This window comes from Solanum verrucosum, unplaced genomic scaffold (assembly GCF_900185275.1).
Source record: "Solanum verrucosum unplaced genomic scaffold, falcon-dt-bn FXZP01000085.1, whole genome shotgun sequence".
Classification (NCBI taxonomy): domain Eukaryota; kingdom Viridiplantae; phylum Streptophyta; class Magnoliopsida; order Solanales; family Solanaceae; genus Solanum; species Solanum verrucosum.
Genome location: NW_026019839.1, coordinates 2,297,528 through 2,369,616, shown reverse-complemented (window position 1 = coordinate 2,369,616; position 72,089 = coordinate 2,297,528). Strand labels below are relative to the sequence as shown.

At 31.3% G+C, this 72,089-nt stretch overlaps 5 protein-coding genes and 2 non-coding genes across 8 annotated transcripts in view; 5 read left to right on the top strand and 2 right to left on the bottom strand.

The window, feature by feature from the left end:
- LOC125814465 (ABC transporter B family member 15-like) overlaps nucleotides 1-2,469 on the top strand; it is a 4,795-nt gene extending 2,326 nt beyond the window's left edge. The window contains exons 6-7 of the mRNA XM_049493915.1: nucleotides 60-2,014; nucleotides 2,094-2,469. Coding sequence (XP_049349872.1) covers nucleotides 60-2,014; nucleotides 2,094-2,469 — 2,331 coding nt within the window. The remainder of the gene's footprint in view (nucleotides 1-59; nucleotides 2,015-2,093) is intronic.
- A 13,907-nt stretch (nucleotides 2,470-16,376) lies between these two features.
- Nucleotides 16,377-17,914, top strand: LOC125815108 (protein JINGUBANG). Its single transcript, XM_049494495.1, has one exon. The coding sequence runs from the start codon at nucleotides 16,392-16,394 to the stop codon at nucleotides 17,700-17,702; it is 1,311 nt and encodes a 436-aa protein (XP_049350452.1). The 5' UTR covers nucleotides 16,377-16,391; the 3' UTR covers nucleotides 17,703-17,914.
- A 17,522-nt stretch (nucleotides 17,915-35,436) lies between these two features.
- On the top strand, nucleotides 35,437-35,539 carry LOC125816036 (U6 spliceosomal RNA). Its single transcript, XR_007442204.1, has one exon. It is a non-coding gene; the product is annotated as a U6 spliceosomal RNA (small nuclear RNA).
- A 6,399-nt stretch (nucleotides 35,540-41,938) lies between these two features.
- On the bottom strand, nucleotides 41,939-42,010 carry TRNAT-UGU (transfer RNA threonine (anticodon UGU)). Its single transcript has one exon. It is a non-coding gene; the product is annotated as a tRNA-Thr (tRNA).
- Nucleotides 42,011-42,356: 346 nt separating this feature from the next.
- LOC125814821 (protein SIEVE ELEMENT OCCLUSION B-like) lies at nucleotides 42,357-45,729 on the bottom strand. Its single transcript, XM_049494265.1, has 8 exons — nucleotides 45,466-45,729; nucleotides 45,134-45,382; nucleotides 44,883-44,993; nucleotides 44,321-44,778; nucleotides 44,125-44,234; nucleotides 43,899-44,041; nucleotides 43,189-43,683; nucleotides 42,357-43,072 (listed from the first exon to the last, which is right to left on the bottom strand). Exons 1-8 carry the CDS (start codon nucleotides 45,691-45,693, stop codon nucleotides 42,452-42,454), a joined length of 2,415 nt encoding a protein of 804 aa, XP_049350222.1. The 5' UTR covers nucleotides 45,694-45,729; the 3' UTR covers nucleotides 42,357-42,451.
- Nucleotides 45,730-55,950: 10,221 nt separating this feature from the next.
- On the top strand, nucleotides 55,951-59,106 carry LOC125815482 (protein SIEVE ELEMENT OCCLUSION C). The gene is made up of 7 exons (XM_049494964.1): nucleotides 55,951-56,286; nucleotides 56,675-56,773; nucleotides 56,875-57,320; nucleotides 57,440-57,552; nucleotides 57,645-57,769; nucleotides 57,858-58,349; nucleotides 58,442-59,106. The coding sequence occupies exons 1-7, from the start codon at nucleotides 56,116-56,118 to the stop codon at nucleotides 59,093-59,095; spliced, it is 2,100 nt and encodes a 699-aa protein (XP_049350921.1). The 5' UTR covers nucleotides 55,951-56,115; the 3' UTR covers nucleotides 59,096-59,106.
- Nucleotides 59,107-61,949: 2,843 nt separating this feature from the next.
- On the top strand, nucleotides 61,950-65,348 carry LOC125814806 (protein SIEVE ELEMENT OCCLUSION B-like). Of its 2 annotated transcripts, XM_049494258.1 has the most exons (9): nucleotides 61,951-62,099; nucleotides 62,142-62,174; nucleotides 62,274-62,522; nucleotides 62,678-62,788; nucleotides 63,049-63,506; nucleotides 63,593-63,702; nucleotides 63,782-63,924; nucleotides 64,103-64,597; nucleotides 64,715-65,348. In XM_049494258.1, exons 1-9 carry the CDS (start codon nucleotides 61,986-61,988, stop codon nucleotides 65,333-65,335), a joined length of 2,334 nt encoding a protein of 777 aa, XP_049350215.1. In that variant the 5' UTR covers nucleotides 61,951-61,985; the 3' UTR covers nucleotides 65,336-65,348. The 2 variants fall into 2 exon arrangements, with proteins under 2 accessions (XP_049350210.1, XP_049350215.1); XM_049494253.1 differs by having other exon boundaries at nucleotides 61,950-62,189.
- The last annotated feature ends 6,741 nt before the right edge of the window (nucleotides 65,349-72,089 follow it).

Genomic DNA, 72,089 nt, shown 5'->3' with positions numbered 1-72,089 from the left:
GCTATCTGTTATTTTTTGTTGTTTGGCTAAAATTGACTGAAGTTTGAATTGGATTTTAGGTGGGACAATTTGGTTTTCAATTGTCTGGAGGACAGAAGCAAAGGATTGCTATAGCAAGGGCGTTGATTAAGGACCCGAAAATTCTTTTACTCGATGAAGCTACAAGCGCACTGGATGCACAATCAGAAAGAATTGTTCAAGAGGCTCTAGACCTGGCTTCACAAGGAAGGACAACAATCATCATTGCTCATCGCCTCAGTACAATACGCAGGGCTGACAAAATTGTAGTTGTTGAGTCGGGGAGAATTGTTGAATCTGGTTCTCATGATGATCTAATGTGTAAGACTGATGAAGAAGGTGGAGTTTACTTTAAAATGGTCAAATTGCAGCAATCAACAGCAAACAATGAAGGGCCATCTAGTCCGTATCTTCCTAACGAGACAAGAAGCTACATGAGAAGGGGTTATAATATGCCTAGGTCCCCTTATGTCGCTACGTCAAGTTGGCAAAATAGCCCTGCCTCTCCTTTTACCCCAGCAATAAGTGTCAGTTATGCTCCCACCATTCATACATGCTCTTATTATGGTAGTGACGATGAGTATTTGGAGAACTTCTCTCATCCAAGTCCCTCAACGTGGCGTTTGCTTCAAATGAATGCACCAGAATGGAAAATTGCTTTGTTGGGATGTTTAGGAGCTGTTACGTTTGGTGTACTTCAACCACTTTATGCATTTTGCTTGGGATCAGTTGTATCAGCATATACATCAAATGATATTTCAAAGATAAAGTCGGAGATCAAAATCTACAGCGTAGTCTTTTTGAGCATAGGTGTGACAAGTTTCATTGCCAATCTACTCCAACATTACAATTTTGCTAAAATGGGAGAGAAACTGACCAAGAGAATCAGGGAAAAGGTGCTTTCAAACCTTCTCACATTTGAAGTGGGCTGGTATGATCGAGACGAGAACACAAGTGCAGCAGTTTGTGCAAGACTCTCCACTGAAGCCCGTATGGTTAGATCCCTTGTTGGTGATCGTATGTCATTGCTACTACAGGTTTCTGTCAGTGCTTCAACTGCTTTTGTGCTTGCATTGATTGTCGCATGGAGAGTTGCTATTGTACTAATATCTATACAACCTTTACTCATAGCAAGCTTCTATTCGCGAAGTGTTCTGATGAAAAGAATGTCAGAAAGATCCCAAAAGGCACAGAGTGAAGGAAGTCAGCTAGCAAGTGAAGCAGTAATCAATCACAGGACTATCACCGCCTTCTCTTCTCAAGATCGAATGTTGGACCTCTTTGCTGAAACTCAGAAAGGACCGAGAAAAGAAAATATTCGACAGTCATTGCTTTCTGGTGCTGGCTTGTTTTGCTCTCAGTTTCTAACCACAGCTGCCATTGCCTTAACATATTGGTATGGGGGAAGACTAATGAACAGAAAGTTACTAACTTCAAAGCACTTATTTCAAGTTTTCTTCCTTTTGATGAGTACCGGAAAAAATATAGCAGATACAGGAAGTATGACTTCTGATTTGGCAAGAGGTAGCAGTGCAGTTGCATCTGTATTCGCTATCTTAGATCGAAAGACTGAGATTGAACCTGAGAACTCTGAAGGGATTAAAGTCATTAAGGTATTAAAAGGAAAGATAGAGCTGAAGAATGTCTTCTTTTACTATCCGTCGAGGCCTGATCAAGCAATCTTCCAAGGAATGAATCTGAAAATTGAATCAGGAAAAACAGTAGCACTTGTCGGGCAAAGTGGTTCTGGAAAATCTACAATCATTGGCTTGATAGAAAGATTCTATGATCCAATAAAGGGACAGGTTCTAATTGATGACAGAGACATCAAAAGCTACAACTTGAAGAGCTTAAGATCACAAATTGCTCTAGTGAGTCAAGAACCTACCCTTTTTGCAGGATCCATACGCGAAAATATCATTTATGGGAAAGAAGAAGCTACAGAGTCTGAAATTAAGAAAGCTGCCATTTGTGCTAACGCCCATGAATTTATAAGGTATGATCATATAACTATAAATCTCTCCATTTCATTTTGAAACAAATGCTTAAAAAACTAGTACAATCTTGTAATGCAGTGCTATGGAGGATGGTTATGAAACTTATTGTGGTGAAAGAGGAGTCCAACTCTCAGGAGGGCAAAGGCAAAGAATAGCACTTGCACGAGCGATACTAAAGAATCCAACTATACTTCTCCTAGACGAGGCAACTAGCGCGCTTGACAGTGTATCTGAGAACTTAGTACAAGAAGCATTGGAGAAAATGATGATGAGTAGAACAAGTGTAGTTGTAGCTCATCGATTATCAACGATACAGAAGGCAGACACCATAGCTGTGATTAAAAATGGAAAGGTTGTGGAACAAGGATCACATTCTCAGCTGCTTGCCCTTGGAAAGAATGGCTCATATTATGGACTTATGAAGTTGCAATCTGGCCATTCTCCTTATAGGTGAAACATTTTGATCTTAAAGAATATGATTATGCTTAATTATTCTGAATACATGTATCGGCCGGTTCAGATACACACGAGTCAAGTTAGGTGTAATTTGCTCCAGATATACTGTATTCAAAGTGTGATTCACATGTATCTGGGATACACGTACTTTCTTGCTTGCCTCTCTCCCTCTCTATCTTTGTATCTGTATCCCACAATGTATTTGAGCTTCACAGTTTCATGTATCTTGTGTATCCAGTATCAATTTCTACAAGTATATTAAGTAAAATATAAAAAGCATGTATTGAAATATGCCTCGTTTTGTTTTTGGTTAAAAATCAGCCTGTAAAGGGTTAAAGGAAGCTAATAATATTAGAAAAAGAACTACTAACTCAACTTGCCGAGTATGTGTTTGAATTTGACTGATTCAATATTTATGGGTTCATCCCTACATACATTGCACTTCTGCAATTATGTAATAATAAAAAAATGTCTACTGATTATTTGTGCATGAACATGTGAGAGAAGTCTATGTATGTGCAAACAGACGGTGGAGATGAGTCCATTTTGTGTATGAAATATTACTTATAAAACCATTTTTTTTAGATCTCAGGAAGTATTTTTTATTCGGTTCTAATATTTATATAGAAATTTAATTAAATCAAATTTGTGCCGTGTAGAACCCTATTCGGAGAGAGTAATTTTCTTTATTTTTATAAAATAATATTTTTTTCATGCCAAAACACATCCTTAATCATCATAAGTTGATATGATTTGGTTAAATCATTGACTCATTTATCAATAAATTGATGTATAAAATATAGTATGGTACAAATTTAACTACTACTATGTATATACACTTATTCTTCGGTTCATATTATTCGATTCTTATTGGTCTGACACTTTTTAACTATCATGTTAATTTTCTAAGATGCACACCCTACTAGTAGTGTATTTTTTTTTACTTTTTCTTTGTGTAACCGTAAATCAGTTTGAAAAATTACGCCAAAAGCATCATATCTTTACCTACCTAATAAAATTTGATCATTCTATTTCATATATTCAAGCAATCTAATCATTTTATGTTCACCAATAAACTCGGTTGAGGCATACCATTCATTGGTTTGAACTTTCATTTTTTCCCTTCAAAATTGTGTTATTAATTCGTTACACACCCTTTCTCTCTCTCTCTCTATATATATAGTGTTAATTGTTTTTTTTTAATAGTTTGTTGTTAATCTTTTACTAATTATTATGTACATATTTTTTAAAGTTATATAATACTTTCTAAAAGTACAATTGATGTAAATATGATTGAAATTTGTAGGCAATTAAATTTGTAGTTACTTTCTAATTCTTATTTTTAGCTAAGTAGCTTCAATTTTGAATCAATTTGTGTTTCTAACATTGATTTTTTTTTAAAAATTCTGAAATTTTTAATGTCTTTCTAACATTTCAAATTCAAATTAATTATTTTAATAACTTAATCAAAACTAATACAAAATATTATACAAGTAAAAAATATACTCTAATTGCCATACTTGGTGACGTATTTATATTATTTCAAAATATTTTTCCAATTCTTAGAATAATTTTAATGATTTATGTAACAATTGATTCAATTGAAACAAGTTTTCAACACTAAAATCAACAAAAAATTACCCCAAATCTAAACACTTGTTATGTTGTGTGACGTATAATAATTTATATATTTCTATTAATTTCTTATGAAAGATTACATGAATTGTCAAACAATCAAGGGAAAAAAATTTGATCATCAAACTATAACTAACATCATGTATTTTAAAAATTCGTGAAAATAATATCAAATAAAATGCTTAAATTTTATTAAATTAACTTACCGCATCTTTTTAAGTATTGACAAGTCATATATTCTATTGAGTTGTCTCTAATTTCAACGTTTTCGTCAAGAACTAAAATGATGTGGAGCATAGCATTCTCCAAATTGTTTATTGAATCATCAAGTTAATCTTCGTAGTTAGATTATAAATGAAAAATTCATTATTGAAAAGATTATTCATGGGATGAAAATTGGCATACACATCTACAATAAATTCAGCAAATGATAAATGAAAATAACCATACAAATGAGTTTTCTTTCTTTCTTGAAAAATTGTTATAGTAATATTAAGAGGAAAAGAGATGATTAACCATGCAAGGAAAAAAACATTGTGTTTGATCAAATCAATCTTTTCACTTATGATGCAATTATACATGAAAGATAATTGTTATTGTGAAATTGAATAAAAATACCATCATTTAATGGTTCAGTCTAAAATATTTTTATTGTTACTCAAAGGGTAAAAACTAGACATTTTTAATAAATAAATAATTCATTTTCTTTTTAACACATTTTATTTCTAATAAAAACATTATTTTTAAAGTATTAACTAAAATAAAATAACTCCATGTACATTTTTAATCGATAATATAGGTTACCAATTATATAAGATGATAGTAACCCATCCGTTTCATTTAGATAGCGATAAAAAATTCTAATAAAATAATAAATATTTTTATTGAGCTTTTTCGAATTGAAGTACGATATTAGTGATCATGTATTTAAAATTGAGTTAATATTCGTAATTATGTATTGAGATGTGTACTTTCATAATCTGATTTAGAAATTAGAGACACCAATGAGGATTTTTAGAATACTTCTAGAGAGTGGTCGATTAGTGAGATGATAGGGGATACACCTTATTGTCGAGTAGGAAAGAGTTTGGAATATGGATCATCAGCTAAGGCCTCTAAATGACCGCTCAGTAGTCAATGATAAAGGAGGTTTGCTTAGAAGTAGTCACCCTTGAAATCGTGCGTAATAACTTACTAATCAAGAGCTAATAACCCCTAAGCCCAACGGTTCGTACATGCACCTATTCTAACACCTAGATAGGACAACCCTCAACCCAAAATTTAATTTGGGTCGTGCAGAAAATAAATACAACATCATCTAACATCCTATATAAATAGGAAAACATCTTTAATTGCTTAAAACCCTTCAAGCTACTTTACAAGGAAACATACTAACACCCCCAAGGAACTAGTCTAAATAGGTGAAAGAGCTACTAAGAGTACATTTTATAAAAGAAATAAAACAAAACTCCCATCATAAGAAAATTAAGAAGAGTAGAAGTTGTCAGAGATTATCATCGCGTTCACTTATGAAACATTAACTGAATTCCTGCAACCAAAATATGCCAAGTGGCATAGTAAAGGCAGTATTAGTACAAACAACACGTACTGATTGACATCATTAGTTGACCCGAACTTACCACATAATATAAGGTAGACATTCAAAGGGGAACGTGCAATATGAAAATTAAACCACTACGAGTCTCTATCCATGAACTTTCACCATCCAGGTCTAATACCATAAACTAGTACACTTTGATCCCAGCCTCCTACCTGATTCTGTTGCCAACTCTGATGCTTCATAAGCCTGCCTTTTATGTCACCCTAAGGCTTCTTAAGTCTACATGTGATGTCACCCTAAGGCTTCCCAAACCTATTTGTGATGTCACCGTAAGCTTTCCCAGACCTATGTCACCCTAAGGCTTCTCAAGTCTATCTGTGATGTCACTTTAATATCAGATAATAACCTAACCCAACTAGCGCATAGAGATTCCTGAATGCAAGGCCACCACTAATGTCAAATCATAGCCTAACTATTCTCCCACCTTAAGATTCCTGAATGCAAGATTACCCTTCATTTTATTAACCAATCTACTATCCTGGTCCTTTTTGGAACAAAATACATGAAAATGACGTCTTAGATCAACTCAGCCTTCTTGATTTCTCCATTATCATATAAGTCCTAAAAACACTAGACAACCATAACCAATCTTAACACGTAATCATACACCAGACCTCTGGTCATATGTCTAACTTAATTATCACCATTTCAATAAATCAATAACATCATGATAAAGAGAACACAATTTAGAAACAACTAAAGTGTTGAGTCCCCATAAACTAAACTCAATAGTTAAAATAATTATGCATAATAGCCCCTAAGGATTCTGTTGTCAATAAACCCTTAATATATCTCAACCATCACAAGTAACACATAACCTGAACTCCTAGCCCTCACATTAACCTGAAATACCATAACGACATGTCAACCACATGTAACAACAATCACAAATACATAGACTCCAGTCACAATTTCATGAAACATCAGCACTTGGATCAAACAATGCATAACTACAAGTCTCACATGATCATAATGTAAATATCGGGCCCTCTCATGGAATCACACACATATGTGGTCCTCTTACGAAATTCAAACCCAAGTTGTTAGTGTACCAGCGATGTAACCGATCCAATCATTAATATTCATATCAGGCGTGGTATTCGAGTCAACCGTTAGTATTTTTGTATTGGCGTGATACCTGAGCCAGTCGGTAATCACAAGTAACCATGCACTATCACAAACACAATTAGCAATACCACTTGAACACCACAAGTCACAATTACAAGTTCATTGCATGAGATTACCTACATGATATCATTTTGTATGTTTCCCTACCATGCATTGCACAAATGATACTACAAAGTAGTAAACATGCATACATACATAAATCGAAAATATACAACCATCACCTACATATATAGACCTATATGTCAATATCCCAAAATACCGGACCTCATTGTGAGCACACATTTATTCTTTGGGAAATATCTCTCTAGTCGCATGAATCGATACTCTTTCCATTTATTTAGTTCCCCTTGATTATCACAGGTTTCAGAAATGTCTTTAACCCAACAATTTTATAAATACATAATCTTACAATTAACACCAATCACCCCAATAAGAAAACTCAAGATTAACAATCAAGAACTAGAGAACTACACCCTAGTCAATATATTTTCTCGCCCTAGCAGCAATAATCAATAATATTTAACCATCCAGACTCCGTGCCCCGAAAGCCTAGGCATGAAACCTCTCGTCAATCTACAAAAAAAACATGCAATTGAAAATAAGTCTAACTACACAATTAGGAAAACCTAGTGTATTTGGGCGCCAAGCAACTACTGTAAAAGTCTGATCGCAAAGTTTGACTCTTTTTGTGAAACTTTAGCTTGTTCTTGGTCTAAAATAATAATACATTACAAAATCATTTACAAATGGCCTAATATTTCAAGATTATATACAAATCTCAAATCCTAGGCCAACCTCATAATTTTTCACTCATTCCATGGCTTTCCCACCAATAATTCAACTAGAACTATAAATTTCATGGTTATACTAGTGAATTATGGTAAATAAATCAAGAATAAACATTCTTAATATTAGTCCAAGTTCTTCCACCCTAAAATCATCATAAACACGAATTTTCCCACCTTAGAATGAATTCAAACCATTCCCTAGGGCCATAAATATATTTTCTAAGGACTAAAAATTAAACGAGTGTTAGATTGATGAAAGGACTTACCTTGAAGGAGAAAATCAATGAAAACAGAAGGAAGAAATCACCCCAACATTGCCCTAGCATGACCTTGGATGAGTTTGGGAGAAAAATAATGTTTTAGGGCTGAAAATAGCTTTTAGTTTAGTACAACCCTGAGCCTGCTATAGCGGCTTGCTAGAGCGCCCTGATCCTCGCTATGGCTACCTCAGCTTTTCAGTACAGTCAGTCTCTGATAAATCAATCATAACTTCTTACTTCGAACTCGAAATTACGCAAACTTGGTGGTGTTGGAATGAAGATTATTAGAACATTAATTTGATAGGTTATATGCCACCTAATTCATTTTAGATTGAGCTATATGATCGTTTTAAGTTAACCTTAGTTTAAAATAAATCTCAAAACTAAATCAGTAAGAGTACTTTCAACTAACTTTGTGATAGGGACATTGTACGACCTTATTCATAACTAATGCACTCACATACCAAGGAATTGATCCTAACCCTATGACGAATAAGATTCATATACCTTTACGACATATATTTTCAGTAACGACATAATAGGTCGTTACAGTTAAACAATTTGCCGAAGTTTTGGGATGTCAAAACTACATCGACATGAATAATTGAATTCCTAGAGTCCTTGCTTTTTCTTTTGGGTAATTTACAAAAATTCCACTAGTTTAGGAGCTAATTACTTAGATTCACACTAGTTTGTAATATTACGAATCTTACTATATTTTGAACATGTGATACATGTATCTCCAGATGCATGCAAATACATGGGTCAAAATTAGGTGTAACTTGTCCTATATACACTATATCCAAGTGGATTCGCATGTATCTAACTCTCTCGCTCACCTCCCTCTCATCTCACACTCCACTCTCCTCTCTTGCTTGCCTCTCTCTCTATTTGAGTGTGTATGGTAGTAAAACACATATACCTAGGTGTATATGACTTGAAATCTGGTATGAAATTATTAATTAGTAAGACAATGTGTAATTATCTCAAACTATCGAGAAAATTAGTAAATATGATAGTGTAAATTTCATATATGACATATATTATAGTACTATTTTCAGGCTATAGCAGTAGATTTAGACTTTCAAGCTACAACATTAAAAATTTCAGGTTATAACAAATTCACAAATAAAAGAAATGTTTTTATTAATTCGAAAAAAGTTTTTTTAAAAAATGATTTTTTTTTAAAAAAAACGGAATTATAGATAATAAAGTAAAAAACTGAAAGTGTGGCCTGTAATTTAATTTGAATTTATTGTAGATAATTAATGATTAGCATGAAATAAGGGATTCAAACAAATTAACAATACTCCCTCCGTCCCTATTTACTTGTCCATATTTTCTTTTTTAGTTGTCCCTATTTAGTTGTCCATTTTGACAAATCAAGAAAGGACAACAAAATTTTTCCTATTATACCCTTATTTACACTTCTTTCAAATTGTAAAAGTGTATGTTGTTTCCCTCCAATTTATTTTACTTGAATTCAAATAAGTGGTTGTAATTTTGAAGTGAAAAGTTGTCATAAGGGTAAAATTGTAACTTCACTGTGCTAATCATTGTTGCCTTAATCTGTGTGCCATTTCTAAAGTGGACAACTAAAAAGGGACGGAGGGAGTATTTTTTATCCTTAAATCACTCAAAATCAGTTAAGATAAATTAAAAAATCAGATCATATCATTCTTTTGTAGATAATTAATAAATAGCACGAATTAAGGGATTTAAACTAATTAAGATTATTTAGTATCCTTAATTCACTCAAATCAGTTAAAATCAAATAAAAATTCAGATTTTATTTTCTTTTTTTTTTCAACGTTTCTCTCTCTTCAATTTGCAACAAAAAAAATTCAACGTTTCTCTCTTCAATTTTCAACAAAAAAAAATCCCACATTCGAGTAATTGAAGTTTTTTTCATCTTTAAAAATTCTTGATTTTGTTGTGATGGACAACTACGTATCAGTTTTAATCAAACATGGTGAAAGATGGGATCCTTCGGGTTAGTATTTATTATTGTTTAACGTTTGTTTTAGAATGATAGCGAAATGAAACAAAAATGATCAAACTGTCGATTAATTGAAGGTGGAGTAATATTTTGTTAATTGTTGATATCATATTATGTTTATTGTTGTGAAATGTAAAAAAATTAGTGTTTTTTTGTTTATTTTGTATACGGTTATTGTTTTGTGAAATTATAAATTTAATGTGATTTTATGAATAAATTTGATAGAATAAATTAAATGAATTTTGTATGAAAGTGTGCTAATTATTCTGTAAAAATAATTTAATTATAATGTTGACGAATTTATGAAAATTTATTTTATTTGATAATGAATTTGATAGTATAAGTCGAATGAATTATGTATGAAAAGTGTGTTAAGAAATATGTAAAAAAAAATTGGAATTCTTGACGAAGTGTATTACAAGTGTTTTAAATTGGTATTAAATGTGAAATTGTTGAGTTTATATTAGTTTTGTTATTTCTGTATAAAGTTGGGTGACAGTAATTAATTATTTGGGACGAGAAATGTATATAGTTTGAATGAATAATCGTTTTGTATGAAATGTGTATTAAATGAGTATGAAAATGTATAAATTTGGTATGAATGATGATTGTTGTATGAAATGTGTATTAAATGAGTATGAAAATGTATAAATTTGGTATGAATGATGATTGTTGTATGAAATGTGTATTAAGTGAATATTAAATGTGAAATATTATGTTTTGTATGAAATTTGTTTTGTATTGTACTATCTGAATGATATTTGTATGAAAAAATAATGACGAGTGTGTATAATTTTGTTGTTATTATAATATTTTTATGGATGAAATTTGTATTGTCTTTGAAATGAAAAGTTAATAGTATTTAACATATTTCTAATTGATTTGTATAATGTTAGACTAATTGTTTTTTTTTTTTAATGAAACAGAGAATTATGTTGATTTTCAAATGAAATGAATTATATATGAAAGAGGGCTGCTAATGTGAAATTCAAAAGGTCCAAAGTTACTTGCAGTAGATGTTGTCAAGTTGGCCACAACATGAAGCATGTTCAAATTATCCTGTGCAAAACTAATGATTGTTTATTTGTTTAGACTATATATAATTTTTATTTTATTTTGTCGTTTAGATTAATGCTTTGTTTTGATATGAAACATAATTGATTTGAAGTGCATTATAAACTTAGTGTTTAATATACCGTTCATTCTTTATACATTGTTCATTCATTAATCATACAGATTGCATACTGTTAAAAATAAAATTTATTCCAGCTTAATACATAAGATAGTGTAAATATTAGTGATAATTATAAAAGGTAATTATGGTATCCTGAGTATTTAATTTAATGTAAGTTTACATGAATATTAATTTGGTTTTCAACTGGTGTCCTACTATAAATAAATTTAAAACAAATTGCAGTTAGTGTTTCATTCCGACACTAACTTCAGTTAGTGTCATACACATATTAATCAAAATTTTATACACGCTTTATCCAAACAACATGTATAAAAATTGATAAACTCATATAATCACACAATTTATACCATTTGTATATCAATATTATATCACAATTCATACAATATCCAACAATAAAATATTAAACTCATAGGCATACACGTATTAATCAAATTTCATACATGTTTCATCCAAAAACATGTTTAGAATATAAAGTAAGCATAATGTGATTTTTTTTAGAAAAAATCAGTAGTTTGACAAATCATACCATTTTCATACCAATTTAATAATTTATACCATAAACACAGTTAATAGACAATCACACCAATGTTAAAATGCAATTCATACCATTTGTATACCATTATTATATCACAATTTCATAAAATTTTCAAAATCAAAACATTTAAGCGTAGTCATACACATATTAATCAGATTTCATACAGATTTCATCCAATAAATGTACAGTTTGGAAACACACTAATATTTTCAAAATAGTATCTTGAAATTGTAATAGGCCATCAGTAATTCATAGGTAAACGGTATTTGCCTGAAAGAAAACATATGATATTATATATCATCAAATACTTAAACACAAAAAAATTGTCCAAAAGTTAAAAAAATAACTTTTTATTGTTCTTCTTGTTGATGGTTTTGAAGATGCTCCAACTTCTACATTTTTTTTTCTTTTTCTTTTTGATTTTAGTAACAAAATCAAAATCGGAATTAGAAGGGGTTTCAACAATTTTCCCCTTCATCTTCTTCCCCTTTTGATTTGCAGGGGTGACCTTTTTTTTTCTTCATTTTTTCTCTCTTTGTCGCTCCTTCAACTTAGATGAACCATCCGTCGCCGGATTTTGAATATTCGCCGGATTTTCAACAATTTCACCCAATCTGGGACTCTTTTGAGACGTTTCAATAGGTTTCTTAGACATAATTTTGTTAAGATTGAATGTTGGTGTAGTTGGCTGGTGAGAAAAATGGGAGAGAAGAAGGTGAAAGTGGGGTAATAGCGTGTATAGTTGGATATGTGTGGGGGAAGGGTGGTGGGATTGACTAATGGGAGGTTATGAGTATAACATTAAATAAGGAAGTGTAATCAATGTAAAATTCTTATAATTGTGTAAGAGATAATTATGGGGTATTCTTTATTTAAATAATTTAATAATAATATAAAATTACAAAAAATTACTTATTTAATAAAGTAAAATTTAATTAATTTATAAATAATTAGTGATATGTTATAACCCGTAATTAAATTGTTATAAGCAATAATTTTTTAAAAGTAGATTTAAAACCTGTAATATTGACTCTTAAATGTGTATATGGGGTGATTTTTCCAATATGATATGGATGTATATTTAGTTTGATAGTTTTTCCTTTCCTTTTTGTTGCTTTATTTGTATTGGGCTTGTCTTTTTTTGGGTCCAGACAAATTGTTTGAACTTATTTTAGCTCAGTTTATAGAAAACAACCCAATGAGTCAAATTTAACAATAACCAAAAATTCTACACAAATGCAATCAAATAAGTATATTATATATATGAGTAAATTTTAGGTTTAGCAAACATAAAAATCATATTTGTATGTTATAGCTATAGTTTGTGTAATTGCGTTCTATAACAAATTGTTTGCTATGACTATTAATCTGTATATTTTGGTATACTTATACATAAAAATCTGCATTTGTATATTTAGGTATATTTATACATATAAATGTGTATATGGATATGTAACTGTATTTTTGTATACATTTGTAAGTTGTATAAGTATATGTTTTTTTGTTGTGATTTTCAATCGTATATGTATAGGTGTATTATATGTATTTATATATAAATTTGTATATGTATATCTAACTGTATTTTTGTATACAGATAGATTTGTATACAAATCTCTCTCGCTTTATACAAACCCAAATTATACATTATATTTTGTATAATCTCTATTTGTATAAAGCGATAAGGAGAGAAAGGCAAAAGAAAACTGGGCAGGGGAAGATTTATATTGTATAATTTTAAGTGTATAGGACGAAGAGATATATATTTGTATGTGTATATATACAGTTTCTCTCGCATTATATAAACACAAACACAATTTATACATTTGTGTTTGTATAAAGTGAGAGAAGCGAGGGAGAGCGGAGAGCGAGATTTATGGGGAGAGAGCCGAGTGGCAAACTGTTTGCTATGGATTAAAATTAAATGAAATTATGATTATAACATTTAATTTAAATTAATAGTTTGCTATTTTATACAATTTTCTCTATATATAGAGATACTTAGCTTATATCAATTTGCATAATTATAGTTACATGTATTTAAAATCTGTTATTATAAAGATGATTGGAAATTGGAATAGTGATCAAACAAATAGATGTTCTTTTCCTTTTTGGTTCCACCAAATATTCCACAGTTGAAAGTATAACAAAGGAAGAATGGTTTGAATCTTCGTGTAAGCTGTTGACGTTCAATTCTAAGAAGCTTCGACCAATTGTCCACTTGCACTAACTTAAACTTTCTCTTTTTATATTTATTATATTGTATATCTTCTATTTAGCGTTCAATATATTATTTTATATATTTTATATTTATGTCATTGTCAACTAATACAGCTTGTCAGTACGCGTATAATATCAAACAAAAACCATGAGGTTTTCCCCCTTGTACGCGAAACCTCCTTGTACGCCCACTGTATTTATAAATGGTCAAATATACCCCTGTACTATAGAAAATAGTTTAAATATACTCCTAGTTATATTTTTGGGCTAAATATATCCCTTTCATTATACTTTCGGGTTAAATATACCCTTATGACTAACATAGGACACATGAACAACTAAGATTAAATGAAATATTCAATTTGAAATAAATCAAATTCGAATATAATCCGCCCCACCCCAATAATTTAACCTGGCCTAATTATAACATTGACCACCCAATTTATATTTTATCTCCTCACAGCTACTATCGACTACGATCTTGAGCAAGAAGAAATAAAATGATAGATCAACCAGAAATCTCTTAAGGTTAAAACCAAATTCCCTCAAATATGTTACTGCACTGGTCACTTTCCCTTTTCATATCCTATTTTATCCTTTGGATCTCAAGTTACTACTGTGTTACTCCTATATGTGAATTTGTGCGTGGGTTTGCATGCTTTAGCTGGAAAATGAATGAAATTCAAAAGTATGTGGAGAAGGACAATGCATAATAAGTTGGGATCACTTTTTCATTTAGATATCTGGATTTACATTCTTCGAAAAACTAATTTGTATCAGCCTACAAGCTGGAATTCGACAAAAGGTTGCTCTGTAGCCATCCTTTCCTAGAGTTCATTGATAAGAGGACGTGGGTGGGTCAATGTTATAATTGGGCCGGGTTAAATTATTGGGGTGGGGCAGGTATTTTAGTTGTCCATGTGTCTTCTGTCATAAGGGTATATTTAGCCCGAAAGTATAACTAGAGGTATATTTAAACTATTTCATATAGTACAGGGGTATATTTGACCCTTTGCCGTTTATTATATCGTGAAAATGCAACATTCTACCCTTGTTAACTCTTCTAATTGTATTTTCTCTCCGATCCATTTCCATGTTATTCGAGATACCTCTTTAAGGAAATATAATACTTTTTATACATGCATAAACTAGGATTTACGTTTAGAGTAGCTTCCAAGCTGAAATCGAATACTTTTTGTAGAGTTTCAACTCGAATTAAATACATCTTATAGAGTGCCACAAAATTTCAATGTCTACCACATTATCAAACCCATCTTTTTGATGGCTTTTGAAACAAACCTAGAAATGACATCATCTACTTATTCTTAGGGTTGTTCAAAATTAATCAACGTTAGTTTACAAAGTATTTAAAATGTAATCACTTTAAAGAAAATACGAAGGAGGCAAAACACACAAGATATATATTTGCTAAAATGATGATAATTACAAATTTTGAATATATTACAAAGGTTGGTTATTTTCATAATTAACGACAGCCTTGTAGATGATTAGTGTTGAAATTAGCCTTAAACAAACTAGTATTAGACCGATTGTTCGTCACGATGAATATGAAGACAATGGATAGAAGCTCGGATCATGTGAAGAGCTAAAGAACAAGCTTGGGAGTGATGATGCGCGTGGAATAGACTGCTTTATTGTCGTTACTCGTAGTTTGAAGACGTACACATAAGAAGAACTATCTAGGTTTTGTTGTTTGGTGACTATAAGTATATTCGAATCGAGATGCTTTGATGGTTATAAATATTCAAATAATATGAGAAATATACAATAAATTTCTAAATACACTTGATGATAATAATATGAAGTAGTTTTCAAAATTTTTACTACTTGATCCAAAATGAATAATAGTATCACAACAAGTAGTAAGCGTCTGATTGTCCGTCTTAAACACAACTAACACTCCATTCCTTGAGGCTTACGCCTTATCCCGTGCTATTACTTATCTCATCTTACGCACCTGTCTTTTAAAAATACTGAATTCACAACACATTAAAAATATTAATGTCTCGCGTTATGTGCCGTCTTTTAGGACACTGAATTCACAACACATCTTTAGGTTGGCTTTGCCAATTCCAGCAAAAATGAAACTAAACTACATTGTTGCGTAATTATAAACGAAAAAATAATAATTATGTGGAGTTGACATAATGTTATAAACATATGAGCAACTTCTTGAAAAAAGTTTTTTTTTAAATGTCTATGATTACCATGTTCAATTCATGAACTAAAAATTAGAATAGATTAACAATAAATTCAACTTATTAATAAAATTTACAATTTGCAACTTGTTAAAATTTTAAATCATGATTATTATTTTTTGAACAAGAATGTGGGGTAGAATGGGCAACTTGCCAAAAAAGAAAAAGGAAAAAGAAAAAAAAGGACAACTCAGCCACAGGCCCACAGCCCCTTAAGTCCAAGCCAAGACTCTTTATATATTCCTTCCCTCTTTTCTAAAACACAAAAAAAAAACCACACAACACGTAAAAACACATATTCTTTTGAATATCCCGCCGGCAACATGAAATTCCGATCATGGATTTCATCTTCTTCCTCCGTCAACACCACCGCAGACCACCCTGTTCCGCCACCAAAAGGGGTCTTTACCGATGATGCAAGTAACTTCTCCAATTTACCCAGTAGTACTACTTCACCATCATTATTTTCTCAAGAAACATATTCTCTCAGCAGTTTACAAAGCAATCTCTCCCTTTTAACTTTACCTTCTGTTCCTTCTCTCCAAAATCTCTCTCCTGGAACTTTAAACCTCGCTATCTCCGCTCGTTGCTTAAATTCTCTGAATCCCAGAAATGCTCATGTCACTTTCCTTGCTATGCATAACAATCTGTTATATGCAGCTTCCTCAAATGAAATCAACGTTTTCGAACTCACAAATTTCACACTTATCGATACTTTCAACAACAAAGACCCATCTTCTGGTTTTGCAAAATCTGTTACTTTCCTCGACGGTAAAATCTTCACTGCCCATCAGGATTGTAAAATCCGGGTATGGAAATTAACACCCATGAAGCAGCATAACCTAATCGCAACTCTCCCGACGCTTGAGGACCGATTACGCCGATTTGTGTTTCCGAGTAGTTATACAAATGTGAGAAGACACAAGAAAAAAATGTGGATCGAACATCATGATGCTGTTTCTGGGTTAGCTGTGAATGAGAATTTGATGTGCTCTGTTTCGTGGGATCGGTGTTTGAAAATTTGGGGAGGTTCGAAATTACGGTGTATTGAATCGATTAAAGCTCATGATGATGCGATTAACGCTGTTGTAGTAGGGAAGGACGGAACAATTTTTACAGGTTCGGCTGATAAACGGATTCGAGTTTGGGGGAAACCGTATGCAGAGAAGAAAGGTAAAATCGGGTTAATTGCGACTTTGGAGAAGCATAAATCGGCGGTGAATGCATTGGCGTTAAGCTCCGATGAGTCTGTGTTATTTTCCGGCGCCTGTGACCGGTCGATTTTGGTGTGGGAAAGAGAAGACAGTGCGAATTACATGGTGGTTACTGGTGCATTGAGAGGTCATACGAAGGCGATACTGTGTTTGATCAACGTTTCTGATTTGTTGTTTAGTGGATCGGCGGATCGAACGGTGAGGATTTGGACACGTGGGAATCAGGGACAGTTCTGTTGTTTAACGGTACTTGATGGACATCGCACACCGGTGAGGTCATTGGTGGCGGCGCCGGCAGTGGCGGCAGAAAGCGGTGGAGCTAATGGTGGTGTTAAGTTGTTTAGTGGAAGCTTTGACGGAGAAATTAAAGTGTGGCAAATTGTGGTTTCTAGTTCAAGTGGAAGTCCTCTCATATCGTGATATTTGTATTTTTATTTTTTAATTTAGAATTTTAGAAAATAGATTTTATGTACTAACAAGTTTTTTATTTTTATTTTTATAATTGTTTGAAATTTTATTTGGAATTTGGTGCTGTTATTTTATGCATTTTTTCCAACTTGACTACTTAGAAATAGTCAAGAAATTTACTAGGGCGAATGTTCAAGTCTTTTAAATCTTGAAGTGTTTGTATATAGTCAAATAGTGTTGTATTTTCCTACATTTATCCAATGTTTGACTACTTTAATTAATCATCTACGTACTATCAATTTTGATTTCAATGTTTATTTAGGAGGTTGAATGTTGATTATTCTTGTTTTCTAAAAAAAATTATATCGTGAGATGAGACACCATGCATATTATAACGTATTTCTTAAATCTATGTAGTGAGTTATGTAGGTAGTGATTTATAGGGATATTAGAGAAAATAATGCATATATAATAATGTATTAGCTTTGATATTATTTAATTGTTTGTTTGCTAGCATTTTCAATCTATATTAGTTACACATTATATTCAGTACTATTCTTATATATAGTGAATTATAATATTAACAATACAAGATATTATTCATATTATGATACACCTTTTTCAGTATTATTATTTATTCGTATGCTAGTTGGTACATCCTATTCATATAATACGACAAATCAAACGATCGATTAAAAATAATCTCAATATTATTAATCTCACCATTATTACTATATTTTATTCAATACTATTCTTATAGCTATCAAACGAGTCCTAAGAATTAGTCTTTTATTATCTTGGATTTAACACATACTTATACAATAATGTATGATTTTCAATATATTTTAACATAGTAACCTTTTATGGACATTTATATATAAATAATTTTATTTTATAGGTGACTTGATATAAGTGAGTAAAACTAAACTTCTTTCAACGTTAGAGCTAGGGTGGTAGGTGAATTTGGAATGTTAAAAAATGGAAAGAAAAGAAACAAGAATTTGGATAATTAATTGATAACGTCCATGTAAAAAGGTGACAAATTGTGTTGCAGTAATTGAGATAAAGTCAACGCTTAATCATGTGAGTAATCACGTGAAGATGAGTGATTACCTTCGTTTTAATAATCCTAATTAATTGTCATTGTACCTTTGAAACTAGAAATCAAGAAGATAAAGACAAATTAACATTTCATAAACCCCAAATTAATTGGCTGGCCTTTTCAAATTCTCTTTTAGTAATCATCTTTAGCCTTTGTCTTTTACTTAAAACATTGTAATTAGGATTAATAAAATATTAATTCTTTTTTTAGATTCCTGAATTTGTCAGATGTACTATGTATATATAGACAAATAATTCTATTGTCACCTTTAAGAAGTCAAAAATCAGATTTTTTTTGCCGCCAATGCGTTGTTAATTAGGAATAAGGTTTTACTTAATTCACACACAAATGTCTACCGATTTCAAATTTCATTATCAAATTAAGGAATTTTATTGCTACTACCCATTTGCCTTCAGAATCTTTCATTTCACCGCCATTGGGTCTTCGATTAAAGATCTTGTTACATTGACGAATTTTTATTTATATGTCGTTTGGTGAATAGATAGAAAATATATTATTTATGTATATATATAAATAGCAAAATTTCAACTAATCTCACACATGTTCCGTTGCATCCCAAAATCATAAAATTTAAATAATACTAAATTCAATGCATTAACAATTTATAAATTTTAAATTTTGATTCTACCATTGATAGTGATAATCTCACTATATGGATGAGCACATCCAATAATTCCTTCAAGAAATAGTGTATGCGTCAGTAACATATATATCCCCACCCAAAAATACAATCCTCAAGAGTTCTTTGGTACGAGAAATAAAAATTAATAATATTAGGATATATTACATTCATTTTACATTTAATCAGACGTATTAGCTAATTTGGAAATTATTTATCCTATTATTTATATTACGATAAAGGAATATAAGTTATTTCATATATAAAATGAGATATATCAATTTATTGGGATACCTTTTTTTTTCCCCTTTAAGCTATTTCATATATACAATGAGATATTTCAATTTATTGGGATAGCCTTTTTTTTTTTTTTTACCTCATCCTAATAATAATAATAATAATAGAAAAACCCTTCATTTCTACTTAAAAAGGCAACCTTAGATATACTAAAAATAGGGGGAATAAATGCATGGTTGAAAATGAAAAATAGAAATGGGTGCTCTGTACCAACCAACTTTTAAGGTAGGCAATATATGGTTCTGCAATATTTCTGACTATACATTTTGTCTCAATCTAAAACTGACATTCTCCATACACAGAGGCGGAATCAAAATTAAGAATTTGTGAGTTTTAAATTTCCTGTAAAATTATTTATCAATATTGTTAGGGATTCACAGATTAATATATATATATATATATATATATATATATATATATATATATATATATATATATATATAAAATTAATTAATTAATTTTCTAGTAAAAATACAAGGTCTACGGAAATACTATTGGATTCATCTGAACCTACGAACCCCCACCTAGCTCCGTCAATGTTGAATTGAAAGTTGAGCACATAAAGTTGCTACAAATGCCTTGTACGGATTACGTATGTACGTTCAAATAAACAATAAATATTAGTCGGGCTCCAATGTGGGTACCAGACACCAGGATGGGAAATAAAAAAAAAAGATAAATATTAGAGCTACCACCTCAAAGCTCCGTTAAAGTATTTACGTTTTGTTAGTTTAATATTTACGTTATAATTAAGGTCTTGTTTCGCTCCCTACAATGCCAAGTAGTATGAATCGCGATCTCACTCTCTTTGTAGTGTAAAAGCTAGAAAATAAACCAAAAAATATATGACATTTATATTCATTTTTTATTTATTTATTTTTAAAAAAATTCTTTCTTTTGGTTAAATAATTATAACCCATAGCTCGTGATAAAATGAACTTTTGTTCATACTAATTAAACTTCCACAAAAAATGAATTCTTGTTCATATTAAACATCTACTAAATTAATACGCTTCTTAATTAAATAAAATTGATTCTTGTTCATACTCTCTCCGTTCTTATTTACATGTCATCCTTGTTAAAAATAGATGTTCCTTAATACTTGTCATTTCACAAAATCAATACATAAATAACATTATTTTTCCTATTTTACTTTTAAGAGTTATTAGTCTTGAAAGTATGAATTTGACCAATATAAGAAAACTAAATAGTAATTAATTCATGTTTATTGGTCAAATTAGTTAATCAAAATACCCTAAATTAATTTATATTCATTTATTGAAAACTTGATTTCAACCGAACATTAAATAATGGTACATGATAAATTTACCTAGTTTCTTAAGTGACATGAAATCTTAAATGAGATAACATATAAATAGAAACTGAGAGAGTATTAAACATCAATTAAATACGCCCATCAAAGAGAGAGGCCAATGATGTTCAATCTTTTGTGACCAAAAGAAGTGTAAAGACTAAAGAGAGAGGATAAATCATTAATTATTATACTAATTACTTTTAAAATATTTTATCTTTTTTTGAAAAGGAAAAAAATATTGCAACTTGGCAAGTTGAATGTGTTGGAAATGAAAATAGCACACAACCCCAGTAACATTATATTGATATTGGTTAGTTACTCGATGCATCTTTAATTATATTCAATTGTTGTAATTTTGTTCATGGAAATATCCCAATCCACCAAATATTCTGAATTTTAAATGATACAAAAATTGAAATATGAAAAGTTAAAAGTGAATTTGAATGATGAAGTGGAAAGAAAAAAATGGATATATAAAAGATAATCAGCATGTGAAAAGTGACAAATGATGTTACAGTTACATTGTTATAACATTTTAATTAATCCTTTATCTTAACTTTTAAACTAGACTATCAATTAATTTGAAGACAAATGAACCTTTTATAATCCCATCTAATTTGCTGCACTTTTGCCTTTTCAAACTAACTTCGTAACTATCTTTAAGCTATGTTTTTTTTCCTAACAAATACTCCCCTGGTCTATATTAACTGAACTGTTAGGATATGTCATATTTTAAAATAAATAAATTATTCTCTCTAGTCTATATTACATAAATTATTTATGCATGACATATTTTTAAAGAAAAACATTGAGGAATAATAGAACATAAATTAAAGACTACTTGTTACTATTATTCTTTTGATTTTAAATTAGTCTACTAAAAATGTAAATTAATTAAGAACCTTATAAATGAATGATATATATGAAAAAAGAAAAGTCTCAATTGTTCACTTAATATACATATTACAGAGAGTAACATGGTGGTTGTTGCATACTAAATAACGGAGGAATTTTTTCCAAATATCTCATCAATTCGATTAATTTAATTTAATTTAATTTCTAACAGTTAAACATGCTTTTTTTTCTTCAAAAAGTACTTATTATTATTATTTTCAAAAAAGAGGTGTTTAACTAAACTTTTGACCGAAAACAACTGGAGAGTAACATAAACTATTTTCAGAAATTAAGAAATTATTTTTTTACCAAAAACATTCTTTGAAAAACAAACAAATTTAGAAACACTTTTAAAAAACTTGTCCAAACAGCAATTGTTGTTTAGAGTTGTTTTAAAATTTGTTAATTGGCCAATTACCAACTATCTCCCACCAAAAGTATATTTTTGAAAAAAATGCTTTTAAATAAATTATTTAAAAAGATTGACCAAACATACTATAATTTTCAATAATAATGCTTACTAACATTGGCTATTTTGTCTTTTACAAAAAATTAAACATTGAGTTCATTTGTTGCATGCTAAATACAATTCTTCTTCAGTTTATGTATTTACTTTTTAAAAAAATTCAGTAAATTCAGGATCACCTTAAAAGTATAAGAAAATCGGAATATATATTTATTTACACCTTGAGGAATAAGGTTAATTTACTTAATTCACACACAAAATGTCACGTTCCACTAACAAAATATGAATTAAAGTATTAAACCACGTGAAATGTGTATATAAATTGGTTGAAATTCTATGCTTAAGGAAAGAAAGAAAGTAAAAGAAAAGAATATATGAAACCTCTTTACAGCTCCAATATAAATTATTTTTATTTGTTTAATCACCAATTTCAACTACTAAAGTTTTTACATTACACCTATAATCAGAGGGGGAGCTAGGTGGGGGTTCATGGGTTTAGACGAACCCACTAGCTTTTTCGTGGACTTTATATTTGTATTAGAGAATTAACATTTTTTTTTATGTATATTAACCTGTGAACCTCCGAACAAATTGATATAGAATCCTCAAAATCTTAATCTTGGCTCCATCTTTGCCTATAATGTGATGATTATTTTCATCTAAAGTGAAGGTGCAACTTGTAGATATTTTGTTTGTAAAGTTGTGGACAAGAATGTGTGGTATCATAAATTCAAAGAATTTTTCACTCAAGTTCATATTACTTTGGACGTCGAATTTGAATAGCGTTAAATTAGATTTGTATAGTGGTATATAATTATATTTTCTATATGCTTTTTGGTATAAGCTTAATTCTTTTTTATCGGTCAAATTATAGCTATATCTAATAAAGAGCGACTTTGATTTAAAATGATTTCATTTAATAAAATGAAAAATTGCTATTGCTGATGCTGATGTACGAACATATACAATGAAATTGTGTGATAACGAAAATATTGTATTTTAGATACAACACGAATTTTAAGATGACAGTGTTTGAAATATAACATATTCAAATTTATGGTCACACATCTTAATTATTAAAAGTATTTTTATGTATAATAAATCAGCAGCAAAGTTGCATTGTTTACGTAAATTCCTCAAAATTATTTTGACAATAATAGCGGCAAGACTCGAATTGAATTCTTTATCTATTCTAGTATCACAGCCGGAGCTACACTTTATCATGGGTGGTCAGATGAACAGAAATTTTTTGTCAGTATATATGTTAAATATCGATATTTTTGGATATATAGTAATTGTTGAATAATCTTGACAAACTAAAGAAAGATTGCCTAGTGGTTAAGGTCGAACAAAGTTCCTCAAGGATCTAGATTTGAGCCTAGAACTAAGGCATTTTGTTTTTAAAAAAATTAGTTTCGGTTTTAAGAGAACAAAAGTGACATTCCAATCTTTATAATCTGACCAATAATGTTTATTTTTTTTACTTGTCCTAAAGTATGAACACCCTTGACGAAAATCTTGACTCCCTACTATATTTAAGTGTGCATTTTCAACGAAAAAAATTAAAGCATTTGAGAAATTTACTTTCATTTACTTAATTACTATATTCTTAACAAAAATAATAAATCATTTAATTTTTTTTTTAATGCTCCCTATATTCTTAACAAAAATAATAAATCATACATTTTTATAAAGTCGATCGGTATGTTATTTCAATACAAGCTTCATTTGGCCAACATCTGCCGGTTGCAATTTGTCCATACGAATCATCCAACTCCTGTCGATTTAGGTTATTTTAGATCACAAGTTTCAAAAGTTTTTTTTTCTTAAATTTTATGTCAAATCAAACAGTGTCATATAAAATGAGACGGACATGTACAATTTTATGTTTGAATCTTATATTCATTGACTAATCAAATTGTCGTAATTATAATTTCTCTGGAATCTATTTTGCACCAGCTGATCAATAGTCATTTCTGTATACTACGAATTCCACTTTGTGCATAGAATGCATGTTAATTAGTAATTAAGATTTGTGTCTTCAATAGTTGTTTGTTTATCATAAATACTATTGATCCTTGTTTGAGACATATTTGAAAACTGATTCTTGTATATGTTCGTTATATTTGTTAATAATTAAAACTTTACAATATTTAACATAACTCAAGTATAATCTATCTAGACCTGATTTTGCTGTATGTTTGGATTATAAATTTCCTTAACAAAATGTTCGGTGCTTGCTAAATATTTTATTTGAATAATAATTGTGTTGGAAATAAAAATATAATCAAATCAATTTAATATGAATACTTTATTAAAAAGTTATTTTTCAAAAAAGCTAAAAAAACTCAACTTAAAGTTAGAAGAAATTTATGTCAAGATGGTTAAAAATGAACAACTGAAATTCCACCAACTTTAAGAAGATTGTAGACTTGTAGTACATTAGTGAGGATATTTAATTCAGCCTCTTCTTTACGTCGCAATCTATTAATTCGAAATAGACAGCTCCATTCAAGAGAGTTTCTCATTCAGCCTAATAACAACAAACACTATTTTGCGATCCTAACAAATAGTTCTTTTTCTCTATGACTAGTTGACGCGGGCTTATCATGTAAATACTTCGATCTTTTTTGTATTTGTTCAATTATTCGTCAATTTCACATGTTAGTTTAATTTTATGATCTAAATTAAACTTCTTCTTCTTCTTCTTCATATTGGTCATTCATTTGTGTCCCTCGTAATGTTCTACAATACATTGTAGGTCACCATTATATATAAACCTATTGTCACGATCCAAAATGAGTCGTGAGTGGCACCCACACTTAACCTCCTAAGTGGGCAAATCAAGGAATCCAAACCCCAACATCTATCAATAATTCAACTACGAATAACAACAATAATGCGGAAGCTCAAAATTTATTAAAGTAACCAATCAAATAAACCTCTAAGTCTAACACTTAATATCCCCAAAATCTGAAAGTCATCACATCAAGGACATCTAATCTTCAAATACTAAGTCTAAGAGTATTAAAGACACCAAAATAAATGAATAACATAGTTTATGTCCGAAAACTAAGGACATCATGCCATGACCAAGAGAATCCAACACGAGCTGGAATGAATAGCTCACCCTGGAACCTGATGTGCTGGAGACTAGCTAGAGCTGAGGGCGAGTCGAAGTCACTGATACACTCGCTGCACTCCACAAAAAGAAAACAAAGAAAAACACAAGTAGGGATCAGTACAGGGCAATATGTACTGAGTAGATATCATTGGCCAACCCAAAATAGAAACAAATATGTAATGAATAATAGTATAAAATCAACTATGACACTTAGCAGGTGGCAATCAACAAACACACGAACCAATGTCAACAACACTAAAGTAAGTGCGTAATCAGTCAACTATATCAAGATCACACATGAGGACTCATGCCTCCAAACCAAACTAATTTGGGAATTGAGTACTTTGAGATTGAGCACATTAAGTTAATTCAAAATCTTTTTTCTTTAATGTTACCGTGTCGGAACGTGACAGTCCGATCCAATTATACCGTGTCGGAATGTGACACTCCGATCCAATTATACCGTGTCGAAATGTAGTGGCGGATCCATGATTTAGAGTCCGTGGGTGCCAAATAGACTTATTGATTAAATTAATTTTATATTTAATTAAATTATTTGTCTTTTCGATATATATCATAAATCAATCAATAAAATATAAATAATAAGACATTACAAATCCACACTCCACACTAAAAACATGAAGTTAACAAATTTAAAACTTTCAATAATATTACTAGTATTATAAATATTCATCATTCATTTACAATTGTCCTCGACGAGTTTTCATATTCTGAAAACGATCGATAATGACATCATTACTAACATTTATAAATACATCACGTTCTATGTAACACACTAGACAATCATTTAAATATTGATTACCAATACTATTCTGCACTTCATTTTTTATGTGCTTCAAAATTCTCTCTCCACAGTTGCCGTAGCAACAGGTAAAATCAAAGTCAACTTTACAAGTAAATAAACAAGTGAAAAGTCAAAGGAGTAATAACGTAATTAATTTAATTTAAGTCAATAATAATTATAAAAAAATAATAATAACGTGCCAACTTTTTTTCCTTAAAAAAAGGTGCTTGGAGCCTTTTTTTTTCCTTAAAAAACGTCTGCAACAAATTTCTCAAAAAAATAGCTAGGTACAAATGGGATTCGAACCCGCAACATCAACCTTCTAAAGTTGCCCTCCTACCGTGGCACCACAAGCCAGTTTTGTTCTTTGGGTGGCACGCTTTATATTTATATAAATATTATATATATACCTATGTATATATAGAGTTTCCATCGAAGTTCGGGGGTGGCGTGACACCCCCACACCCCTTCATAGATCCGCCCCTGTCGAAATGTGACACTCCGATCCAATAATACCGTGTCGGAACGTGACACTCCGATCCAATAATACCGTGTCGGAACGTGACACTCCGATCCAATTATATCGTGTCGGAATGTGACACTCCAATTCAATAATATCATTAATTTATCATTTATTATCACCACTTTTCAATTCATTAACAATATTTCATCAAGCCTTTTTTATTCAAGGCATCACTTCGATTGAGAGGGTTCAAGATTATAAATTTCACGGTCTCAGGATTTCAGACCAATCACAAACCACACAACCAAGCTACACAATCACACAATCAAGTACATAGAGAACTGTTGGGTTCGAAAGGAATTGGGGCGTCATGCGGAAACTTACAATTGCAAATCATTAGATAGATAAATTAGATGACAGAAAATTTATACTAAAAACATAATATTATTATATGAAAACTAATATAAAAGAAAAATATTAAAACTATTGAGAGAATAAATCTCGTCATAAATAAAAGTCTCTTAACGACTACATTGTGGATTCTATTGTGCTATGCTATGCTATGATAATATGAATCTTCAATTTATAGATCTCCAAATTTTTCCTCCAAGGAAAGAATAAACCAAATATAAAAGAAGAATATATTTTTCTATTATGAAAAATAAAAACATTTATGGTAATGTCACAACCAACATTATTGTAATAATAAAACAAATCTGACATAAATCAATAACATAATGATTAAATAATGAAACCTCCCACCGATCAAACATTGTTCACTTTCTCAAAGAGACATTAAACATATAATATTAAAAAAGGGCAATCATCTAAAGTAAAAATAATCTTCTCTATCTAACCAGTTGTCATGCAGCCTTCTCATCATAAATCTAACCATATTATTATTATTATTATTATATAAATTTATATCACTAACAATCTCAATATTGAAACTTCAATAATTTTGCTCACCTGAAGCCGCCGTCGGCCCTTTCTCTTTGTTCTACGCCACTTTCTGTTCTCTCGTCTACTTTTCCTTCTTCTCTACATATTGTTTAAAACCCTAATTAATATACCTGACTAATCATAAAAATAATGGTAAAAGTCACTCATTATTAATTCTAATATTATTTTTTTTAACCATCAATTAAATAAATTATTAAAATTATTCTATTTATTTTATAATTATAATTACGAATAGTCCAAAATACTCATTTAAAATCTATCGAAAGAGTCTTTCATGTAATAAAAAGCTCTAATACTCAAAACGACCTAAAGGGTCGTTACACCTGCAATATATTTTTCGATTTGTAAAGACCAAAGATAGGATAAACATTAATACTGCTTTTTGACATAATATAAAAATATATATAATGCAACTAGGCAAGTTGAAAATGAAATAGTAACACACATGACCAGTAGTAGCATTATGTTGTCAATCGATCTATCTATCTACTCCTATCTTTTTATCCAACTAGTGATCATATCTTTTACTTTTTCTTTGTGGGAATATCCAATTGTGGCTACAATTCTCTCATGTCTAGGGTATGTTTTGTACGGACCAAAATATTTTTCCTAGAATGTTCTCTAGTTTTCCTATTTAGATTAATAAAAATTTTTGGGAACCATCAACACTAAGAAAACACGTACCTTAAAAATATGAAAATTACTTTCCTAGTAAAAGTAAAAAAAATTGAACTAGTTTCATAGTGAGATTCCTCACTAAGGGTCGTTTGTATTAGGGTTCATCACCTATTTGAATTCAAATATTGTACTCCCTTCGTTTAAAAAAGAATGACCTTATTTCTTTTTTAGTCTCTTTAAAAAAATACCTCTTTCTTTTTTTGGTAACATTTTAATTTCAGCTTTTCACGTGGCATGTTTAAGGCCACAAGATTAAAGGGCAATTTTGTACATTTGACATAACTTTAATTTAGGACCACAAGATTCAAAAGTTTTCTTTATTTTCTTAAACTCCGTGTCAAGTCAAACTAGACCATTCGTTGTGAAACGGATGTAGTAGTTCATTTTAAATTCAATTGTCGTAGCTTATTCTTTGTAACAAAGGATTACTCTTCTTTTAGAATATGTATTAGTTTAGTACTCTTATACTTGTCGTCAATATGTACAAGATCTATAAATACAAAACAAATACGGCAGAACAATCACCTGCTCTTATTTTCTCAAAAGCTTCTCATACTTATTCTTTATAGTTTCGTAGCTGGTTAGAGTTATGTAGATATAAGTAACACATAAATTATTTACGATGAAGTTTATATATTATTTTACGTAGAATCTTCTTGTATTACTTATCCCACCTAATATATAGATTCTCACCTAACTTATACATGTATTAGTTATGCAAGTTTCTAAATTACAAATCAAACACAAATGGAGTGTATATCGATATTAACGTACAATATTGATCGAGGAATCTTTCTGCAAATGTGTGACAATTTTCTTTGTCTCAATCTTATTTAATCCAAAATTGTAGCTCCATTCAAATGTGTTTGTCATCTATAGTTAATAAGGACAAGCACTTGGGCACTTAAAGACTAAAGTGACTATAAAATGATTACTAGTTTTTTGTACAGATTCAAATAAAAGAGTTTGCTACGTATGTACATTTAAATGCACAAAATAAAGTACCTCATTTTCTTTCAAAAGCTCTAGAAAAAAACAAACAAAAAAAAAGAGAAGAAAATAAATATATTGCATTTTTCTTGATCACCCGATACTCCCATCTTTTCACTTTCTTAATGACTCGAACCTAGCTAGCTATAATCTAATTATTGGAGATGCATGATGGATGTTTATCATTTGTGTAACCCGCCTCTAGTCATATTTCACATAAGAGCAAGTGCTACAAAAGATGGAAATCCAGTTATCATTATTTTTCATTAAAAGGCGTAAGAATTAATTAATTTGACTCTCGTACTCATAATTGTATCACACAAAGTGAAACTAAGGGAGTATATACCAATGTGGTTCTTTATGTTCATAATTGAGTATTAAACGTTGCATACATGATCCAAATATATGCATAAACCAAATTGATAAAATGTTATTAGGCATGAACCCTAGTTGTTTCTCCTTTAATTAGTACTCTATACGTAAAAATGATAGGATTTGAACTCGTGATATTTGTATCCAAAATAAATTTATGTGATACCAAACTCTCTTCAATTAAATGGAATTGTAAATATTATCGTATATTGTACTCCACGGGTTTATATCTCTTTAAATACGTGGAACAATGATTTGACGTAGAAGCTTCAATTTGTTGAAAGAAGCCAAGCTGAGCTCCAAAAGCCTGCAATTCTTCTCTGTAAAGTGTAAGCACTAAATTGAGGAAATATAATCAATTATTACAACTTTTTTTAATATACAAGAAAAAAATATTACAACTTGGCAAGTTGAACTTGTTGGAAATGAAAATATCATACAACCCCAATAGCATTGGTTTATCTTTTTTTTTCCCGCTGTGTAGGGCCCATTCGAAGTCATGAAACGATTTCTATTAAGGATTTTTTTCATACTCATAATTGGAATCTAAGACCTGTAGTTAAGAGAAGAAACAACATCATTCGCTGCGCCACATCCGTTGGTGGTTGGTTTATATATTTTTCTCAAAGTCTATCTATCTCTCTATATGCTCAATTATATTGGTAATATTTTAGTTCATGAAAATATTGCATGCAATCCGTGTCCACCAATCACAATTCTCTGACTAGACATCATATATATCATCTTAATTAGAAGCTAGCAGCCTTCCCTTATGGTGCTAAAATTAATTTGCATGTTTTGTAGTTTATATAAATGTAACAAAAATCAAGGTAAGTGCTAATAATAATTTTTTAAGCAGATAAAATTTAAAAAGTCTTAAGTAAAAGTAAAACAATTTAAATGATAACTATTTCCAACACTTAATTTCCTCTTCATAAAGAAACTAAACTAAATTACAACCGACATACGTAGTTTTCAATACCTCATTCATATTACCCTTCAATTTTAATTCCTTATATTAACTTCTTAAAATAAATATAGTTTGCCCTACTTGTCATGCATAATTAGATAATATAACATGTATATGTCTGCAATTGCCTAAACATGGTTGGTTAATTTGACTTTTTTGGCCACTCTGGAACTTTTGACAATAAAGTCAAAGTAATTAATAAGATTAATTAAATGCTTGAAATCATTGGTTTAGATGTCCAATTGATCAATTATAACCTTGAGTACAATTTTTAGTGATAATTAATTAATGATAATAGTTTAATTATCGTTAATTAATATGCATTTTTAGAGATAATTTACACTCTTTGTAAATGTACATAAAGTCTATAGTGACTCTGAATCTAATGATCGTATAGACTTTAAAACTTTTTCATAAATATGCATATTTTATTGCCGCTAAATAAAATTAATTTTATAGTAGTGTAATCTCGTGCCTTTTCTCTTAAATGCACTTTATTTTAGATTCACTTAACTAGTCTGCACAAGTAATTCGGGTCTAATTCATTTGTCTTTGGATTAACAAAGTTCTGTTATTTACAATATTGTCTTGATGAAATAAATTACTAAAACATTTTGGGATATAATGATAGTTATTAAATCATTAGAATCGCAAATAGATATTTTGTGTTAATCCTAATAGGGCCCTTCCACCTAATAAAAATAAGAACGTGTGCCCTTTATCTCTCAGAAAAAGATTTGTAGGGCGCTTCCAACACCATGTCCCCTCCATACAAGAGAGTTGAGCACAAAATGTGGCTACAAATTCCTTGTAGTTTTTTTGTACGGATTTTAACAAATTAAGTGTATGCAACGTATATATGTTCATCCAAATGCACGAAAATAAATTATCTAAATTATTTTCTTTCAAAACATTCAGAAAAAAATACTTAAAAAATTGAATGTACAATTACAACAAAAGAGACATTTAATTTCGTGTCAATGACAAATATATTTAGAGGCAATTGAGTTAGTGTCATTTTATTCAAAGGACGTCGCCAAAGCATTTAATATAATGTCCTTATATACAATGTTGACTATAAATACTATATTTATATTATCGCTAAATATAATATAAATAAAAATTATATGTATTGTTATCTTTAAATAATCAACGGTAAATCCTTTATTTATCGTAGTGATGACTCTGATGACTAAAATGAAGGATATCCGATTGGCACTACGTGAAGTAATGAACGCTTTCTTCATGCATGACCCCAATACATGTTTGTGTGACACACACTAATTTAATAGTACTATACGATTAATAATAAAAGAATATCTTATTTAATAATCAAATTAAAGAATAAAATTCAAGGCTGAAAATAAAAATGACTTATTGATAAACAAGGTTTGATCTGGCCAAATAGAGATTATCTATTTAGCATTTTGAAATTGCCTCTTAAAAGTGAGAAAGATTAATAAATGTCTTTCACTCCCATGCAAGGTAATTTATAAATAGGACAAAATCTCTTGGATAAACTTTAAGAAAAAACTAGTCTAGATCCTATCAATAACCTATCCTAGATTATATACTTGAGTACTTCATATGACCACAAATTGGCAAATGTTTTGAGGTTGATTACCTAGTGTCATTTTGTATGCATAAACCAAATTAATAGCACGAGCAATACTCAAAAGTTATGTCTAGCTACTTAAATTGAGGTCCAGTTGTTTCTCCTTTAATTAGTACTCTATATGTAAAAATGACAGGATTTGAACTTGTAGAAATCTCACGTAAAGTATAGAGAAATCAAGGATTGTATTGATAATTAAATTGTTGAGTTACATGCTCCTTATATAGGAGAAGAGTCCTATACTAGCTATACTAAGACTTTTACTACAATACAAATATATTGTTTACATGAGTAATATTACTACTATAACTGAAATACTTTATTCTAGTTGACTTTAGCCTCATGCACGATACAACAACTTAGTCGTACATAATTTAGGATTCAATAGTCTAGTTTTAGTGTGTCAGATTCATTGGACATGTTCCAACCATCAGTTTCTTTTTTTTTCAACAGAACTCATGATAATTCGTATCCAAAACAAATATATGTGATACCAAATTCTCTTCGATTAAGTAAATTGTAATTATCGTGTCTTGTATTCCACAGGCTTATATCTCTTCAAATAATGATGTTTGCACTTTGCAGTCTACAAATACCACATATATAATAAAGAGAAGCTTCAATTTGTTGAAAGAAGCCAAGCTCATGAGCCCAAAAAGTCTACAATTCTTCTCTGTAGAAAGTATTAGCAATAATTAAATAGTGGAAAGATAATTATTTATTACTTTTTTAATATAGCAACTTGGCAAGTTGAACTTGTTGGAAATGAAACTATCATACAACCCCAATATCATTGGTTTATCTAGTTATCTCTAAATCAAAATCTATGTCTCTATATGCTCAAATTACATTGGTACTATTATTTTAGTTCATGAAAATATTGCATGCAACCCATGCCCACCAATCACAATTCTCTGACTAGACATCATATATATCATCTTAATTAGCACCTACGAACCTTCTCTTATAGTGCTAACACTAATTTGCATGTTCATAATATAATGTAAACAGAACTCAAGGTAAGTGCTAAAAAAAGGTTGAATATTGTCGAAAAATCAACAAATTAGAGAAGTATGACATGCTAATTAAATTCATCTTGATATTATAATCAGATCACTCACCTTAATTATTAGTTTACCCAATAGACCTCTCATGTCATATTATTTATGTTTTGAATGCTTAGTCTTGGACGTGTGGAGGTGTTAGAGTCTCCGATCCTCATACATTGATCTTAATCTCATCATATAATTTTAATTCCGTCAAAGTGATTAGATTAATTAAATGCTTGAAATCATTGGTTTAGATGTCCAATTGATCAAATAATAACCTTAATCACGTTCCTTTTGTCTTACATGCACTATAATTAAATTGATTATTGACTTTCTAAATGTAATAGTTGTAGGTAAACCATTCACAGTTGAATGCCTTTGAGGTTACAAAAGAAAGTTGAGTCACAATTTGTGAAAAATACTATTAATTGAGTGACCGTCTGAGGTATTAACTCCACCAAGTTCGGATCTAATATAAAATTCCATTTTTTACAATAATCTTTGTCTTGATCAACCACCTTAGACTTTCTAATTAAAGATATATAGTTATTAAATCGTTAGAATCACAAATAGATATTTTGTGTTAATCCTAATAGGGGCCTTTCACCTCATAAAAAGATCTTGTGCCCTTATCTCTTAGAAAAAGATTTGCAGGCTTCCACCACAATATGTCCCCTCCATACAATAGAGTTGAGCACAAAATGTGGCTACAAATTCCTTGTAGTTTTTTTGTACGGTTTCTAACAAAGTGTTTGCAACGTATGTACATTCAAATGCACGAAAATAAATTAAGTATCTTAATTGTTCTCTTTCAAAATTTTCAGAAAAAATGACATGGAAAATTGAACATGTAATTACAACAAATTGAACATGTAATTGAACAGAAGTAATAGATTTCTTTAACATTTAGCGGTAATTGAATTGATTAATGTCATTGCTTTCAGAGTCATTAATTAGCATCTTTAATGACATTTATACAAAATATTGATTATAAATATCATACTTATTTAATTTATTATCATCGCTAAATATAATATATCAATAATTATCGCTAAATAATTACCGTTAAATCCTTCATTTTATTGTAGTGGTGACACATAAGAGATGGCAAGTGCTGAAAAGAAGGAAATCCAATGGGCATTACGTGAAATAATGAATATTTCTTCATGCGTTATCCCAATATATTTTTGTATGCATATACTAATTTAGTACAATATTAAGTATAGATGATATGAGTTGAACATTTTATACTCAAAATAAACATTAACATGATACTAAGCCGCGCCATATATATCTCGTCAATAATTAAGTGTAATTGTAATTACCAACAAGGGTTGTGGTGGAATGGTAAATATCCTTCGTTCTTAATCAAAGGTCTCGGGTTCGAGTTAATCCGAATTTTATCATCGATCTTTGTTCCATTATTCAACTTGGAATAATATTGATCTATACACTCAAGTGTCACCAATGATTTTGCAGACCACAAATGCAATATAATATCGCCAAAACCATTTATTAAAAAGAAGCCAAGAGCCTCAAAAGCCTTCAACTCTCCTCCTTAAAGTGTAAGGACCAAAGAGAGGATACATCATTAGTTATACTACTCTTTTTAATATACACGAAAATAGAGCAACTTGACAAGTTGAAATTGTTCGAAATGATCAAATATCACACAATCCCAACAACATTAGTTTATCTGTCTATAACCTCAATATTGGTATTATTTTAGTTTATGAAAATATTGTAAATCGTGGCAACCAATCATCATTGTTTAGATGATATCTCATCTTCTCTTTTCTACTACTCTCTCATTTAACTAGCAGCAACATTCCCTTTTGACCATATATTTTGCCAGCCTGAGAACAGTACAAGATTTGTATGTTCTAGAGTTTATAAAATGTAAAAGAGATAAATCTAGGGAAGGGCAACAACAAAAGTCAAATTGTTGAAATTTCAATAAATTAGCTAGAGAAGTATAGCTCAAACAGAAGTGCTTTAGAGTCGTCCCTTTGGGGACATCCGATAAAATTAGAATGATACAAAGGAGATTAATATGACCCTTACATAAGAATGACACACACAAATCAAGAAACGATTTAAATATAATTTATTAACTAATTAAAATTATGAAAAATGACAGTGATATTTAAATAAAATATTAATTCTTTAATATATCATATGAGTGCCCTCAAAAGTTGGACACGTACATATGATCTAATGATGAGTTTTAGAACAAGTAATGATCCTCAAAGAACAACTATTTAGCTAAAAAAAGACAATAATGAGCACTTTAGGAGCTAAATTGGATATATGAGAGCCTCTAAGTCTGAGTAGAAGCCCAAAAACTCAATCAAGGTCCAGTTTGAGGATCAAAAATAAGTTTATATATCAAAGAACAAAAGAAAAACAATTGATTTATATATTTCAAATTAATTGATTAAAAATAATTGATTTATATTTTTCAAATTAATATGTTTCAATTGAATTAATAATAAAAACTAAAAGTACAAGATTTCTATGAACATCATGAAAATTGAAATGCATGTTTGACAAAAAAATTGATATTAAAAATAAAATGTCATATATTATTAAATTATATATTTGACCGAAAGATAATCTATCAAGTCTAACTAAAAATTAATGAATTGCCTTGTGAAATCTCAAGTCAATACTGCTAAAACAAATGAAAATTGAAAATATAACATAATTTTAAAATTCAAAACAAAAAATTTAACATAATACTCTTATGTCAAATTTCAACATAACATACATAAATATGATTTAAAAGAAAAGGAAAACGTAAGTCTATGACCTTACTCAAGAATGAATTCTACTTTAATTTAAAAATTAGAATACTAACAAAACTATGCAAATGAAAAAAATAAACATTACATAAAAAATAGATAATACGAAAAATTGCATGGAATCACATGATTTAAAGGTTGAGAATGAGAAGGAAATGAAATATAAGTAATATAAAATAATTTAAAAACAAATTATTAGATATTTTTAAAAAATAATAAAAATAAAAAAAGATTTTAAAATAATAGAAATAAAACATAAATTAAAACAAAAAAAAAATAGAAATTAAAAGAAGAAATTTAAAAAGAATTAGGTTGTAATTACACCATGTAATTACTAGTAATTCATAAACCCTCCTTGAGAATTGGAGAGTGTAATTTTCCTTTGCCAATTACACTCAATTACATGCTTACCAAGTACTTATACTCCAAACAATGTAATTATACTTAATTACACAAAATCTAATTACCAAGACGACTTTAATTTCCAAAACAAGCCCTTAGAGTCAATTTTGCCAAATGTTTTCATGTTAGAGTAATTAGTACTTGTTTAGTCATACAATTTTATTTTATTTAAGCCGCTATTTAAATCCTAATGATTCCTGATATTTAAGAGAAATTCTCTCACATGTCTTTTCGTGAGAATTCAAAATTACCATTCCTGTTAGATTTTGGTCTAGAGATCATGTATTGCTCCCTCTCTCCCTATCTATTTATATTTAGAATGTATCTCGAAAAATAAATGTATCTAGTATATTTCGCATGTATTTAAGATATACATTGACTCTCTCACTCACCTCTCTATATATTTATAATTGTATCTGATTTGAAGTTTGGTATGAATATATACTCTTTTACCATTTTCGAACGTTTGTGTAATTCGATGGTTTTTCCTTTAAAAAAAAAATATTACAATAATTTGTTTAGAAGAATTTCAAAAAGTCTTATTCAAAGTTAAACAATTTAAATGATAATATTGTCAATTGAATATGACATGAGGAGCCTAATTAATTAATCCATAGTACTCCTCAACTCTTTTCTTTTTCTTATTCTTATTTTCTTCTTCATAAAGAGAGCTAAATGACCATATAATTAGCAAAGTTTTTGCTACAACCGACGTAGTTTTCAAATAACTTTTCCTTCAATTTCAAGATTTTCCATGAAATAAATATAGTTTGCCCTACTTGTCTTCTTAGCTTATGCATATTTTATTGTTCGACCAAGAACATGAATGTCTCAGTTGTTTAACCAATTTTTGCGGTTCTCCATTAATTCATTTAATATTTTTGTCACCCTGTGGAGCTTTTAATAATAAATAAAGTCAAAATGATAACATTAATTAAATGTCTAAATTTATTGGTTTATATGTCCAATTCAATTATTAATCACGTCCCTTTTGTCTTACATGCAATTGTTATGACGTGCATGGAGAATTTAGGATTTTCATAATGCAGGTGCATTACTAAAACAAAAGTTGTATTAAGTGAAAATTGATTCGTACTCCCTTCATCCCTAATTATTTGTTCATATTTCCTTTTTTAGTTGTCCCTAATTACTTGTCAATTTTGACAAATTAAGAAAAATATTTTTTTTACCTATTATACCCTCAATTAATTACTTTGAAAAAGATAGAGCTTCTTGAAAATATTAAGTTTTTAATTCATCCACTTCATGATTAATAGGGGTAAAATGGTAAACTCACTATAATCAGGAACTAAGCAAGTAATTTTTAAGATGAATAACCCATTATTTTAACCAAGTGAACTATTTAGTCGTATTATAGCATGGTGCCAAATACAATAGTGCACCAATTTTATTTTTCTTAAAATATAAAATATTTAGTTTTTGCAAAAAGATCACAAATTATGTGATCATATTCTTGCCTATAATTTTTTCCCTGGGTGCACGTGTGGTGTTTTTTGTTAAATTTGTTTCATAACACAAAAACAATTAGTTCCTTCCCTTTACTTTAACTTATTCACTAATTCAAATTAAAATAGATTTTTACTTTTATTTATTATTTTTATTTTTATTATTAATATTTATTACTTATTATTAAATTATTTTTCAAAATTTAATACTAACCATTAATTAATATGTAATATGAATATTATCGTAAAATATTCATATCAATCTTAATTAATTAAGGAGAATGTAAAATTTAAAGTGAATAATTAAAAATAAACCGACAGAGTAAAATGCCTTCTCTATAAAGTTGGAAGGGTCGAATTAACAAACAAACATAAAGAGTTTTTTTCAAGTACTTAATTTGTAACAATTTATTATAGATTGATTCCTCTTTGTCTTCATAAAAAGTTTATTAATTCAAATCGCATAAGATTGTTGACAAGACAAATTAAGGGACATTTTTTGTGTTTTAAAAAAAAACGACCAACACATGAATTTGTTTCTACTTCAATTTTACGTAAGAATCAGAGAATATGTTTATAAGAGACTTCGTGAATTAGTAGTTAAATTAAGTAATTAAAAATAAATGAGGTGTGTCGTCTAGCTAATTATTAAATTAAGCATACATTAACATAATTGTCATATCAAAGTTGCTTTCTTAAACTTAGGTAGAGTATTAAAAAGTTTATTAACTAATGCAGTGCTGATGAGCTATGATTAGATTCTCCAAAGATTTTATTTTGGATAAACAAATATTTTCCATAACAAAATGAATTATTAAACTTTACTTATATATATGCAAATGAAATTAAAACTAATGTAATTTGGTGTACATTGAATGTAGTAGATAAACGCATACTCACTCATGTTTTAGATTCAAATGTGATCTATTTATATGTCTATGTGACATATTCACTATTTATTCTAAATCTACTTGTGTCTATTATAATCATTAATTAATAATTAATATAATTTAATTAATGATTGAGAAAAGACCAACATATAAAATAAAAAGGGTCTGTATCTATCCATCAGAGTTGTGGTGGAGTGGTAAGTCTTCCTTCATCATTAATCAGAGATCACTGGCTATCAAAAAGACTAGAACTCAGGTCTCAAGTTCGAATTCCAGATTTAATCAGGCTCTAATGTGAATACGGAATATCGGATCGGATAAAAAAAAATAAAAAAAAAAGGTCTGTATCTAACTATTACTATCATTTCATTCTATTCAATGAGCATCGATCAGACTAATTATTGTTAAACAATTCTATCAATTTTTTGCCAATGAGTTTCCAGCTTTCCCATTTTTGCACGCTTACAAGTTGACAACTTGCTCAGCTACGGCTTGACATTTTGACATTTCTACTATATTAATTTATATTCTATATAAATTATTATTTATGTTATTTAATAAGAGATTTGATTTTGTAATTTTTTTTTATATAAATTTACTTATTTATAATTTTATCTTTTTTTTATTAGAAAATTTATTTTTACACATAAGAGATCTGAGAATGTCATTTTCTTTTATTAAATTTGTAGGTAGTAATAAAAGAAGGTTATTTCTCTTATTTTCAAGTTGTTGAACCTATCGGCTTTTGCTCTAGTCTCGATCGATAGCGATTAGACTACCTTTATAAGCCTTCTTATCCTTAATTGTGTGTGAGCAATTAATTGTGACAAGTCGACTTATCATAATGAAAGCATCTACAAGTTATTTTTTGGCAGGTGAAGTTATCCTCATGTGTGTTAAAAAGCCACTAAATAAATATAAATAATTGATTTTGAATGACATAAATCAAATGAGTTGTGATAAAGATCTCAAACTCGAATTCACAAAATTAAAATCTTTAATTTATCTCAAGCTGTAGATTATTTACTTGTAATTATATTTTAAATGACTTGATATATAAAATAATCTATAATTTATCTAAAACTATAGATAATTTCTTTTTTGTTCTTCTTTTAATTTGTTATTTAATTTTATAATCTAAAAGTATAAAATAAATATTTGCGGGGACCAATATTAAATATTCATATATCCTAAGTGAGTATTTTCATTATATATGGATAATCCAAGCTGAAATGGTCACGTCTACAGTTACCACACTAGACATGATAACAAGATAAGGTAATCCAAATAAACGTCTAAAGTTACTCTAACTTTTAGTGTTATTATTTTGACTATTTAAAACTTTTTTTTATTGTATCAATCATTTGCTGGCCTATCACACAACTTGCATCAAGTTAAAAATAATTTTTGAATTTAAATATCATTTTTTCTCATGCTGGTAAATTTTGATGATGATTAAAGATTGAGTTAATTTATTGCTATTTTTAGATGTATAATACTCAATTAAAACTTATTCAGAACTCATTGCATCAGCTATTTTTATTTTTTTTACCTTTGATTATTTAACTTGCATATGGGAGATCTATTTGTGACTCCATTCGTAATCAAATGTACAATTCAATCATTATATTATTCTAACTCGATATCATGTGTGATATCAGCCATTTCTACTAATTTGATATTTGAAGATAATTAATATGGAACAAATATCTACTTTTCTTAGTGAAATATTAGTATATATATTTAGACGCCACTTTTGTATGACTTTTACTTAATTTTTTTTAAGTTGAAAAATTAGTTCGGTGCAACTAAACGTCATTTGCTTTGTTCAATTTGATGTTTAATGGGACAAGTACGTAAGTAGTTATTTGAGAATATTGATAATTGAATAGCCACCACATAAAGTCAATATAGATATTGTAGCTAAAGAGAACCAATATAGCAAATAACTTATTTTAGACCATAAATTTTAAAAGTCTTCCTTCTTTATAAACTTCGTGCCAAGTCAAACTAACTCGTAAAAAATAGGACAGTGAGAGATATCAAATAAAAACAAGTTGTGCTTCTCGTCGGTGGTGCTACAAGCAGGATTTTTTTTTTGTTAAATCTGCAAACTTTGAATGTTTTTTTTTCAAATTATGAGGCTATTAGTTACCGCCAACACTAAAAAGAGGACATAAAAAATAACGAGAGATATTTAAGATTTAAGTAGAAATTGAACACAGAAAACAAAATCATGAGACAAAGACGAAACCTCAAATTATCGAGCAATGTTCGTCAAAAAGCTCTTGGGATTCAGAACAAAACTAACAAAGAAAAGATAGTGTATTTACACATTATATACATTTTTATAATGTACATAAATATTGTATATTTGTTGTATATAATTTCGATACACTTTTATATAATATGTATACACAATATATACATATCAGGGTAACCAATGTAATATTCTACACTTATATTTTATATACAATTTGTATAAATAAATGTATACTTAATATATAAAATATACACACTAATTATTCACAATGACCATTATTTTCCTCCATCTTTCATCTTTTCTTATAATTCTTCTAAAAATATATATTAGAGAATAGGCATTGATTTAAATAGGATCTGGCCACTGAATGCAAAATTTAAAGACAAAAACAAAACTCAAATTGTCAAGCAAATATTCGTTAAAAAGCCCAAAAGTGACATAAGTCTTCAAACAAACCCAACAAGCAATAAATAAATAATATATATATATATATATATACACACACACACACACACATTATGTATATTTTTGTAATGTGCACTGAATATCTATGAATGATGTATTTATAAATAAGGTATATGTGTAGTAGAGAAAAATAATACTCTGTAAAATGAATATTTTGGGGGACAAAGTCTGAAAAAAATATGTCAAATGATTAAAACAAAAAAAAAAAAAAGCGTTGCCCCCATGCAGGATCGAACTACAGACCTCCAGTTTACAAGACTGGCGCTCTACCACTGAGCTATAGGGGCAGGTGTTGTTTATGAATATAATTATCTTTATTAAACATACTAATTATAACCTTGTATATATATATATATGCAATAAAATACGTGACCACAATTGACCATTTGTTTTGAATCCATTCACAATATAACATGCACCACAATTTGGGTAAATTTAAAGCAAAAAGATTAATATGAATTGGAAAAGCTGTTTATTGATTTTCACTAATATTGCATAAGGCTATATAGCCTAATATAACATTACATCACACACTCAAATCTCAAAAACAAGTACATGAATATCAAAAAGCCAGTACATGGCATTTTTATTCTAAACAAAAAAGTAAATTAAAGTAAGCACAAACAATACATAAAAAAAACTCACATGAGAGGACTAGTAGTGGTCATTTTATTCAAATATAAAGTCCTCTAGAAGCGACACAGACGAATTTCATCCTCCATAAATCCTCAATCAGTGCAGCAGCGGTACATGATAAACTTCTCCATTGGACGGCTACATTCAGCACAAACCACTCTCTCAGGAACATGTCCAGTGGTACTCGGCAGAATTAGTCGAGTACAATGATGAGGGCTATGAAGATCACGAAGTTGACGGTCCAATGCAGGAACAAATGTAGTTATGTCACTCACTTCTTCTCTCCAACGATCAAATTCCTTCATAACTTGCACTATCATATCACCTTTACCTCTAGTCATTTCAGCCAATCCGCGGCTGAAAACAGCCCATCCAAGATCACTTCCATCATAGCTCAGAATCGTCACAATCTCCTGAAGGATGGGATCAGTTTCACCGGGGATGTCTTGTTGAGTCCTGGAGTGCCACATGCTTTCTAGCCTTTCCCAAAAGAACCAAATGAGAGTTTGGTCTTGCACCACATGGCTCAAGTTTTCCATTTGGATTATTGAGCTGTTCTTCCGGACTCTTTCTTTTGGGTTCTTTTTCCCCACGTAGAGCATCTCTAGTGGAACACGGGCTGCATTTGCAACAGCCCGCGTTGCTGAGGTGAATGATCTGATCCATTCAATATCTTCTCCTCCGTACAAGCATATGCATTTGCCTTCACTAATCTGGGAATATATCGAAGTGAATATGATTTATAAGACACATATTGTATAGATATTTTTAATCATGGTCTACAATTTCGTATTATAAATTATTATAAGTAGATGTGTTACGTACGTACCCAAGTGAAAACGTTTTGATCAATGGAATCAGCTAAAAGTTCAATATTCCAAGTTTGCTCCTTCCACAAAGCTGTTTCCCTAGTTTTGGTAAAAGGAAAAGCCAAACTTCCCCAAATCCATAACATATGGTAAGCATTGTCATTTGCTTCTTTCCCTTGTGGATCAAGAACAACAAGCTGAGGCTTTTTCTTGAATCCCCACACTTCTTTAATGCACCTTATCACTGCTGGATCGATCATCGAAGGATGTGCCACTGAGTACCATGGCATTGAAGCTTGTACTTCTTCAAATTTCATCTGTTTTGCTTCAGTCCATGGTGTTAGTCTCTTGTCGACCACAGGGATCCAGACAACATCATAGTTGCTTTCTGGCCTGTTTGGTTGTGTCTTGGATTCATCGTACATGTGGTGGAGAACAAAGAGCTCTTCGGGTGCAATGTCTAGGTCAGAGATCAAAAGTAAAACATGCTTCCTTCTTAGCACATCAAGACTTACCTGTCGTTACACAAATGTATACGAGTTCAACTTCTAGTGTGAAAATATGATTTATTTGGTTGTGTCTTCCAAAAAATGAGAATTTAAATGATCATTTTTTTATATTTGATCACCTAAAACATAACCAAAGTACAAGTAAATGTTCATTATATGATTATTGTCTTGAAAGTGAAAAAATTATTTATATTGTGTGTATGTAATAAATTAGTTATTACCCTTCTCTTATGAGTTCCATCAAAAAGTGGGAGTTGATCATCCCTGGAGTGAATCAAGATTGAGAGTATCTTCATGTTATCAATGTGAGGTGTCCTGAGAAGTCGTAGAAGTGCTTCAAATGCATCATGTTGCCTCTTCTCCTCTGTATTGATTATAACGCTTTAAATAAATATCACAATTTTAATTTGTTTTACATAACTTGTACTAATAGTAAACATAGCTTACCAATCTTTTGGTGACAAAGGTTAAGAACCTTTCTGAGATGATCCAATATGTTTGCAAGCTTGTGAGTCAAACTAGATAACTCCCAAGCCTCAGATGTTGAAGAAATTTGCCTAATAATATTACACATACCATTCATCAATTTCATGCTTGATAATCTAACTTATTATTGAGTGTTGAAAGAGTGAATAAAACATACTCGTGGCCAATGGCAATGAGATTCAGAATCATAGCTGCACACATGACAGCAGCCCTCATAGTCCAGTAAGCAGCAGTGGAAATATGGGCAGTATTGATCAACATTTCCAATTCTTGTGTGATAACATGTTGACTGTGAGATGTTTGAACGTCTCTAAACTCGATAATGCACTTTGTGACATCCAACATTTTGTCGATCAAATCATGAATTGCATCGAATTTCTGCTTGAGAACATCCTGACGTGTCATTATTTCTGGAAGTTCCATGATGATTGCAACAGACTTAGCCAGTGGATTTGTGGTATATTGATGAACAAGCAGACCAAATTCACCATATTGCTGGGCAAAAGCCGCGAATGTTATCGCAACTTTCGTGTCCCAGGCATAGGTTGTGAGTGAATGAAGCAGTGACATTGTTGTTGAGTGTGCATCTTCTTTGTTAGCACATTTGCTTATCAACTGTCATATTTACATTTATATGAACCATCAAATAATGACTCATAATAATCGATATGCCAAATAGTTGAGTATTTCAGTAAATTAAAAATATTTTTATCACTTACCTCCATACCAATTCTATGAATAGGATAAGCCAAATAGTTGAGTATTTCAGTAAGTCCACTGTGGGGAGCCTTCTCTTCCAATGCTTCCAGATGTGCTTGAACTTTAGCTTCCTGAAATTCCCATTTTAAAAAAAAAAAAGAATTATGAAAATAATCTTATTCTGATATAATTATAAAGTACGTAATGATACTGTCAGTATATAAAAATTAATTAAACTGTAAAGAAAAGTGAGGTGGATGATGATACGTACATGAACATGTCCAGCAATGGGAGTAGCGCGATGCACAATGTCCTCAATAATATGAACAAGAGGCTTGACGTCAAAGTCACGGCCATCAGGGATATGAGTTTCTACAATGTGCTTCATCATAGAATTATCATCAGATGTCAAGAACATATGATGATCACCTCTCCTGTGTGGAGGCCTAGCTGCTAGATTTGATGTTCGCGGATTGATTGGACCTGTATGATGAGCAGCAGGTACCACACTAGCTGGTATCTGTCGAGACATAATATAATTAAGTGATTGAAATAACGTGATAAGTATTTAAATGAAATGATTGCACAATTCAAATGGCATACCATGTCATGACTCACTGGTTTGACCACAGAATGAGGATTGGTTTGGACATTCAAAGGGTTGATATGGGCATTCAAAGGGTTGATGTGATGGCCTGTAGTTGCATTACTCATTGGTTGCATCCTATTGGCAACAACATCAGCAGATCCACTTGACATATTATTCATTGGGTTTGTAGTCATTGGGTTGTTCATGGATACCTTTTCATTCAATGGGTTAACACTTGTCATTTCAAGGGAGGAAAAAAAAATTTAAGAGTTTTTAGAAAGGCAAGTGTAGTTAAATATTGTAATGTGTTGTAAAAATATTGAGAAGGGGTTTATATAGGTAATTAGAATGGTATAAAGGTGGTGGTGAATCAAGTTCTTTGCTTCTAATTTGGTCTAAAGTTATGAAAGAGGTTTGGAATTGGTCCTTTGAATGGCTCCTATCAAGCAAACATTTCGTCCTTTCACAGTAAAAAGTAATTTAGACACAATCATTAATTCTTCTTGTCGTTATAATTAAGATTTTGTTTCTCATCTTTACGTGATGTATGCTAGAAGTGCACAAACACCGATACATAAATTGAATCGAAAAAAATATTATTGATTTATTGTTATTGAGTTAACGGGTTTTAAGTGGTATTACAAATATTTTTATTGGATTATCAGTTCGATTTTCAGTTTTTTGATTTTGTTAACAAGTTAAATCAATAATCCAGTAACGTTATATTAATTATTATTTCACTCATAAATTATATTTCCGTACTCTAACATTTTACCATCCTATTTCTTAAATTATAGTATTATTTCCAGTTGTAGGCAACACAAAGTAGATTCAATGTCACTCTATTGCGACGTCTGCTCTCTTTTCAATACAAACTAATAGTACCTTCTATTTTTTCAATTTTAGATTTGTTTGTGACCAACACAAACAATTAATATTATTTTTGTAATTTATTGCATAAGTATTTAGAAGGAAATCAAACAATTCTATCGTAACAAAAGTGACCAATGTAGAAATTTGTGTTGCATTTTTATTCTTGGTACTATTTCTGTAACACCTCGAAAATTTCTAAGCTAAGATCCGAATCATTCTATAACACCTCGCAACTCTACTCTGAAAATCTGAATCGTTCGTCATAAGTATATGAGCTTGAATCGGGTGGTTTCCTACTTCCTCATGTGTTTTAAGGTCCTTAACCAAATATATCAAGGGTATCTAAAGTGATCTAGGGTCATAAGGGAACTCAAACTCCAAGCCAAATTCAAAGCATTCATGTTGGCTAAGTTCTTGCATGAGTTCATATAAAGGTCAACTTCAAACGCTCATATCTCTCAGCATATAATGAATTAGGTGGCCTATGACCTATTAAATTAAACGTTTATGAGTCTTCTTTCCAACTCCACCAAGTTTGCCTTATTTTGAGTTCCAAGTAAAAAATTATGATCATTTTAATGAAACATACCTGGATTGGTAAATTCGACGAGGTCACCTACCCAATCTGCAATTCGCCGAGTGGATTGACGAATCACTGAGTTAGCTCGCTGAAATGTTCCGAAAACCTTAAGTCTCTATCTATTTGGGCAATCTAAAGTCCCATAGGGCGACTCGCCGACTATTTCGATGAGAAGACCTTCACATCGCCGATTTGGTCGACAAAATTTATTAAAAGGTCGTTTTCTTTGATCTTATGGTTTTCTTACGTTCCCAGAAGGGTATTCTTGACCTTTTACCCTCAATAAACTTTCATAAGTCCATCTTAAAACCAGGGGCAGACCTACATATTAGGTTATGGGTGCTGAGCACCCATTGATCCGGACATAAAATGTATATAGATATACATATAGATATACATAAATATTAAGAAAATAGATATAAAGAGCTACTGAGCATCTATAACATATTAGTCTATTGTGGTGTGTTGGTTAAGAGTGGGTGCTAAAGGCCTTAAGTTTTTTGTGGCCGAGGGATCAAATCCCAGCTCCCTTAGAGGAAAGGTTTATTTTTTCTTAATTTTACTTCTTCTTAGTTCTTAGCAGTTCTAATTTTTTTATTTTTTATTTTTAAAAGCAAAATATACCTATGAATAACTTTTTCGTTTATGAACTATATTGCAAATGAATTTTATAATAATATCGCATTAAGTTTATGCTATGTAACTAGTAATAACTTTACGTTAAAAAAAAATAAGCACCCACTATTGTAAAATCCTGGATCTTAGAACCTAATAACATCATTATATGTATAGAAACTCTCAAAATCTTCAATTCTCATTCTTCCAAAAATAGAGAACTCCAAGAAAGGATTTCTCCAATTTCTCAAAATCTAAAGGCTCAAAGTTCAAGATTCTCTTCAATAATCCTAAGGTTTTCAATCCAATATTTTTGTCCACTTTTCATCTCCAAGAAATCGCAAGAAAGACAAAAACTAGAGTTTCAAGTCTTCCAACAAATCAAGTTTTTCTTCAAACTTCTTCAAGAACTTTATTCTTTCAAGTATGTAAGGCTATTCATAGTGTTGGACTAGTTCGTACTCATACTCTACATCTCAATTCAGTTAATAGCAAGTTGAATCTAGGGTTCTGTTCTCAATTTATGAAGTTCTTGCTGGAGTAATCTTAATTTCAGGATTACTGCACTAAGTGACCAGCTGTCTCATTTAAATTTATTAACTTTAGGAATACTGACTGTATGAATATTACACTACAATATGTAAGTTTGATGACTTGTTTGAATCATTTCTGTGTCACACGTTTTATATGTTTTTAGTTGTTTGAAATTGATTATCCTACTATCTAATTATTATTTTCTTTTTTATCTTTGTTTACATGTACAGACATCGGAGTCGAAAAGTATTATTTTGAGACTTGACGTCGCCGCAAGACTTGAAACGAGCATTACGTTTCAAATCTACATTGTTCTCTCCTTTCTCCTTTTTGTGATTACTAATCTAATTATTTAAAACAATTAGTTGTAGCATATTTGGATCTCTATTTGAATACTTTGTTAGCCAATCACATCTAGTTTAATAACTTGAATAAAAAATATCAGCTTGTTCTCTAGAGTCATGTTTAATACTAAAAGGAAAAGAAAATATTTTAATTACCTACGATCTTTTTTTAACTACTCATGAGTGTAAAACTAATCAAAGATGCTTATATTAACTTTGATCGTAGACTCACACTTTTTTCTAAATAGATCGATACACTTTAAATATTAGCTACAGTTGTTTAGCCTCACAATTTTATTTGAAGGATACAATATCAAAACCATTTGTGAATATAAGTTGGTTTCTACCAGGCAAATGAGTATTTTTCATCTCATGAGACCATTTTTCAATTTTCAAATGTAAGACAACTTTCATATCTATTATTACTTTCGTATTTTCAAAAATCTATATTTTATCTTTACATTAGCCTAATTAATTAATTTATGTTTGGCTAGTTAACCATTTTTAATGGATCTTAAATGATGTCTTACCCCTTTTCTTTAGATTAGTTGAACTCTTAGAGAAAACGATTAAAATGGTCTTTAATATATAAGGGTTGAAGATTTTTGGTCCTTTATATATATTATCTTATTGAAATAGTCCTTAATGTATATAAAAAGATGACTATTTTGGTCCTTAATCTAAAACTAACCATACAAGTGAATTTTTTTTGTTAAACTTGACAGTGGATAGCACAAAATTATCCCTTTCTCCCTCAGTTCTCTCTTTCACCACCATTAGAGGGGATGCTCCATTTTCAATTCACCCACTTGTCATATCCTTGTAAAAAAATAAAATAATAATAATATATATATATATATATATACACACTACACTCATTTGTTAGTTCCGCTCTAAAATAATGATCCCCAGCAACTCCCATTTTTAGACACACAAAAAAATTTCGATCCATTAAAATAAATATGAACTAAGTAAATTAGATAAAACACTCCATTTCTCTTAGGAGATCTCCATAAGTAAACTCTTTTCAAGTTTTAAACAAGTATTCTCTCTTGTTGAAGGGATCTATGAGAAGAATATAACTTTTTCTTATTTTGTCATTTTTAAGACTAATAACTTTTTTATGTATTAGTTTTTTATTTTCCTGTTGACATTAAAGGGTGAAAACGGAATGGATAAAGGTGAAATAGAATCTTAAAATATTCTTTGAGATTTGAAGAGATTTTTGTGTGTCAATTTTTTTTCTGGTAAAATTTGGTTTTAAAAAGAAGGGTAATAGAGAGAAAAATAAATCAATTGAAAGTTGCAAGAAAGAAGATTGAGGGAGAAGAGGTTTGCCACGTGGCAATTTTGTGGGACCCACAGTTAAGTTTAACAAAAAGTATCACTTGTATAGTTAGTTTTAGGGTTAAAGACCAAAATGGTCATATTTTTATATACATTAATGACTATTTTAGTAAGGTAATATCTATAAAGGACTAAGAATATTCAAGTCCCATACATCAAGGACCATTTTGATCATTTTCTCTGAACTCTTACCTAGAATCTCATATTGAGTAAGACCTTCAAATGGAGTTAACCTTAGACAATCCTTTAATCAATTTCAGGTGCCCTAATTCACCGTGATAATTAGGTGACGACTCCTTGACTTAGTTAATTGTAACATCCGACAATTTAAAATGAATATGAAGAAGCTTGAATTTGGAAATAGTCATTTTTTGGAAGAATTTAAAATCTGGAAATTTGGCAGTCCAGAATCTGGAAATTTGGCTAAGTTCAAAAATCTGGAAATTTGGCTAAGTGTGGAAATCAGTGATTTTTGGCCAACTTTGAGCAGTCGTAACTCCTAGATCAGGATGATTTAGGAGTAGTTCCAGTTATGGTTTCGAAGCTTGTGGAATGATCTTTCCAACACCACCGAGTTTGCTCAATTCTGAGTTCGTATGAGCGAGTTATGCCCTTTGAAAGTTGGGGCAGTTGGCAAGGAGTCCGTCCGGAAATTTAAGGGCATTTTAGTCTTTTCACAAATCATTTCTTTTGAGGTTATATTGTTGTATTAGGCTGATCTTTGGATCATTTTGTCCCATTTTTGAAAGAGAAAGAGTTAGGGTTCTTGAGAGTGAAGAAGAGAAGAAGAAGAGAAGAAGGAGAAGAAGAAGAGAAGAAAGAGGAGATCAACAAGATTCGTCAAGATCATTGTGGATTTTCGTCGGGAGTGATCCCTATCAAGGTATGTGAGTTCTTTGTGTGGGTTGATCCTTTCCCCCACTCACCAAGCTCATGTTTATGGTTTGAGAAAAGATTGGATTTGTTGTTGAAGTTGTTAGTTGTTGTTGATGTTGTTAGTTGTGTTGTTGAAGTTCTTGTTGGTTGTGGGACAGGATTGGGCTGTGTATTTGAGTTGTGATCTATTGTATGTTGAGAGATTGATGATCCTTAGTGTTGGTTGGTTCATACCCCCACACACCAACTCGTTTTTAATTCCAAGAGAAGATTTATTGGTTGTTGAAGTTGTAGTGGTGTTGTGTTGAAGTTCTTGCTGGTTTAGTACAGATTTCCGGCTGTGATTTTTGAGTTGAATCTATTGTATAACAAGGGTATTTATGATTCTAAGTGTTGCTGCTGAAACCTTGAGGTTGAGAGGGTTTAGAATTGGAAAGAAACAAGGGGAAAAAATCGGATTTTTAGGGAAAAAGGGGCTGGGCTATCGCACCTCTCCTAGTGCCAAGGACACCAATCCTTCCCTTTCATTCACCATTTTTTTCATACATGTTCCTAGGTATTATACCTATGTTTCCTAGTTGTTTCCAACACTCCAAGGTACTTCTAAAAGTCAAGTAAAGCTACAAGTCAAGTGAAGTTAGTTTCCAATTCAAGTGAAGTTAGTTTCCAAGTCAAGTGAAGTCAAGCTTAGAAGTAAGTAAGTCAAAGCAAGTCTTTAAGGTTTTCCAAGAGTCTTCATTGAACGTTTTAACTTCATTCTAAGGCTCAAGTTCCAAGTTAAGTATTGAGTTTCAAGTCAAGTCAAAAGTTAAGAGTTTCATGTTAAGTTAAGAGTTTCACATCAAGCCAAGAGTTCAAGTAAAGTAAAGAGTTTAAAGTTGAGTTCTTTTCTCAAAGTTATTAGGGAACTATGTATATTCCCAAAGAAGTTTTAAAGAAATGTTTTTACATTTAAACAAGGTTGGAAACTGAGATTTCCAAAAAAGCCTTCGGGCTAGTTTTTGAGTAATTATCTCATATCAGCAGGAAGAAATGTGTTTTAAAAACATAAGAGCCAGTACATTTTTGGGAGTAGTATCGAGCACCGAATTGGGGGAGCGTTCAAAGAACCCACAACCCCCATAGAACTATGTTAGCCACCATGGGTAGAAAAGGATCATACTTTTTAGATGAATCCTTTTCAGATTAGACTAGTGGATCAATTAGGCAGTTCAGGTCTTATACCTTTGGTCGGGTATAAGATGCTCTGGCAGCGTGATGTCGATCGTTGTATCATCACTATAGCTCTTATGTGATGGTTGTCGATTAGAGAAGCTCCCACAGCAGTTATTGTATTTTTATACATAGAAATTATTGTATTTTATATACATCAGTTCAATTGTATTTCTATATACATCTCAGGCTTATTGTATCCTTGTATACACACAGAGTTTATAGCATGTTTTAAACAGTCTTTCTTTATATCGCACTTGTTTTAAATTGCCTTATATTGAAAGAAGTCAGTCAGGTTGAGCTGAGTTGAGCCAGGTAAGCTATTTTAGTTTCTTCCAGATTTCCTTCTAGCCTATGTTGCTTAGCTTTCCAGCTCGCATACTCGTACATTCCATGTACTGATGCCAGTTGGCCTGCATCTTATGACGATGCAGATACAGGTACCCCGGATCAGCATCCTGCACGTCGTTGATCCAGCTGAGCACTCCAGAGTCAGTGGTGAGCCTCCTTGCATTCCGGAGGACTCAATTATTTTGTGTTCTTAGTTTTTGTTTTATTAGGATGTTGCGGGGTCTGTCCCAACATCCATCTCAGTATTTTAGAGGCTTCATAGACAGACAGTCAGTCAGTTAGTTTTGAGTCTCTCATCTATATATATATGTAAATATTCTATTTTGAGATTCGAGTTGCCTTTATGGCCATATTTTATAAGTTAAGTTGTTTTGTAATATTGCATTGCATTGAGTTATTCTGTTGAGGTTTCCGCTGAGTTAAGAAAGCCAGGCCAAGGGTTCGCTTGGGGCCAGAAATGGTCTTCGGGTGCCGGTCCCGCCCAGGGTGTAGGCTCGGGGCGTGACATTAATTGATTTAGGAATTAGCAAAATATTATACACTATTTTGACCCGGTTAAAATGAGGTATAACAATATGATATGTTATGCCAAGGGTTAGCTTTGGGGCCACTAGTGGTTTTGAGTACCGTGTCTCGGTTGGGGTGTAGACTCGAATTGTGACAGTTTGGGGTTAATGTCTAAGTGTGGATTGGATTTTCCATTAGCTAAGATATTAAGGGATCGTTTGGTGTGAAAGATAACACCAAATAGTCCTAAGATTAAATTATAGTGTCACTTAATTTGTTGTTTGGTTGGCAAGTCTGGAATAATTTATCTCGGGATTAATAATTAATACTGGGATAAGTTATCACTCCCCTTGAGTGGTATAGTAATCTCGAGGTAACTTATCTCGGGATAAAATAGGTAATGACAAAGATATCCCTTTAAATCCTTTTAACACATTACTTTTCACATTCATGAAGGGCATTTTTATAAACAACTAAGATGCTCTTAAAATTTATGCAATGCATATTATTTTGAATACAACAAATCAAACACTCAATAAGAAATAATTTCAACATAACTTATCCATCATAACTAATTTCAACTTAACTTATCTCATCATAACTTGTATTCAAACCAAAAGACTCCTTAGGGCTTTCTGAAAGTGAACTCAGGTGAGTAGAACTCCCGATATCAAACTTGGCATAAAAAGGTCATTTAGAATGTCAAGGTTCGATGGTATATTGTAAACTTTGGGGAAGAATTATGAGTCGTTATTTCCGTGCAAGCCATTATATATAGCAGGCTGGAGGCCGCTATAATGGGTCCATCACGATTTAATACAAAAAAGTCTCAAAACCCCCCATTATTCTACAATTTTCGTTCTTGGAAAAAGAAAGAGCATCATTCTTTATGGTGACTCTACGCACAACAATTTTTATTTTTGTTTAAAATAATCGATGAATTTCCATATATATTTCTTTTGAGAAAATGGACAAATTAAATCTACCCTTCCATAAGTACAACAAAGAAGTTTTTCAATTACACATTGATGGAATAAGTACTCACTCCAAGAGATGGATATAAGTGATTCTTGAAAGACCAAATATAACAAATAAACAGAGACAAAAATAAAAATGAAAACTGAAGTAAGAATCTAACATACAAGTAGAACATTCGTTATCTAAATTATGATTTATTGATACCATTTCTGGTCAAAAAATATATTCTCATAGTTAAAAGGAGGTCCGAAGATTTAGAAGGGAGATGAGTGAAGTGTGTTTTAAAATCAAAGTAAGAGACATAGAGTCAGGTTAAAATTATTTGATAGTGTTTACACCGTTGATGCGTATAAGTTTAACTCAAAATAAATTTATAAAGAGCTGCAAAATCAAATCTCGCATGAAAAAGTTATACTATATGCTCTTTTGTCTGATTTCTTTTTGCTTACATATTTCTTTACCCAATATTCTCTTTCTCTTTACTCTTTTTTATATTTGCATGTACATTAAAGCATGTATTAGCTTTTTTCTGTTTTTGCTTGTGGTGGGCACGGCAATGACAATTCTGCTTTTCTTTGTTTAATTAAGGTCGGCTGTTTTTTTTTTTTTTTTTTAATCATTACAATTATGATTCATCGTAATTTGACTATACTAGTATTGAGAGTCATAATTTGAACTTTATGAATAATAAATTCTCGAAATCTTGGATCCACTCATAAGAGGTGTTTTAAGGCTCATTAGATAATTAGTTAGCTCTAATAATTTCTATTTAAACACACATATTATGTGTAATTTTATAGAGATAAACAACATAGAGAAAATATAATAATCCTGCTTCAACATATTGTGACAATCACCATTAAACTTACTTGTTCTTCTGGTTGCGAAAGCGGAAGAGTAAAATGAACCCGGTTGAATTTTACTGGTCAATGGTGGTTGTCAAATTGAATTTATTTTTTGTGCGTAGTTAGTGAATTTCTCATTTTTGTCACATTTAGTAACTGTTCAATACAGTTCTCTAAATCTGGAGAACTGTCCTTTGTGTTTATTCATGTATGGCCTAATTATAAGTTGCCTTTTATTGTTGTTTGAAGATTTGTCGAGTGTTGATTTGGCTCTCTCTTCGGGATCACGCAACACCAAAGTGTTAAAAGGGACCAACAAGGGTTGTGCGGAGTGGTAAGTACTCCTTTATCATTAACCAAGGGATTTCGAGTTCGAGTCCCCTTGGATACAGAGTCGCCTTTGTTAGGGATAGTTTTACCCCCAATGTGGTACTTCCCCGGCGTGAATCCGGATTTAGTCGGGCTCCAGTGTGGATACTGGACTGTGGGACTTTCCAGCGCTAATCCGAATTTAGTCGGGATTCAATGTAGGTACCGGATACCGGATGTGAAATCAAAAAGAAAAAAGGGAAAATTGTCTGATATACCCCTCAACTTTGCTATTTGGAACTGATATGCCCCTCGTTATGAAAATGACTCATATATACCCTTACCGTTATACAAACGGCTCACATATACCCCTACTGTTACAAAATGACCTCACATATATCCTTAATTTAACGGAAGTGAAAAAATAGTTTTAAATTTATGTTTTTGACTTTTAAATTTTAAAAAAATCATGTAGGGATACATACGACCCTTCTAGGAAATTTCAAGGTATATTTTAATCTTTTTTATACATAAATTATTTTCTGAAGTCTTTGATTATCATTTTTTGAGTTTCTTATTCTTATTTTATTTTTTTCTTTCGTTCCTTAGTGTAAAGAGAAAATTTTAAAACTAATTTTTTTGTGGCTATATTATAACTTAAAACTATTTTTTTCGACTATATTGTTATTTAGTTTTTGTATTGAATAAAAATTGGGTCATCTATAATAAAGTTTACAAGAAAATTAGTGAAACATAAATAAATTTGACCATCAAAATAATAACTTTAAATTAGTCATTGAAACAAAAAAAAGTCAAAAAAAATTATGTGTGAGGAGGATTAAATATACCCATATGGGATTATAGTTTTTTTAAAATAATATTAAATTAAAATTAATATTTTCACTTCCGTTAGAAGAAAAGGGTATATGTAAGTCATTTGTATAGCAATAGGGACATATATGAACCACTTTCATAATGCGAGATATATCAGCTCTAAATGATAAAGTTGAGGGGTATATCAGACCCTTTTCCCAAGAAAAAAAAGTGTTGTGAGGGAACCACTAGTACAAATTAAAATGATCCTTTAATCTATTAATGTTGCAAAAGAAATCCCCTGATACAAGTTTGAATAAGCATCTCTTCTTTTGGTGGTGTCCACTTATTTTTAATATCACTGTAGAAACAGGAACACTTTTTCTTTTCCAACACATGAACATATATGCACATGATCAAGTATAGAAAGAATTATGAGCAAAGAATTCTATTCTATGTGACCTCTTAATCATTCTGGCCATGAGCTTGCTTAGAGGTGTACAATTTGATCCATGTCTCCTATCATCTATACAAGAAGATCTTTTGATTATGAAGATTCTACGAATCCATGATCCTAATCATCGTTATAAGATTGATGCTCGTCAATTGCTTCATGTTGTTGAGAACACCATGCATTTCATCTCACCTAAGGTTATATATATCTATTCTTTCTTAATGTCCAAGTTATCTTCTTTTGTATATGTTCTTTATTCATGTATATTTTCTTGGATTATTCTGCCGTGCTAAAAACATTGCAGAAGTAGCTGTGATTATGAGTTTTCCCCCCTATGTTTATGTATTCGTTGAGGTTCTACGTAAAATACTTATGGATTTATCAATTGCTTGTGCAATACCATATATACAATCATTAAAAGAAACAAGAAGTGTGGGCTTAATATATTGCTCAGACTTGTGGTGGGCATTTCGGATCCTCTAAAATAGTGCAGTTTTTGGAGGATCCGACAAACAAGACAGTAAGAGTTTTAGGCATATAATTTAATGTAGCAGCATGACAGCGTCTGGTGTTTTTTCGTTTCAGTTCTCTGTTCCTCAAAGCAATTATACGAATTCATGGAATGTTGAAGTGTTTGGATTGGAAGAAAAGCTTGGATACACTATTAAAAAGATTTCACATGAGGTAAGTGCTTTCTCTGTGTTTTATAATCATACAAGTATATTTTGTTCCCTTCCTCATTGTTCGTGTTCTTGGAGCTAAATAAAATAATTTGGTTATCGTAGATTCTCTGCAAATACCACGAGAATGGAGACTTACATGAAGAAACTATGATTTTGTTTGAAACTTTAGGCCCTTTCAGATGGGATGCTAAAGTAGTTGTAACACTTGCAGCTGTTGTTTCAATATATGGCGAGTTTTGGCTCATAACACAGCTAGTCCATCGCAACTCTTTGGCAGCTTTAACTGCAAAACTTAAGCAAATGCCTAAAGAATTGAACATGTTAAAGATACAATTAAAAGCTTTGAACTTGTTGATCGATACTATGATAGAGGCAGCAAATCTTGTCCTCGACTTTGAAGGCCTGCCTTTGCAACAGCAACTTTTAGATGATGATGCAATTGTTGTTACAAAGTCGAAGATGTACATAACAGTCTACTGGATTTTAAGAAGCTCGATATCATGCGCGTCTCAGATTGCAGATTTCAGGACCATGAAAGATAACCAAGTGCATGTTTTTTCCCTTTACCCTTCATTTAAGTCATTTAGTATATAATATCTTTTAGTTTGTTAGTTCTTCATGATCTCTTCACCAGTAAATAAGTTGACGCGAAAAATCCTAACTCCAGGCATTCAAATTCAACAAGCATTGCAGCATGGACTCTCTTCAGCTTGGTATACAAGCTAAGTGGCTTATGCAATGACCTCAGAGAGAAATTACGTACATGCCAAATGCAAATAGGTGATTATCTTTCTATGTTCCCTTATTATAGAGAATATCTTGTTCGACAAAATTCACATGAAAAGAAGTTGAAATTCTTTTGTTGTTCTCAGGTAGAAGGTTTCCTGAAAAGATACGCAATCTTTTCAAAGTGTCCCATTTTGACAATCAAGAGGTGCTTCGTGTGTTGTTCTCGTTGAAGAATGACTTACCACTGAAAGATAGCTCACTAGAAAAGGTACTTCTTCTTCTTCTGTGTAAGTTATTTTCTTAATATGTAAGTGGAGAATCAGTAGTCTTGTGAGTTAACAAATGAATGCTAGCAGTATTGTGGCATCCAAGAACTGGAAAACAAGGTGGTCATACTCTTGATCTCAAAACCAGAACTCTTTACCACAGAAAAAATATTTTATCTAGTACAACGAATGCATGATCATCCGTTACATAAAGAGATTGGAGGAAGCTATGCAATTATATGGGTTCCAATTCCATATTCACAAACCTGGAGTTTGACTGATGAGATGAACTTCCAGTTTCTGTCAAATTCATTTCCCTGGTTATCAATCCGACACCCATGGTCACTACATTCCTCTGTGGTAAACTTCATTAGACAAGAATGGAGCTACAAACACGAGCCCGTAATGGTAGTATTAAGCACTGATGGTGTTGTCACAAACTTAAATGCTATTGACATGGTATGGCTATGGGGGGCCAAAGCATTTCCTTTTTCAACCTCAAGAGAAAAAGAGTTGTGGGAACAGGAAAACAGGATCTTGGAGCTTTTAATTGATGGGATTGACCCTTTATTGACCAATTTGGTAACCTTTTGCCTTTTAACCAATAATCTAATATTCTTTACTTGTGCTTTTAGTTGTTAACCAACAGAAGATATATATTTTTTTGATGTTAGGTAGAGGAGGGTAAACATTTTTGCATCTACGGAAGTGATAACATTAGTTGGATTAAAGAACTTAACGATACATTAAAGAAAATTAAAAGTGCTGGAATTCAGCTTGAAGCTGTTTATGTTGGCTATAAAAATCCATCTAAAGTTGCAGAGATCATTTTAGACATCAGCATTGAAGAAAATTTGAGTATTTCCCTATCTACGACGAAGATGAAGTTGTTCTGGCTTAGGCTGGAGAGCATAAAGAATTCAGTTGCTAGAGTAGAACAAGCAGCTCACTATAGCAGCAGCTTACAGAAAGTGTTAAGATTGCTGGATGCTTGTGAAACTTCGAATGATTGGATGATCATTGGAAAGGGATTATCAACTGATGTAATGATCCTCAAGGGGAGAGAAGTCCAAGAATGCTTAAATCTTGTTCCTGAATTGGCTGAAAATGTCGCGAAGTTGGGATTATTTAGTGCTATTAGATGTGCAATGGGATCTCCTCTGCCTGTTAAACCCTGCTATCACAACGAGATCCTTCCAGCTGAAGAAGGATTGACTGAAGAAACTGTAGTTTGCTCGCGTTGTAAGCGTCCTGTGGAGAAGTTTGTTGTCTACCAATGTAATGTAACAGAGTCAGCAGAAGCAGAACAGGAGGCAAAGATTGATTAGCTTTTGAAATAATATATATTTTCTTAGTGAGGTCTTATTACATAGAACTTTAACAAACTCATTGTGAGTAGGCATTCTTGATGAGTGATCTGCAGTGCTGCATTAACACATTTACTCTTAAATTTCAAAAACAAATGTAATGCAGTACCATGCATGTTTTTTTTGTATGACAAAATTGTCTCAATGAGATGGTGAAACATTTATGTTGAAGAGTTAAAGAGTGTTGGTTTAGTTTGAACTAGTAAGCTTATAAGTATTGTCTGCTCAATTTCAGGTTAGAACTTGAAAGTTGAATGAAACTAAGTTCCATTTAGTAGACTACTTGTCCTATAGCTTGTACACCCTTAGCCCTATGATTGGTTTTTTTTCTTTTTTTGTTGAGAGAATCACCTATATTCAACTTTGAAACTTTAGAAAAGTTATTTATAAATAATAAAAGCATATAAAAGAGCACTAGTATCCCTAATTACTTTAATTCAATGTTAAGTGAGGAGAGGATTGGTCAAAGGACAGTTTGGTGCACTAAGCTTCTTTTATGTGTGGGGTCTGAGGAAGGATCGGACCACAAGGGTCTATTGTATGCATTCTCACCCTGCATTTCTGCAAGAGGCTATTTCCATAGCTCGAACTCGTGACCTCTTAGTCACATACCATCAACTTTATCAATTACATCAAAGCTCCCTTTCTTTATGGTAAGTTAAAATGGAACTAAAATGCCTTAACTACAAGTGTAAGTATCATGAGATGAACATAACTACTAAGACTAATTACAAGAGTGATCAATTTTTTTAATCTAAATATGATGAAATGAATGGTGTTTGCATATCATGCAATCAAATATGAGCTTCAGTTTTCTGTAATGGAAGAGACTAAAACTTAAATTAACTTGCAACTTTCTATTGCACATCATGCAAAATATTCTTTAAGTGTTTTCTGTTTCTTTATACCAAATAAGAGTCATATGTTATATGTATATATATGGTTCTAAGAGGAAAATTTCACTTATCTCAGAACATCCAGTGGATCATTTAATTTCTTTTCTCATCTGCTGCACATATTAACAACAACATGATTTTGTGGCAATTATTTAGCGACAATAATATAATGGTCGCTATATTATATTTAGGGACAATAATAAATATGAGTACTTATAATGAACACTTTATATTAAATACCGTTTAGCGACTCGTAATTGCATCAACCCGCTAAATGTTTTTGCGGCAACAAAAGAAAAATATATTGTCACTAAAAATGTTTCTTTTGTTGTAGTGGAGTCTGAGGAGGGCAGAGTGTGCGCAAATCTCATTCCTACCTCGCGGAGGAAGAAGGATTTTTTTGAAAGACCATTTTCACACTAATTACTAATACTAAAGTTAAAGATGAAAACCAACATTAAAATCCTCAAAAAGAAAAAGAGAAAGAAGTAACAAAAAAAGAGTGAAGCAAGCAAATAAATTAAAGCACCCCATGATTGGTGTATGAGAAGTCATTCTCAATGTAAAGATTTTACCTCAGCTTCTACTAAACATTTTGTCCTTTTTTATATTCAGTTACCTTTTCTTTTACCAAGAACAACTTCCTTGCTTTTTCAAATGTTTAATTATACTTTGCAATATTCCCAAGCTTCAAATTTGTTCCACAAAATCATCCCTTTGAAGTAACCAGAAAAAGTGAAAAAATATAAATCTTGATTCTTAGCTAGATTTTCTTGATACCTCTAGCACTTTACGATTTGACATGTTTATTTTTTTCAACTTGACAAAAATAAATTATGAGATAGGAAATTTGAACTTTGAAGAGCATATGTTATAAGTTATAATATAATTAAACTTTTTGAAACTATTTTATCCCAGTTATACTATCTAATGTATATCTTATTAGTGATTGTTTTTAATTAATCAACAAAAGTGAATAGTCTTTCAGAATGAAGCAAAGGCTAGAAATTTAATGCATTGCATCTTCATACCTTTTATTTTGAGATGTACTTTTAGGGATTTTGAAGTATAAAATAACAAATCTTTCATTAACATGAGAAAATGAGTCTTATAACTTATATGTACATACTAATAATGTAAAGAAATTTTTACGCAATTTGCTCACCTGAAATATATCTACAAGCTGTAATTTTCATATAAAGATTGGATTTGTAAATTTGAAAATAAGGCAAGTTATCAGCTATAACAAATAAAATGTAACTTGCCCTACCAATGTATATAGTTTAAAGTCTTTAGTTAATTCCAAAACTCATCTTATTTGGTTGATACTTACCCTCCATGCATGTCCTTCATCATGCAATTTTTTCAAAGTAAAGATATTTACATGTAAATCTTCTTAAAATATGAAATTTATAATCTTGAAAAGAAGACATATATAGTATCTATTAGTATAACACATAAAAAATATCTGATAGTGTAAAAGAAACCTTTAAACTAATTTAGGACAGGGGTGGAGCCGGAGAGCTAGGTGGGGGTTCGTGGGTTCGGACGAATCTAATAGTTTTTCGTGGGTTTAAAACTTAAACTCAAGCATACAAGCATGCATCACGTGAAAATGAGAAACCCCAAATCTTAATTATAACGATAAGAAGAATTAGTGCTTTGTCTAATTTACTTTTTACTGTGAAAGGACAAAGATGTTTGCTTCATAGGAGCCATTCATAGGACCAATTCCAAACCTCTTTCATAACTTTAGACCAAATTAGAAGCAAAGAACTTGATTCACCATCACCTTTAATTATACCATTTCAATAACTTATATAAACCCTTTCTCATGCCTAATTTATTTCAACACACAACAATATTTAACTACACTTGCCTTTCTAAAAACCCTTAGTTTTTTTTTCCATCACTTTGAAATGGCAAATGTTAACCCATTGAATGAAAGGGTATCCATGAATAACCCAATGACTACAAACCCAATGAATAATATGTCAAGTGGATCTGCTGCCAATAGGATGCACCCAATGAGTAATCCAACTACAGGCCATCACATCAACCCTTTGAATACCCAAATCAATCCTTTGAATACCCAAATCAACCCTATGAATGCCCAAATCAATCCTCATTCTGTGGTTAAACCAGTGAGTCATGACATGGTATGACATTTGAATTGTGCGATCATTTCATTTAAGATATTTATCACGTTATTTCAATCACTTAATTATATTATGTCTCAACAGATACCAGCTACTGTGGTACCTGCTGCTCATCATACAACTCCGATCAATCCACGAACATCAAATCTAGCAGCTAGGCCTCCAAACAGGAGAGGTGATCATCATATGTTCTTGACATCTGATGATAATGCTATGATGAGGCACATTGAAGAAACTCATATCCCTGATGGCCGTGACTTTGACGTCAAGCCTCTTGTTCATATTATTGAGGACATTGTGCATCGCGCTACTCCCATTGCTGGACATGTTCATGTACGTATCATCATCCACCTCACTTTTCTTTACCGTTTAATTAATTTCTATATTCTGACAGTATCAAAAACATTAAACTATTACGTACTTTGTAATTATATCATAATAACATTATTTTCATGATTCTTTTAAAAAATAAAAATTGGGAATTTTAGGAAGCTAAGATTCAAGCACATCTGGAAGCATTGGAAGAGAAGGCTCCCCACAGTGGACTTACTGAAATACTCAACTATTTGGCATATCCTATTCATAGAATTAGTATGGAGGTAAGTGCATTACAACTATATATTTTTTAAGAAGCGGAGAACTGAACCATAACTATGAAGGTGGAAGTTTAGATAGCCAACCAACTGAGCTATTAAGATTCCCGCATTACAACCTTTTTTCTCCCAATACTAATATATACTAGTATTTATTTATTTTCAATAAATGAACATTCGGACTACAACAATTCTTCCTTTACACTATCAATACAATTTAATCGATTATTATGATGATGGTTCATATATAAATGTAAATATGACAGTTGATAAGCAAATGTGCTAACAAAGAAGACGCTCATTCAACAACAATGTCACTGCTTCATTCACTCACAACCTATGCCTGGGACACGAAAGTCGTGATAACATTCGCGGCTTTTGCCCAGCAATATGGTGAATTTGGTCTGCTTGTTCATCAGTATACTACAGATCCACTGGCTAAGTCTGTTGCAATCTTAATGGAACTTCCAGAAATTATGAGTCGTCAAGATGTTCTCAAGCAGAAATTTGATGCGATTCATGATTTGATCGATAAAATGTTGGATGTCACAAAGTGTATTATCGAGTTTAGAGACATTCAAACGTCTCACAGTCAACATGTTATCACACAAGAATTGGAAATGTTGATCAATACTGCCCATATTTCCACTGCTGCTTATTGGACTATGAGGGCTGCTGTCATGTGTGCAGCTATGATTCTGAATCTCATTGCCATTGGTCATGAGTATGTTTTCTTCACTCTTTCAACACTCAATAATAGGTGAGATTATCAAGCATGAAATTGATGAATAATATGTGTAATATTATTAGGCAAATTTCTTCAACATCTGAGTCTTGGGAGTTATCTAGTTTGACTCACAAGCTTGCAAACATATTGGATCATCTCAGAAAGGTTCTTAACCTTTGTCACCAAAAGATTGGTAAGTTATAATGTTTACTATTATAAGTTATGTAAAACAAATTAAAATTGCGAGATTTATTTAAAGCGTTATAATACAGAGGAGAAGAGGCAACATGATGCATTCGAAGCACTTCTACGACTTCTCAGGACACCTCACATTGATAACATGAAGATACTCTCAATCTTGATTCACTCCAGGGATGATCAACTCCCACTTTTTGATGGAACTCATAAGAGAAGGGTAATAACTAATTTATTACATACTCTCACAATATAAATAATTTTTTCACTTTCAAAACAATAACTATATACTCCATATAAATGAAATAGTTAGTTATCTTTTAGCTGACCAAATATAATAATTGTTGCACTGGCAGTCAATAGAAGTTGAACTCGTATATATACTTGTCTTATAACAGGTAGGTCTTGATGTTCTAAGGAGGAAGCATGTTCTACTTTTGATCTCTGACCTAGACATTGCACCCGAAGAGCTCTTTATCCTCCACCACATGTATGCTGAATCCAAGACGCAACCAAACAGGCCAGAGAGCAACTATGAGGTTGTCTGGATCCCTGTGGTTGACAAGAGGCTAACACCATGGACTGAAGCAAAACAGATGAAATTTGAAGAAGTACAAGCTTCAATGCCATGGTACTCAGTGGCACATCCTTCGATGATCGATCCAGCAGTGATAAGGTGCATTAAAGAAGTGTGGGGATTCAAGAAAAAGCCTCAGCTTGTTGTTCTTGATCCACAAGGGAAAGAAGCAAACAATAATGCTTACCATATGTTGTGGATTTGGGGAAGTTTGGCTTTTCCTTTTACCAAAACTAGGGAAGAAGCTCTATGGAAGGAACAAACTTGGAATATTGAACTCTTAGCTGATTCCATTGATCAAAACATTTTCACTTGGGTACGTATAACACATTTATATATGTCAAGAATTTATAATATATACGAAATCGTAGACCATGATTAAGAATATGCAATATGTGTCTTATAAATTATATTCACTTCGATATATTCCCAGATTAGTGAAGGCAAATGCATATGCTTGTACGGAGGAGAAGATATTGAATGGATAAGATCATTCACCTCAGCAACGCGGGCTGTTGCAAATGCAGCCCGCGTCCCACTAGAGATGCTCTACGTGGGGAAAAAGAACCCAAAAGAAAGAGTCCGGAAGAACAGCTCAATAATCCAAATGGAAAACTTGAGCCATGTGGTGCAAGACCAAACTCTCATTTGGTTCTTTTGGGAAAGGCTAGAAAGCATGTGGCACTCCAGGACTCAACAAGACATCCCCGGTGAAACTGACCCCATCCTTCAGGAAATCGTGACGATTCTGAGCTACGATGGAAGTGATCTTGGATGGGCTGTTTTCAGCCGCGGATTGGCTGAAATGACTAGAGGTAAAGGTGATCTGATAGTGCAAGTTATGAAGGGATTTGATCGTTGGAGAGAAGAAGTGAGTGACATAACTACATTTGTTCCTGCATTGGACCGTCAACTTCGTGATCTTCATAGTCCTCATCATTGTACTCGACTAATTCTACCGAGTACCACTGGACATATTCCTGAGAGAGTAGTTTGTGCTGAATGTAGCCGTCCAATGGAGAAGTTTATCATGTACCGCTGCTGCATTGAGTGATGATTTATGGTTGATGAAATTCGTATGAGTATGGAATGGTGCCGCTCCTAGAGGACTATATATTTGAATAAAAGGACCACTTCTAGTCCTCTTGTGAGTCTTTTAAGTATTATTAATTATTGTGCTTACTTTTGACTTTTTGATATTCATGTACTTGTTTTGGTATTTGAGTGTGTGATGTAATGCTATAGGCTATATAGCCTTACGCAATATTTAGTGAAAATCAATAAAAACCATTTCCACATTGATGGAGTAACTCATTTATTTTTAGTTGAGGCGGTATGAAAACTACACAATACTACCTTGAAAATATTATGGATTAATGAGGGGTTGTTGAGAAGAGATTTGGGATGAGTTGAGTGTTGAGACAAAATCATAAAAATTCGAACAAATCAGGAATCGAATCAAACATAAAAAAAAATGATATTTTTAATAAAGAATTACTGATTTTAGTGGTATTTTTTTATTTATTATCATTTATAGCAATTCATAGCAATATTAATGATAAATCTATTATATATTAAAAGTGAACTATGCATGCCATAGATGTATTATAAGTGTTTGGTAAGAAATCGACACAATAACTTATAAGTGTAATAAAGTGTGTGATAATGTATTATTCATGAATAAAACTTGTATTATATGTGATTTTATAAATTGTCCTTTATAATATGTTTAAAAATGTATTATAAGTGTCCAATGAAAAAAAATGTTATTGCTATAAATGATATTTATATTGATATAGTATATATACTTCTTTCACTTCATTCAGCTTTTATATAAACAAAATAATTAATCTGTTATTTTAAAATTTGATGAAAATCGAAGGAAAATAAGAGTGAGTTTCCAATTTCTTAAACAATTATAAATAAATATTTTCTCTATTTAAAAAATAAATCAATTTCTTAGAATTACACAATTTAGTAAATTAAAGTATGAGTTTTCAAATTTATAATTGAATTTTCTTTAATTATAATCAATAAATAAAACTATATATTGTTCTACAATGTTTAATGGATCGTTCATATACCATGTGCGTATTGTTTTTAAAGAAAAAATTAATATAAGATTAACTTATAACTAAAATGCAACTACAACTTTATTGTGCGGACTATCTTGGGTTGTTGTAGTTAGTTATGGTCGACACATAAAAACTACATGATTTTTCATGTGTAGACAATAAAATTCGCGTCGAGAAAACAATAATCAAGAACGGAATATTATGCAACAATCGTTTTGTTGATTTAAAGTGCGAGTGTTACAATCTATATGATTCCTCTAAATTCGCCTTTTCAAATATAAATTCAAGGGTTCTTGAGCTTGATCTTGAATTTGACTTTAACTTGAACTTAATCTTGGTATTGAACTTGAACTTTATCTTGATCTTGATCTTGAACTTGAACTTTATCTTGATCTTGATCTTGAACTTGAACTTTATCTTGATCTTGACTTCTAGTTGATTTCAAGCGCTTCGAGCTTGATCTAGAATCTGGTGGTCTTGATCTTGATCATTCTTGAACTTGAACTTGATCTTGATCTTGACTTCTAGTTGAATCCAAGGGCTTCGAGTTTGATCTTGAATCTGGCGGTCTTGATCTTGATCGTTCTTGAACTTGAACTTGAACTTTATCTTGATCTTGACTTCTAGTTGAATCGAAGGGCTTCGAGCTTGATCTTGACTTCTGGTTGAATTCAAGGGCTTCGCGCTTGATCTTGAATCTGGAGATCTTGATCTTGATCGTTCTTGACCTTGAACTTTATCTTGATCTTGACTTCTAGTTGAATCCAAGGGCTTCGAGCTTGATCTTGACTTCTTGTTGAATTCCAGGGCTTCGAGCTTGATCTTGAATCTGACGGTCTTGATCTTGATCGTTCTTGAACTTGAACTTTATCTTGATCTTGACTTCTAGTTGAATCTAAGGGCTTCGAGCTTGATCTTGAATCCAGCGGTCTAGATCTTGATCGTTCTTGACTTGAACTTTATCTTAATCTTGAATGCTTGAATTCTTCAATTCTTAAACTTGAATTCTTGAATCCTTGAATTCTTAAACTTGTAGAGAAATTTGTGGCTTTTGATCCACGAGCTTTCTCTAGCTTCTTGTTTAGAATTCTTGGTCCTTTTTCTGAATTATGAGGACCCCTATTTATAGTTTTAAAATAGAGGAGTTGTGATTGGAATATGTTTCCTTTCGGCCAATCAGATTTAAGTGACATAACATATGGGCTTTATCGAGTGAGCTTTAATTAAATCCATATTTATTATATTAAATAATTAACTCAATTATATTAATCCATAATATTTATTTGGACTAATATATTCATGAATTTAATATAATCCAAATCATTTATAAATTATATTTAATAAATTTTAAATACCTACAAATGACCCATTCTTCAAGTCTTGTCGAGATATTTTATCATTCAAAGACTAGGCTTGAAAAATTTGAAGACTTCAACTTGTAGACTTGAAAAATTTAAAGACTTTAACTTGCATACTTGGAGATTTTGAAGACTTCATCCTGAAACAATTTTTATTCATATGGGTTTACCCCATTGAGTCACCACCATTTGGTGCAGGTTTGAAGTTTGATAAAAGATTACTCATAGCTTTAACTTTCATGTGACAAATCAAGTGGGAACATGTGTTTTTTTGATACTCGTGCAACTGAACTTAGGATATATTCTAAGCGCCTACGTACCTCAGTAAAGAGGACTAAGTCACAACGTAGTTCTGGGAGAGTGAATGATTTTTTTTAGTTTTTTTAGGGTGTGCCATACACAGTTTATATTCTTGCAGGCCAGGAGTGACATGTACACTACAAAAAACCCCAAATTGCCAACAAATTTTACGAACAACTTAAGTTGGTTAGTACTCTACTAATAAATTACCAACATATTTCTAACCGAATTATATTTTAAAACTTAACAACGAAATTCTAACAGATTACCAACCAAAATCTTACTAACTAAGTATTTTAGTTGGTAAATACGGCGGGAAAAAATAGCGCCAAATTTAGCAACATTCTATCAATGGATTACCAACTGAAATATTACCAACGCACACCTTTTGTTGGTAATATTACCAACGAAGTATATATCGGTTGGTAAATATGACAAAAAAATTGTTTATATAATTTATTAACATATTACCAATGAATTACTAACCAAACATTTACCAACGGCAAGATTATGTTGCTAAATTTACCAACCAAATATAAATGTATTGGTAAATTAGTAACGAAATGTAATTTGTTGGTAAACTTGTCAACCAATAGCCAATTAGTTGGAAATTTTACCGACGAATAAAGATTGTAGTTAGTAAATTACTAACATCATTATAATAGTTGGTAATATACCAACCGATCATTAATCCATTGGTAAAATTTACCAACATATTAATTATTAGTTGGTAATATTACATATGAATGTTTAGTTGAATAGTAACTATTACCAATTGTGATAAAATTTATTGGTAAATTATTAATTACTAACTTATATTTGAATAGTTGGTAAATTTACCAATTGAAGTTAAATTTTTTGGTAAATCAGCGTCTAGTGTTGAGGCTTTCATATTCAGTTTGTGTCGTTAGGCGTTTTAACTCTTAAACTTTAGCCAAAACTTGACTGTGGTCAATATTTTATGTAAATGTGCTCAGATTAGAACTCTGTCAGTGTCATTAGCTTCGAAAGGTCATTTTTGATCTAACAGGAAGGTTGGTTCAAGTTTTGAGGCTTCCATTTTTTGTTTGTGCCGTTAGGTGTTTTAAATCTTATGTTTTGGCCAAAATTTGATTTTGGTCAATATTTTTGTGAACATGCTCAGATGAGAATTCCGTCAGCGTAATTAACTCCAAAGGTCATCTTTTATCTATTAGGATGATTGGTTCGGGTTTTGAGGCATTCATTTTTAGTGTGTGCCGTTAGGTGTTTTAACTTATAAATTTTGGCCAAAATTTAACTTCGGTCAATATATTTGATAAACATGCTCAAATAAGAATTTCGTCAGTGCAGTTAGATGTGGAAGGTCATTTTTAATGTAATAAGATAGAGGGTTCGGGTTTTGAGGCTTCCGTTTTGTAATGACCCTAAAGGTCATTTTTGGAAATTTTCATAAAATGACCATTTTGCCCCTCCCGATAGTTGCCCCAAGTCCTAATTGTTGTATTTTCGAAGTTGGTTTGAAGGAAAATTGATGAAAAGTTGAGTTTTTTGGAAAGTTGAGTTTTTAAGAGTTAAAGTTTGGTTAAAAGTGCTATTTCGAGTCATTTGGAGTTTTGAGACTCGAATCGGATTTCCGTCGATTCCAGCAGTTTTAGAATGTCGAAACGGGTCTATGAGAATTTACGGAGTCGAATTTGGAGTTAAAACGAAGATTTGAGGTCCTAAGTTGCAAAAATTGTGAAATTTTGATCAAGAGTTGACTTTGGTCAACAAACGAGGTTTCGGTGCTCGAAATGGAATTCCGAGGGCACCGTTGGATTCAGGGGGAGATTCCAAGTCTAGAATGAGTCTTGGTTGAATTTTTAGAGGCCCCGAGTGCATTTCGAGTTTTTGAGCCTAAAGTTAGTTTCTTGACGTTTTATCGGATACCGGGTCAAGGAGACCTCGAATTCAAATTCCGACGATATCATTGAGTCCGCAATGTCATTTTTAAGCTAGTAGCATATTTGGTTTGTGTTCGGGAAGTGCCAAATGAGTTTTGGGTGAGCTTTTAAGCTTCTTGGATGCTTTGACACTATTTCAGCAAATTGTGGCAACTAAAGGGTTCATTATTAGTTTTAAAGGTCAAAAAATTATTCCGAAGGTTCTGAAATTTTGGAGCATGAATTATAGGACTTATCTGCAAATTTTGGTACATTTTTGCTAACCCGAGATTGGACTTTTATCGCAAATAAGAAATAATTGTTTACCGAGTAGAAATGATATTTGACTGGGCAAACGAGCATGAAATTGAGCTCCGATTGAACGAGCAGGTCCGTATCATTATTTAAGACATTTACAAAAAAGAATCGGGTCATTTCACTATCGTATGAGGAAATTACGGCCTTTTTAGTGAAAGATTAACTGCGGTTTTTCTGGTGCATAACAGTCATGTACTGTTATAAAAATCTCAGATTGTGTTCATTTGGTATTTTGAGCATATCGGGAGTTCTAGAGATCGGAATGGAGTGATTCTTACGGGTTTCTTCTTGAATTAATATGAGGGTTAGTATTCAATCTTCAATTTGACATTTTCTCATAATTTCTTTATCTGGTTTTTTTTTTCCTATTTGTAAATCTCTTGGGAAAAATTGGGGTTTTATCGATTTGGACTCCATTTTTGATGAAAAAGGTATATTTACGATCCTTATGTTATGGGTAAACTGATTTTAATATAAAATTATTGATTCATCGATTATTTTCATCATATTAACCACGTACAATTTGGACTTTCCCGGTAAAGTTAAAGTTTGATAAATTGAGAATTTCAAGGTCGATCTTAACTCCGTTTTTGATGAAATTTCATATTTGAACTTATCTAAGCATGGGTAAGATGTTTTTCAAGAGATATTTTATTTTCGAGTTGGGGTTTCAGATTCGAATATTTTAGGCTTCTTCAAGAATGTGGATTTTCCTTCAAATTGAGTTTGTGAATTGATTTCAACTCCGTTTTCAAATTGGTTTTCACCATTAGCTTCCAAATACTTTAAGGATCATTTTACATCAAAAATTTCCAGATTTGAGTATCGTTTTCCGGTATGAGACTTTTGGACCGTTTTGCCCTTTTTCCCTAAATTTCTTGATTTTGGTGTCATTGGACTCGAATTGTGATTGTGAATAATTGTTTGAATAGATTATCGTGATCCGGATTATACTCGGAAAGGAAAGGCTCAAGTCAAGTAACTTTTGGAGTTCGTTTTAAGGCAAGTGGCTTCCAAACTTTGTAAAACTCTTAGACTACGCATGACTACTTTCCTAATTGTGTTGGGGAGTAATGGGGATTGAGGATGGGTTTTATTTGTTGATTGAAATTGTTGTAAATGAAAGATGGGGAATAAAACGAGCTAAATGTGTTATATGTGACTTGAATTTGTTGAATAAGTCATGTGATAACTGATATTGAGGGGATAAAAGAGCATGAGTAGGCTATGATTGATACAAACATTGATGTTGAGACAGGTGATGTGTAATACTATGATGTTGTCGTGATATGGTTGTGATTGAGACAGATGATGTGTAATACTATGATGTGGTCGTGATATGGTTGTGATTGAGACATGTGATGTGTAATACTATGATGTGGTCGTGATATGGTTGTGATTGAGACATGTGATGTGTAATACTATGATGTGGTCGTGATATGGTTGTGATTGAGATAGATGATGTGTAATACTATGATGTGATCGTGATATGATTGTGATTGATGACATGTGCATATTCATTATTCATCCCATGTGGGAACTATCTGTTGCATGAGTTCTGAGACACTGATATGAGGATGGATGGATATGAGACACAGTTAGCTCCGGCTAGAGATATATGAGATGGACTAGCTCCGGCTAGCGATTTGGATGCCGATGGGATCTGGTTCCGGCGGTGATACATGGTCCATGTGTGGCCCCTATGGGTTCTGATTTGAGTATTCAGCGCGGACTGATTACGTCAACAGATGTGTATCGTAGGACAGACATGCATCACGACTACATGACATCATTATTGCATTTTGCATCGCATTTGCCTTATCTTTGTCTGTGATGTGTGGATTGTATCGGTT

Excerpts from the sequence above, each read along its gene's own strand:
- LOC125814821 (XM_049494265.1), bottom strand. The coding sequence starts at position 45,693 with ATGACAAGTGTTAACCCATTGAATGAAAAGGTATCCATGAACAACCCA. Across the intron at positions 45,383-45,465 it reads AACCAGTGAGTCATGACATG|ATACCAGCTAGTGTGGTACC; the intron begins GTATGCCATTTG and ends ATGTCTCGACAG. Across the intron at positions 43,684-43,898 it reads ATGGAACTCATAAGAGAAGG|GTAAGTCTTGATGTGCTAAG; the intron begins GTAATAACTAAT and ends GTGTAACGACAG.
- LOC125814806 (XM_049494253.1), top strand. The coding sequence starts at position 61,950 with ATGGCAAATGTTAACCCATTGAATGAAAGGGTATCCATGAATAACCCA. Across the intron at positions 62,190-62,273 it reads AACCAGTGAGTCATGACATG|ATACCAGCTACTGTGGTACC; the intron begins GTATGACATTTG and ends ATGTCTCAACAG. Across the intron at positions 62,789-63,048 it reads TTCATAGAATTAGTATGGAG|TTGATAAGCAAATGTGCTAA; the intron begins GTAAGTGCATTA and ends TAAATATGACAG.
- LOC125815482 (XM_049494964.1), top strand. The coding sequence starts at position 56,116 with ATGAGCTTGCTTAGAGGTGTACAATTTGATCCATGTCTCCTATCATCT. Across the intron at positions 57,321-57,439 it reads ACCATGAAAGATAACCAAGT|GCATTCAAATTCAACAAGCA; the intron begins GCATGTTTTTTC and ends TCCTAACTCCAG. Across the intron at positions 58,350-58,441 it reads ACCCTTTATTGACCAATTTG|GTAGAGGAGGGTAAACATTT; the intron begins GTAACCTTTTGC and ends TTTTGATGTTAG.
- LOC125815108 (XM_049494495.1), top strand. The coding sequence starts at position 16,392 with ATGAAATTCCGATCATGGATTTCATCTTCTTCCTCCGTCAACACCACC.